At 60.9% G+C, this 64,787-nt stretch overlaps 6 protein-coding genes across 17 annotated transcripts in view; 2 read left to right on the top strand and 4 right to left on the bottom strand.

The window, feature by feature from the left end:
- Window positions 1-5,969, bottom strand: part of SLC4A2 (solute carrier family 4 member 2) — a 16,931-nt gene extending 10,962 nt beyond the window's left edge. Inside the window, exons 1-5 of one of the 5 annotated variants that reach the window (XM_029233365.1) lie at window positions 5,824-5,969; window positions 2,770-2,883; window positions 961-1,126; window positions 562-800; window positions 363-481 (exon numbers count right to left, since the gene is read on the bottom strand). In XM_029233365.1, coding sequence (XP_029089198.1) covers window positions 363-481; window positions 562-800; window positions 961-1,126; window positions 2,770-2,820 — 575 coding nt within the window. In that variant the 5' untranslated portion in view covers window positions 2,821-2,883; window positions 5,824-5,969. Of the gene's footprint in view, window positions 1-362; window positions 482-561; window positions 801-960; window positions 1,127-1,281; window positions 1,301-1,664; window positions 1,710-2,769; window positions 2,884-5,137; window positions 5,307-5,823 lie in introns of those variants that run through there. The other 4 variants (XM_029233367.1, XM_029233364.1, XM_029233366.1 and 1 more) reach the window with 4 other exon arrangements.
- A 1,115-nt stretch (window positions 5,970-7,084) lies between these two features.
- Window positions 7,085-10,982, top strand: CDK5 (cyclin dependent kinase 5). The gene is made up of 12 exons (XM_029233373.1): window positions 7,085-7,187; window positions 7,785-7,873; window positions 7,965-8,032; window positions 8,165-8,225; window positions 8,324-8,380; window positions 9,037-9,132; window positions 9,274-9,348; window positions 9,485-9,581; window positions 9,754-9,823; window positions 10,347-10,407; window positions 10,519-10,599; window positions 10,709-10,982. Exons 1-12 carry the CDS (start codon window positions 7,151-7,153, stop codon window positions 10,793-10,795), a joined length of 879 nt encoding a protein of 292 aa, XP_029089206.1. The 5' UTR covers window positions 7,085-7,150; the 3' UTR covers window positions 10,796-10,982.
- A 1,090-nt stretch (window positions 10,983-12,072) lies between these two features.
- Window positions 12,073-15,915, bottom strand: ASIC3 (acid sensing ion channel subunit 3). Of its 3 annotated transcripts, none has more exons than XM_029233835.1 (11): window positions 15,361-15,915; window positions 14,459-14,609; window positions 14,132-14,259; window positions 13,773-13,974; window positions 13,623-13,679; window positions 13,373-13,520; window positions 12,978-13,069; window positions 12,791-12,870; window positions 12,618-12,689; window positions 12,371-12,429; window positions 12,073-12,252 (listed from the first exon to the last, which is right to left on the bottom strand). In XM_029233835.1, exons 1-11 carry the CDS (start codon window positions 15,892-15,894, stop codon window positions 12,174-12,176), a joined length of 1,602 nt encoding a protein of 533 aa, XP_029089668.1. In that variant the 5' UTR covers window positions 15,895-15,915; the 3' UTR covers window positions 12,073-12,173. The 3 variants fall into 3 exon arrangements, with proteins under 3 accessions (XP_029089668.1, XP_029089666.1, XP_029089667.1); XM_029233833.1 differs by having other exon boundaries at window positions 12,079-12,275; window positions 15,361-15,894; XM_029233834.1 differs by lacking the exon at window positions 12,371-12,429 and having other exon boundaries at window positions 12,079-12,252; window positions 15,361-15,894.
- A 1,950-nt stretch (window positions 15,916-17,865) lies between these two features.
- ABCB8 (ATP binding cassette subfamily B member 8) lies at window positions 17,866-34,225 on the bottom strand. 5 transcript variants are annotated; one of them, XM_029233734.1, is made up of 17 exons: window positions 34,038-34,195; window positions 30,793-30,917; window positions 30,102-30,414; window positions 29,610-29,765; window positions 29,439-29,533; window positions 29,175-29,280; window positions 28,149-28,310; window positions 27,966-28,051; window positions 27,743-27,840; window positions 27,204-27,309; window positions 24,077-24,110; window positions 23,723-23,859; window positions 23,434-23,528; window positions 23,157-23,290; window positions 22,325-22,472; window positions 20,702-20,952; window positions 17,866-20,012 (listed from the first exon to the last, which is right to left on the bottom strand). In XM_029233734.1, the coding sequence occupies exons 2-17, from the start codon at window positions 30,798-30,800 to the stop codon at window positions 19,887-19,889; spliced, it is 2,055 nt and encodes a 684-aa protein (XP_029089567.1). In that variant the 5' UTR covers window positions 30,801-30,917; window positions 34,038-34,195; the 3' UTR covers window positions 17,866-19,886. The 5 variants fall into 5 exon arrangements, with proteins under 5 accessions (XP_029089567.1, XP_029089565.1, XP_029089566.1 ...); XM_029233732.1 differs by lacking the exon at window positions 30,793-30,917 and having other exon boundaries at window positions 29,238-29,280; window positions 34,038-34,225; XM_029233733.1 differs by lacking the exon at window positions 30,793-30,917 and having other exon boundaries at window positions 34,038-34,218.
- An 890-nt stretch (window positions 34,226-35,115) lies between these two features.
- On the top strand, window positions 35,116-45,472 carry ATG9B (autophagy related 9B). Its single transcript, XM_029233084.1, is given in 15 exon segments — window positions 35,116-35,131; window positions 36,474-37,007; window positions 37,122-37,168; window positions 37,314-37,375; window positions 37,573-37,744; window positions 38,267-38,402; window positions 40,115-40,867; window positions 41,029-41,189; window positions 41,371-41,550; window positions 42,231-42,467; window positions 42,634-42,767; window positions 42,948-43,013; window positions 43,015-43,039; window positions 43,836-43,959; window positions 44,046-45,472. Coding segments are annotated over 15 exon segments (2,775 nt in total). The 3' UTR covers window positions 44,174-45,472.
- On the bottom strand, window positions 44,856-63,501 carry NOS3 (nitric oxide synthase 3). Of its 2 annotated transcripts, XR_003795226.1 has the most exons (27): window positions 63,289-63,501; window positions 61,894-62,011; window positions 61,432-61,580; window positions 61,060-61,222; window positions 59,416-59,507; window positions 59,182-59,323; window positions 58,842-58,981; window positions 58,564-58,738; window positions 57,971-58,072; window positions 57,266-57,460; window positions 57,066-57,139; window positions 56,745-56,889; window positions 56,400-56,504; window positions 53,502-53,569; window positions 52,795-52,911; window positions 52,517-52,691; window positions 50,625-50,757; window positions 50,419-50,497; window positions 50,116-50,303; window positions 49,398-49,570; window positions 48,760-48,970; window positions 48,583-48,670; window positions 47,461-47,582; window positions 46,494-46,642; window positions 45,948-46,142; window positions 45,549-45,859; window positions 44,856-45,464 (listed from the first exon to the last, which is right to left on the bottom strand). XR_003795226.1 is itself a non-coding variant. In XM_029233495.1 (26 exons), exons 1-26 carry the CDS (start codon window positions 63,444-63,446, stop codon window positions 45,698-45,700), a joined length of 3,618 nt encoding a protein of 1,205 aa, XP_029089328.1. In that variant the 5' UTR covers window positions 63,447-63,501; the 3' UTR covers window positions 44,856-45,697. The 2 variants fall into 2 exon arrangements, 1 of the variants encoding a protein (XP_029089328.1); XM_029233495.1 differs by having other exon boundaries at window positions 44,856-45,859.
- Window positions 63,502-64,787: the final 1,286 nt, after the last annotated feature.

The raw sequence follows: 64,787 nt of genomic DNA, 5'->3' as shown, positions 1-64,787 counted from the left end.
CCCGTCCAGTCCCTGATCCGGGGTTTGACGCTGCTCCACCTGAAGCCACGGGCAGGGGGGGATGGCAGGGGGTGGGAGGAGACGGCTTAGACCACACATCTCTTCCGTGCCAGGCCGACCCATACTTAAACTTCCGTTCACACCACCCTTTAACCCCTACTACCACCTTGCAAGAAAAGTTCTATTATTCTTGGTTTATAGATGGGAAAACAGGCTCACAGACACTGTGACTAGTCCAAAGTCAAATCCCAGCAGCAGGATTGGGATTTCTGAACCTGTCTGAGAACCTCAAGGCTCCTGCTTTGTTCCCCACCTCAACTCGCTGGTGCCGGCCCGGGAGGTCCCTGTCTGGGGACACTTACCCAGTCTGGGCCCCTTTGGTGGCCTGGGGAGCTGCCTCGTGGTGGGGCAGCACTGGAGGGGGAGACGGACTGGTTGTTTCCGCCTTCCGGTCCGCACCTTCATCCTCCTGGAGAAAGAACTAGAACAGGGACCCGTGTGAGCAGGTGAGGCCAGGCCAGGGGTACCGCAGACATCCCCAGGAGCCCTGCCCCCGCTCACCTGCACGGAAGAGGGTGTGGACGCAGGGGGCTGGCTGAGTGCCCGGGCCCCCTCGGCCTCACTGGCCTCATCCTCCTCTTCCTCGCCCTCCTCGATGGTGGGGGTCTCCCCGGTCGGGGAGGCTGCAGGGCGCCTGCGCGGCTTCCGTCCTGAGCCCTGGGGTACCTTTCGGCGCCTGGCGTCGGGAGGCAGGTGGGTGGACAGCGGGTGGTGGATGTGGTGGGAGGACTGCCGGTGGTCTGCAGGGAGGAGGGCGCTTAGCTGCCGGCGGGCACGGCTCCCCGCTCAGCTGGCCGGCCTCCAGCGCCCCCCCCCAGGCCCCCGGCTCCATCCTGGCTCCATCCTGGCAGCCAGAGCACCCCTGCCCCCCGCTCACTCCGCCTCCCCGAGCCCCCTCACATTCAAAGTCTGCCTCCCCGTAGCTTCGGCCCGGCTCCTCCCCTCCTCGGGACCTGGCCTCCTGCAGGATCTCCTCAAACCGCTCCACGCCCAGGGTGCGGTGAAGTTCATCCTCGTCCTGCTCAGGGAAGCCTGGCGTCACAGGGCCCAGGCTCTCTGGCTCCGGCTGTGGAGAAGAAGGGGCGGTGAGAACGCACGCACGCACGCACGCACGGGAGACGCTCCTCGAAACCCCACCCCGCCTAGCGGCTGAGTCCAGTACCACCCCCCGCCCCGGCTGCCCTCCCCTCGAGTGCCAGGGCCTCGGGACTCAGCACCCACCGCCCAGCGGCCCGTCCCCCGGGTTCCGGGCTCTCAGGACCCTGGCTGGGCGCATTCCAGTCAGTTCTAGAGCCTGTGGAAAGCGTCTGCCCTGGAAGCCTGAGCAGAAATCCTGTGTGTCCAGCCCGCAGGTCGAGGTCGGGTGTGTGATCTGGGCCGTTCACCCGGCTGATAGTAGTGAACGCAGCCCCTGTGCTCGGGGATGGCGACTGAGCCTGAAAAGTAACTTCTGCAGGCGCCTGCGCTACCTGACCCGGGCTTGGTCTGAATCGAACTAGAGCCCAGCTCCTGGACAGGGATGCAGCGCTTCCCCTTGGGAGTCCGGAGCCCGGGGCCTCAGCCGCTGCGGTGCCCCGCCCTGCCCCCCCCCCCACTCCCCCCACCTGAGTCATACTGCAGGAGCGGCGGGACTGCGGTGGCCTGGCGCTTTGGAGAGCTCAGCCTAGCTAAGCAGCCGGCCGCCCAGCCCACGGCCTTGGTCCAACCCCCCCCCACCCCTCCCCCTCCCCCCGCCGGGCGTCTCAGCTCCAGGCACCGCTAAATATTTGCTCGAGAGCTTCTGGACTTGAAGGGCATCGAGATCTTCAAGGGCAGGGGTACCAGAGCAAGGAAGAGCAAGGGGGAGGTAGGCTGGGAAGAAGGGCGGGCCTTGGAGAGTCTCGGAGGTGGGGTCACGAGCAGCTGGGGGTGGCAGGGATACTGGGCAGGAGAAGATGCAGGGGTGAGGAGTCTGCTTCTCCCCAGCCCACCTCCGCAGCTCTAGCCCGGCTCCCCCCGCACTGGGCCTCACTCTCACCAGAATTAGCACGCGGGCTAGCCCGGGGTGGGGGGAGGAGGGTCAAGAACCCCTTGCACCTGAGGCTGAAGGAGGAAGTCCATGGCCGGCAGGGGTGAACCCGGGAGGGAGGGGGAGGGGACCAGCCGGCGCCTCTTCCTGGTCACGTGCCCCGCTGGGCCAAGGTGACCAATAACGGGCTGATTATGGCACTGGGGTTAATCATTAGCCTTCCCAGGAAGATGGGAGGGGGACACGTGGGGCGGTGGCCACGTGGGGGCCAGGAGGGGCGGGGCTGAGTGGCACGTGGGGCCGGGGGTGCAGCGGTCTGCCCAGAGCTACCTTGCAGCAGACCGGCGCCGCCTCTGAGACCCAGTCAGAGGGGGGTCGCTGGCTTAGAGACCCAGGCTTCCCAAAGTTCCTCTCTTGCTGAGGCTAAACAACAACCCGGGTCTTCAGGACACAGAGCCTCAACTCCCTCCCTGGGACCAGAAGCTGTCTGACACCCACCCCCGCAACCGATACCTGTCCCAGACCCAGTGCCCCACGCAAGGCCCGGAGCGGGGATGGCGGTGCCCCTCCCAAGTCCCTCCCAGGCTCCCCTCCCAGGCCTCTTCGGACACACACGCCCCTGCTTGACACAGACCCGCACCCTGGCCAGAGCCCCGGGGGTGATGGTGGAGAGGGACAGAGGGGCAGTGGGCAATACTCACAGTGCGGAAGGAATCTGCGCCCGAGGCGGGGCGCCGGGGGGCGCTGCTCATGGCCAAATCCTAGCCCTTCTCGCTGTAGCTGCGGCTTTCAGGGCAACAAGGCGGCGGCATAACCTGGGGGTGGGGGGTGGGGGAGGAGCAATCACTGCATGAGAGAGGTGCCAGGCCTGCAGGGGCACCCCAACATTGCACAGCCAGGGGAGGGCAGGGCACGGGGCTTCACGGAAGCCCGCCGGCCACGAGGGGTCTCCTGGTTGCACAGGAGACTATGAAAGGCCTTAGAGTGGCCCTTGGAGGGTGGGGGGAGAAAAGAGAGTTATTTATGGGAAGAAAAGAGAGGAACAAAGAGAGACAGAGGCAAGGACTGAGGCACAGGAGGCCACAGAGGGCCAAGGGACTAAGCGGAGTGAGGGGGAGAGAGCCGGGGGTGGGAGATGCTGGCGGGAAAAAAAGGCAGACAGGAGTCAAGGCCCAGACCCGGAGAGAAAGCAGCGGAGATCAGGGAGGGGAGACAGAGGAAGCAGGGAGGAGAGGCCGAGCCAGAAACGGGAGCGGTGGGAGCGGTGACCCAGAGGTGGCACGGCACACTGAGGCGGGCTGAGACCAGAGAGGGCTGTGCTGGGGGGAGTGAGACACCCCTTGAGGCAGAGACGACGGGTGGATGAAGGAAGGGAGAAAGAGAGCTCTGGAGAGAGCCCAAAACAGCAAGCAACGGGGCTGTTCATGGGCCCCCTCCTCTGAAAAAAGCCCAGCCCCGAAGTGGGGGGGGGGAGGCTCCCTGGGGGAGGGGCAGGAGCCCAACTCCACTCACTCAGTGGGAGGGAGGAAGGGAGGCTGGCAGGCACAGGCCGGGCACGACTTTATAATGGGGGAGGGGCACGTGACGACCAGAAGGAGGGTGGGCACAGAAACTCCGAGGTTCTGCCCTCAGGAACGGTCCAATCCCTCCCCTCCCCAAGCCTGGGGCCAGGAAAATCTGAGTGGCAGGGCTGACGCCCTCCTGACCGTGACTGTAGGGGTGTCTGGGGAGGACACCGTGCGGGGGGAGGGCAGAGAAAGAGCTGCGGTTAGGGAACCCGACCAGTGCCAACTGGGGTACCTATTCCTAGTGGGGGCAGTGCTGGGGACACCCAAGGCTCTGCGACGGCAAAAGTACCGAAGCTCCCCAGTGTGTCACTGGGGGGTCAGGGTTACCGGATTTAGGGCCAACTCGGGGGTAAGACAGGTCAGTGCAGGGTCAAACAATGTAGGTCTGGGGGTCAGTCCGGGGTGGGGAGCCGGGAGCGACACATTCCTGGCCGGCCTTCCAACTCAGCTGACTGCCCTCTTCACCTCCCCCTAGCAGGCCCTCCGCCAGGGCAAGTCTGGTGCGGGGGAGAGGGGTGCTGGGGGAGGAAACCCGGTCTGGGAAGGAGTGCCGGCACCTGCCGGCGCCACACGCCCCGCTCCAGGCTGTGCCCTCAGTGCGCTCCTCCATCCTCCCCTCCTCCCTTTACCCCCGCCCCCCCCTTCGCCCCCGCCCCCACCATCCCAGAACACAAAGCAGCCTCTGTCCAGAGCATCGATGCCGATAATCCGGGCTGGGGGCACATTCCGGGGACCAGCCCCGACCAGCCCGGAGGATTAGCAACTCTCCCCTGCCCAAGGGATTAGCACTCCGGACCCCCTTGGGGGGCATTAACCACCCCCCAGGTGAATTCGCACATTCCACAGCTCTTCGATGTGGGCCTGGCGGGAGTGGGGAGCGAAGGGAGGAGGGAAAAGTGGACCCTGGATTTCAGGCGGCGCCGCCCCCCACACCCAGCACAGAGCTCCCCACCCAGACAAGCCAGCCCCCCAGGAGCTAGGTCGAACTCTCCGCGCTCGCCTTTCCCATCCCCACCCAGCTGCTCCCTCTTCTGCCTGACCCCTTGTCCTGACCTGACCCGCCAACCCCTTCCCGGCTCCGCCTCCCAACCCCGAGATCGGGGGCAGAGGCTTGGGGCAACCCCTAGGCAGGGCACCCTGGACGGGCATGAAGGATAGAGTAGGGGACCAAAGGGGAGGGGTGTCGTCTTGGAGTCCATCCAGGAGTTGGGAGGGCCGGCGGCGCCTCCCAGAGAGTACCCCCTCCTGGTGGCAGGGGGCGCGGCACCCTCGCTTTAGGGAACTCTAAGAAGCGGACCCTGGATCCCGCTTCCTACCAGCAATCACTCCTCTCGCCTCCCCATCCTTCTCCCCAAGACCTCGCTTCCCCGCGCCCCAGTCTCCGCCCTTTCCTGCACTTCCACTCCCTCCCAGCTCCGAGTGCCGAGTTCCCCCCTTTCCTTTCCCCTCCCTTCCTCCCTCCGCGGCCCTGGCCCTCCCCCTCCGCCACCTCTCCGCTTACCCGCTTCCTCTGAACTTCGTGCTGCAGGGGTCTCGGGGTCTCTCCCCCTTCTCTGGAGCCCTCGCGCGCTCCCGACGACTCCCCCGTGCCCACCTTGGGGCGCGCCCCCGTCGCTCCCAACTTCTCCCAACTCAACTTTCCCCCGCGCCACAGGCAGGCCAGCCCCCTGCGTGCGCGCCCCCTGGCGCACCGTGCGCGGCCCCGCCGCAGCGGGCTGGGAGGCGCGGAGTGGGGGCCGAGACCTGGGGGCGGAGGCGCGCTCCCAGGCACGGCCCGGCACTGGGAGCCCAGCGCCGAGGAGGCAGCCCCGGCTGTCCCTCGGCGCGGCCCAGCGAGGTTGCCGCCCCGGGCTTCCCCGCACGGACGCCCCGGGGACGTCGTTTCTTGGCCCCATTAGGCACCTCTGGGCGGAAAGGGGCCTGCCTCATGCTGGGGATCCCAGGCAGGAAAAAGGAGGCACAAAGATGATCAGGAAATTCGAGGCGGAGGAAGTTGAAATATAAATGCATCGGGGTCAAGCTTCTCTCGCGGCCGCGGGCGTCCCCCGCCTCCCACCCGCAGTTTCCCCAGTGCCTCCAAGAAAGCCCCTGTCTTTGTCTGGAGGACAGGGACGGGGGGTGGGGGGAGGGCGAGAGGGGTGATGGCGGGGATGGATGCCCATTACCCTGAACTTAGACTTTACGAACCGGGGAAATTCTGCCTCGGAGAGATTCCCTGCGGTGACCTTCCTTCTCAAACCCTATTCATAGTCATCACCTGTCATTTAAAGATCTCTGTGTGTACTTCTGGTTTTCTAATAAATTATAACTTGTTCCAGATAAGGAATATACGTTTCGCTTCTTTAGTCTGCCACCGGCTGAAGCACTGCAATGTGCATGCAGAAAACGTTCAGATATAAACGAGTTAATTAACCAATGTTTAGCACCAACTTTGGTTCCGGCGCTGAGGAGTGCTGTTTGGGGCAGTTATCATCCAGGTCACATCCCTCAAGAATGCAGTCATGAGACAGAGAGAAGCCGCAAGAAAAATCTACAATCAACTCCTTAAGGGATGAGGTCAAGGCTGCTTCAAGTGTAGCTTCTGTCTGTCCTTCTGTCTGTCCTTCTGTCTGTGGAGGGCAGTAACCAACCTGCCAGCCCTCGGCCACACCCTGGCCGACTCCAGTGGGCCCGGGCTCTGCAGGGGGTGGGGACACCCTCCCAGTGTCCAGCCAGCTTGCCTCGGGATATCAGAGTGCAGCGAAAGGCTGGAGTTGGGTGGGCTCCGAGACGACAAACGGGGCTCACAGGAGAGAGGAGTCTCTGGCGTTTGGTGAATCCAGTCTCCACTGGGGCACACCTGCCTCTCTTTCCAGCCCTGCGGTCAGCTGGTTCCTGTGAAGTCATCGTCAGCAAGATATGGCTCAGAGCCATTCCCCAATCAATCCTGAGGTCACCAGATGGCCTAGGGAGAGGTGGAAACCCGTGCTGGGATTGTCAGGGAGTCGATGGAACCTCAGTATCATCAACCGGGGCAGAGCAGGGCCACCTGGGCTCAGGATGCAGGCCGCCAAAACCCAAACCTTAGAAATTGCCCTATCCCCACCCCTGCTGCCTTCTGGAATGTGTAGTCCCGGAGAGGTCCTTCTCAGAAGAAGGTTGTAAGCGCTGAAAAGGAGTAACACTAGCAGGGAACACTGGGAGCCGCGCGCGACGGCGGGGAGCCGGGAAAACGGACACGCGATGCTTTCTGGGACTTGAAGTCCAAGGGTTGACTCCGCGGTCGAACGGGAGTCCCGGGAGGCAAGCGCTGCAGAGAGCCTGAGAGCGGCCTGCTGGGGGTTGTAGTCTTCTTGTTGTCTAAGGCCCCGGACATTACTGGGAAACCTGGCACCCTAGGACTACAAGCCCGAGAAGCCCATGCGCAGGCAGTGGGGCGGGGCAGGACCGGAGGCTGGGGTGCCGCCTCCTCTGCAACGCCGGGCCCGGAGTCTTAGAACCCAGGGCCCGCAAGGGTCCTCGCGCGGCTGCCGCGATGCAGAAATACGAGAAGCTGGAGAAGATTGGGGAAGGTAATGGGACCACGAGATGTTCCTGCAAGATCTCTTTCTGCAGACCCTTTAGCATTCCTTGCATCCCGGGCTGCTGTACCGTCAGCAATACCCACAGACTCCAACCTCAGCACTGGCTGCAGCCCTGGCCCTGAGCTCAACACTCCTTGCAGACACCAATCCTCCCCCGTTAGCATTTCCCATAGACGCCCCCCTCCCAACCTTAGCACCCCTGTAGACCCACCTGCGACCTCTGCACGTGCTGCATTTCCTACCCCTGTCCTCAGCGCCACTTGCAGAACCTCACCCACAGTTCTCGCAGCAGACCTCCAACCTCAGCGTTCCTGCCGGCCCTCATTCCTCTCCCAGACCCCTGCTCCCTATTCTCAGACCCTCCAGAAGCTCGGCCTTTATTGTAGACCTCCTCACCCAGCAGCTGCAGCCTCTCCCTGTTGCAGACGCCCTTGAGCCATCTGCAGGCTCCTCCCTGCCACATCCCCCACTCCTCCAGGCGTCAGAAGTAACACACCCCCACGCTGCTTGCTCTCCCGGCAGGGACCGCCTGGGTTGGGGAAGGGTGCCCCATCCTTTCCCTCAGCCCTGACCTCCTTCCTCTAGGCACCTACGGAACAGTGTTCAAGGCCAAAAACCGGGAGACTCATGAGATCGTGGCTCTGAAACGGGTGAGGCTGGATGACGATGATGAGGTAGGACGGGGGCACTGGGGCCACGGAGGGGTTGAGGGCCTAGGCTGGGCGGGACGTGACTGTGGCCCACCGGGCCCCCTCCAATGTGTAGGGAGTGCCGAGTTCTGCCCTTCGGGAAATCTGCCTACTCAAGGAGCTGAAGCACAAAAACATCGTCAGGTGTGTAGATGGGTGGGGTCCTCCTTGCCTGTGTGGTCTGGTGGTGGGGGCTTCAGAGATGGGCTGGGCTGACACTGGGATAGTAGGTGCAGACTTGCGGCGCTGCCCGGCTGAGCACTCGCTTCTCCCTAGGCTCCACGACGTCCTGCACAGCGACAAGAAGCTGACTTTGGTTTTTGAGTTCTGTGACCAGGTGAAAGGGGGACTTGAGGGACAGTAGCCTTGGGAGGATATAGGGACCCAGACTGAGGTTAAACTCTATCCCATCCCCCACCCCCATCCCTTTTTTAGGACCTTAAGAAGTATTTCGACAGCTGCAATGGTGACCTAGATCCTGAAATTGTGAAGGTGAGGATACTGGTCTCCTGGGAGCTCACTGGGGCTGGGGTTGGCGTCCGGATTCAGTGGACATGCTCTCAGGCCCTGCACGGGGACACTCGGGGCACGAGGGGAGGAGAAAACCCTGGTTCTGTCTCCGAGAGCTTCCATCTTAGCAAAAGCACTTTCACGTGATCGCTTTGACCTGAAGGGAACACTCTGATGTCAGTGATAGGATTTACATTTGAGAGGCAGGAAAATGAGGTTCAGAGAGATTCATTCATTCAACAAATACGTACTGAATGCTTTGCAGTGTGCCAAGCACTGTTCTAGGCCCAGGTTCCAGGGCAAAGAAGTGCTGAATGATAATACAGCACAGCATATACGTTGTTGGTTATGATGTTCGTGTTCAAACGAGGCCAGGTAGGGGGGAGATCAGTGTGGGCTGGAAAGGTAGGAAGGCCCACCAAGTTGTCAGTTCTGGAAAGGTGGGGACCGGGGCCCCCGTTCACCTTTCGAGTACCCAGCAAAGAACGAAGTAGATCCTCGATAATGAAGGGGTGATGCTGGGCCGAGCTTGGTGCTGAAAGACTGCTGGGGTTTCAAGGCAAAGCAGAGGGGAGCGTGACCCATCGTTGGGCCTGCTTCCAGACGGTTCGATGAACTCCTCCCTGCCCCTCCCCCAGTCGTTCCTCTTCCAGCTGCTAAAAGGCCTGGGATTCTGTCACAGCCGAAACGTGCTACACAGGGACCTGAAGCCTCAGAACCTGCTCATAAACAGGGTACCTCTGGGCGAGAGGACGGGACCTCAGGGAGGCTGGCGTGGGATGAGGGGAGCTGGACGGGAAGGCGGGAGCGGGGGGGGGGGGCTGCCCTCAGACTGTGGAAGAGCCCCTCTCCGTGCCCCTCCCCCTCCCCCTCAGAATGGGGAGCTGAAATTGGCTGATTTCGGCTTGGCTCGCGCCTTTGGGATCCCTGTTCGCTGTTACTCAGCTGAGGTGAGCTGCGGGGCGGGAAGTGGGGGTGAGGGAGGAAGTCCCCAGCCAGCATCCCTCAGCTCCTCCGGGACTCCTCTCTGAGCGCTCTCCTCCCCAGCCCTCAAACTGGGGGTCCCTGTGGTGGGGTCCTTTCCAGGTGGTCACGCTGTGGTACCGCCCACCGGATGTCCTCTTTGGGGCCAAGCTGTACTCCACGTCCATTGACATGTGGTCGGCGGGCTGCATCTTCGCAGGTGACACGCCGGGATCTGCGGGGGCAACTCCGTCTCCCGTTTGAGTGAACAAAGAGGGTCTGGAGGGTCCCCTCTGGGGAAGGGAGTGGGGCCCCTGGGTGGGGAGGAGGCAGGGCAGGGCTGTGGGGGGGGCTTCTTCGCCTGTCACCCCCGCCCCCCGCCTCTCTCCCAGAGCTGGCCAACGCGGGGCGGCCCCTGTTTCCTGGCAACGACGTAGATGACCAGCTGAAGAGGATCTTCCGATATTCTTCCATCTCCCTTCACCTCAGGCCCCCTGGGAGGGGATCTGGAAGGCCCTGGAGCTCAGAGTGAAGGCAGGGAGGGCGGCGGTGGGCTGGGCTAGGCCTGGGGGTGCCTCAGGGCTTCTCCTGAGGGCAGAGGGTGCCCGCCGCCAGCTGGAGAGCGCGCAGCCTGTAGGCAAGGAGGGCTCACTCCTCCAACCGAGAGCCGAATCCTTAGGCTGAAGGAGCCGAAGGGAGCAGGGGGACGATTAGTGAGAGTGGGGGACTGCTGACCGCTTCATCAGGACCACGGACCTCAGGGTTTAGGTCAAAGTCGTTAACGGCTATACAGAACCTGGCCTGCAGAAAACGGCACGCAGCTGGGACTGCGTATGAGGGTCGCGTGGGCCGGGGGCCGCCTTCTGTCGTGAGCTGGGGGATAAAGTGAGGGGGGCAGGGGTGGGTATGAGGAATCCCCCTTCCCCAGGGGAAGAGCCCCTCACCTGCCCCTTTCCACCTGAGTGATCCTTGACCCCGTGGACACGCTGCTGGGGACACCGACCGAGGAGCAGTGGCCCGCCATGACCAAGCTGCCGGACTATAAGGTGTGACGGGTAATGGGCTCATGCGTGGTTCGTCAGTGGCGCCCCTTAGGTCCTGGCCCTAGCAGCCTCCAGGCCCCCGCACCCCTGGCTGACTCACCCTGCCCCCCACAGCCCTACCCGATGTACCCAGCCACAACGTCCCTGGTGAACGTCGTGCCCAAGCTCAGTGCCACAGGGAGGGACCTGCTGCAGGTGACCAAGGGCAGGGTACGGGGGCTGGGGCCGGGGCACTTGTTGGGAGGGACCCGGGGAGCGCGGGGCTCTGGGCGTGAACCTGCCTCGCCTTCTTCTGTGCGTCCAGAACCTCCTGAAGTGTAACCCGGTCCAGCGCATCTCAGCAGAAGAGGCCCTGCAGCACCCCTACTTCTCCGACTTCTGCCCCCCCTAGGCTCCAGGCCCCCGGCAGCCAGGCTGGGGCCTGGCCTATTTAAGCCCCCTCTGGGGAGGGGAGGAAAGGCAGGGATGCACGGTGTGCCAAGCTCCAGCTGTGCTGGGCCCAACCAGGGTGGAGGCGCCCTAACCCGTGTTCTTCACTCCCTCCGTGGACTTTATTTAATTTCATAAATTGGCTCGTTTCCCACAGTCTGGCTGATGTGCTGGAAAAGTGGCTCTGGGCGGGGGGGGCGTGGTGCTGGGGGCGCCTGAGGCTCTGTTTCCTTCCCCACCCTCTGCAACCCTGCTTCCAGCTCCAACACAACCCAGCTGTCCAGCCCTGGCTCTGCTACTCTGAGTGGCTGGAGGCTGGGGGTTGGAGGCTATGACCCTTACCCTTAGGTCTGCACCAGACCCTTACCCTTAGGCGCTGCCACCACACGTGTGCGTATGTGCTCGTGCCCTTCCCTTTCTCTGCCCAGGAGGCGTTAGGCTCCCAGTGTCTGAGAGCAAGGATGGGCTTCCACCAGAATGGGGAGAAAAGAGCCGGGCCTTTCTTTATGGTTCTTGTCCCACGTGTACCCGCCCTGCCACTTCTCTCTTCATGCCCCCCACACCCAGGCCCTCAGGCTGGGACAGGAGGCACCCAAAGCAGTGGTTGGGAGCGCCCCCTCCCCGGTTCCCTTATTTGTCATTTTCCAGTATTTAGGGTGCCGAGAAGGAGCTGAGAAAGCGGGCCTGGGCGTGTGCTTACTGGCAGGGGTGGGAAGGGAGGGCCTGGGCTCCCCGCCCCCCAAGCTGGGGCCTGCAATTCTTGTGCAAAGGTTGCGGAAGCAGGAGCGGTTCCTGTGCGGGGCGGGCAGGCTGACACTCGGTCCCAAGTGTGAGAAAGTCACAAATGCCTAAGACAGGACAGCAGCTTGTGTTCTTGGAAGCGGGCTAGCCACGCCAGCTTCTCCCCACCTGCTCCGCCGCTTCTTGCCGGGCTCTGGATCAGAGCCTTCTGCCAGCCCTTCCCTGATCGGACCCCAAGTGCGGCTGTCCTAGCATCGCCGCCTCTGCCTTCACACCCGGCTTTGGGCTGCGTTCACTCTGAGATGTCGGTTTGACAAACTCATTCACACTGAGGTTCAAGTGACCCATGCCCGCTTACTATTCTTCTCTCGTCGAGAGATTTCTGGAGGTTAACGTTTCAGACATCACGTCTGCTGGGTGATGGCTGGCAGAGGTCTTGTGCCCGAGTAGGGCTGACTGTGGCCTGGCTGGTCTGCCTGTAAGTGGAACAGCTGAGGCTGAGGCACTAGAACTTTATTTGGGGTGAAGGTGGAAAGACACGTGCGGGCTGGCCACGTCCAGGATGTCAGGGTGCGGCCGTGAAGACGCAGACGCCCCATCTAGAGCTGGGTGACGAGGTAGCAGGTGCGTTGAGAGGAAGAGAGCGTCTTGGTGACGGCACAGGGAGGGGTGGGAGGCCTGGGGAGACACGGACCATGGCCCTGGGATGGGAGGACTCTCACCCACTGCCCTGCCCCTGCCCTCCAGACTGGAACTGCCCCATCTCCCTTGACCTTAGGGGGCCATTTCTTGTTACCTGGAGCCCAGGCTGAGGTGGGGAACTGGGGTTCGTTGGCTGCCCAGCCCTTCCTGAAGCTGTGGGAGGAGAGTCAGAGATTGGGGGTGGTGGCGGCGGGGATCCTCCCTCCCAGAGAGCAGCCAAGGTCACTGCACACCCCTCCCCCATCACTTTTTCTCAGCTGGGTGGGGGTGTGTTCTACACTTAGGAGGAGGGGCTCAGCACCCACAGTGGAGACGGCAGGGGAGGAGGAGGGGGCTATTACCAGGTTGGCGCTGGAGTGCCTTTGGGAGCGCTTTTGGTTCCAGAAGTATCCCAGGACTCTGTCCCGGAACACCTGGGGGAAGCAGTGCTGGAGGTGGCCAGCGCATACCTGACCCCTGGATCCTGCGGCTTGACTCTGCCCGCCTCCCACAGCTGGAGCCCAGGCCCACCCACCTCACAGAGGTAGTCCAGGATCTCAAGGACAGTGAGCAGGCTGGCACCGATGAACAGCCCCATCTGGCCCCCAATGTCACCTGTGGAGACCGGGTCACCTGTCAGCTCACCGCTACCTGCTCTGCCCACACCTCCCCAGGCCGCAGGTTGCCTGCACGCGCACGCACACACGCACGCACACACGCACCGAGCAGCTCCGACATTTCGTAGGCCTTCTTCTGCTCCACCGTCTCGTAGTTGAGGGCCTCAAAGAAGATGTCCAGCATCAGCACATTCTCCCTGGAGGAAGAGAGGCCAAGAGTGTTCGCTGGACGCCCCCAGTGCCAGCTGCTGGCAGGAACAGGTGCCCCATTCTCTGGTCTCTGAGTCCTTTCATGAGCCTTGGGGAGGGGTGTCACCGTCCCCATTTTCAGAAGAGCTGGCATCAGAAAGGTTAAGCAGCTTGTCCAGAGTCCCCGAGCCCGGTAATGATGTGTAGCTTGGTGTCCCATCCCTGGGCCCTGCACACGGAGGCTCGGCCCGGAGGCTCGGTGCTCGCCTTAACCCCGGGCCCCCGGGCCCCCGGCCCCCTGCGGGGCTCACGCGATGTAGGCCTCGCTGCGGTTGTGTTTCCGGGCCAGGTAGCGGGCGGCGGCGCGGCTCGGCATCCGCACCATGGAGAGCTCCTTGGCGTAGCGCGTGCTGGCGCACGGGTTGGGACAGGTGCACGCGTCCTTCTGCAGCATGGCGTCTGCGGGCCACAGGCGCCTGGGTCAGGGCCGCCCGCCCCACGGGGTCGGGGTCGCGGGTAGAGCGGGGTGGGGACGGGATGCGGGAGAGGCTTGCCCCTTACCCAGCGCCGGGTGGGCACAGTCCTTGTACTGCGGGGGGCTGCACACTGGCGCGCCGCCTGCACGGGGCGGAGGAGACAGCTTCAGGAGCGGCACCCCCCAGGCCTCCCCGCCTCCCCGGACCCCCTCCTCCGCTGCCCCCAGCCCCTTACCTGGCATATGCATCATTCGGCAGCCGCACTTCCGAGCCACATAGCGGCTCTCGCAGGCCAGGCGACACCCTATTAGACTATAGGGAGGGCTGGGGCCTAGGCTGGGCCTGGGGGGATCCAGAGGACCAGAGGGTTCCGGCTCAAAGTCAGGGTCCAGAGAGACAGAGCTGCAGTCACCCCAGGGTGGCGGCAGGAAGCTCAGCTGTAGGCAGAAAAGTTAAGGAGGCTCTGGGAGAAGTGGAGGCCTGCGTAGAACGCGAGATCACTGGGACAGTTCTGAGGAGCTGGGGCTGGGGTCTGAGGTGGCGTGGGCTCAGGAGGGAGTCGGAGCCCGGTTTCGGAGGCACCAGAGAGGATGCTTGCTGCTTCTGGCAGGACACAAAAGTCTGGTAGCCAGGGGCTGCCCCGAAGCCCAGCTGGTCAATGAGCGGCGGCTCCTCCTGGCTGTGGACCTGCACTCGGATCCCCACCTCAAACGGCGTCTCCTCTGTAGGGAAGGGGGGACCCTGAGTCCCAAGAGGCCCCCTCCTGCAGCCCCCTCTCCCCAGGGCTGTGACCAACTAAACCCACCCACTTCCCACGGGAAAGGACAGGCCTGGGCCCCCACACACACACACCTCCACTTCTTCCCAGGGCCTTCTGCACCCCACCTGCCACTCCCCGGCCTCGCCCGTGCGCCCCCGCACCCGTGTCCCTCCACACGGGCAGGTACTCATCCTGCTGCACGTCCAGCAGCACCTCCAGCCCGTTGCCCATGCCGCCCTTGGGAGTGGTGAGCAGCTCTGCCCCTTCGGCGCCAGAGTTAAAGGTGTAGCACTGCCCCATGCGGGTGAAGACCTGGGGCAGGGCAGACAGATGGCAGACTTCACCAGGGAACCAGGAGCTCAGGCGGCCCTTTCCCCTGGGCCAGTGCGAGGACCGTGGGACCCCTCCCTCCCCATCCTCTATCTGGGTCTCTTCTTTGAACACTGAAGCCCACATCTTAATGCCCCGAGACCCTCCCTCAACCGGCACATGTAGCTGGACCCTCGCTGCACTGTGACCAGCTAACCCTGCCCCTCTCTCGCAGGAAAGGACAGGCTTGGACCCTCCAGTTCCTCGCTCCCACCTCCGCCCCCAGCCCAGGGCACAGCCTGCAGGGCAAGTGTTTCTTTGGAGACTGGCATGAGGAAGAGGGGCCCAGCTGCCCCCCTTCAGGTCTGGCAGCATGTGGAAGAGGCAGCGGGGAAACCAGCACCCTCCCCCTGGCAGAGAGGAGGGTCTCCTGCCCTAGAACACCAGATCCCTCCACCCCCCAGGAGCAGGCTCTCCACAGACCAGACCTTGGGCCCAGAGCCAGCCTGGGTGAGTGCCCCTGGCTGGGAGGCGTGACCTTGCATGCTGCAGTCCAGCTGAGCAGCAGGGAGGGGCCCAAGGAGGACAGCTTCCTGGCTGAACAGAAAGGCACTGGTGGGGTGGGGAAGGAAAGGATCCCCCAGCATGGCTGTTAAGGTTCCCTGGCTCTGGGGGAGTGTGGGTCGGCAAGGCCCGGCAGGGACCGCCTGGCGCTCCCGGGCCCCTGGCTGGACGGATCGGGCGGCCGGCTCACCGTGGTGAAGTTCTCGGGCCCGCACAGCCAGCCTCGGTAGCGGCAGGCCAGCAGCATGTCCTCGAGGGCGTGCCCGGCCCGGGCGTAGAGCCTGGCCACGTCGAAGGTGGGGCTGGGCATGAAGCCGGGTGGCGCAGGGGGCTGGCCCAGGGCACGCAGGTAGGCAGCGTGCTCCGTGGGCTCCAGGCCCAGCAGTGCGGGCCCAGCCCAGTGCAGGTCATTGGGCGTGAGGCGTGAGCGGCGCAGCGGGTTGATGTTGCACAGGGTGACGGCCGGGAAGGTGAGCCGGCGGCTCTCACGCTCCTCCAGGGCCGTCTCGTGGTGGAACTCCCCGTAGTAGCGCACCCTCCCAGCCACCTGGTAGAGGAGGGTGGCCAGTGCCAGGAGCACGGCTGTGGTCCACAGCCCCCGGCGCGCCATCGGGCCCCCCGGGCCGAAGACGTGGACCAGGCCGTGCATCGAGCAGCTGCTGGCAAACACGCGGATGTCTGAGGCTGGCGACTGGGCCTCCTCCAGCCCTGAGGGGCGCTTCATGGCCGGAGCCCAGGGCGTGGGGGAGAACCAAGCTACAGAGGCTTAGGAGGAGAGAGGGTTGGTCCGAGGACTGGAGGGGCTGAGAAGGGGGTTCAGAGGGTCAGGCAGGGGTCACGCGGGTGTTGGGCCAGGAGAGGAGAGGGTGGGGAGGTACTGGCCTGGCCGGTCCAGCTCGGCCTCCTCCAGGACCTGGCTGTGGCTCTGCTGGGCGCGGTGCTGGGCTGGGGGCTCCGAGGCAGAGACCAGGTAGGGTGCAGCCGACGAGGCCAGCAGGGCGGCTCTGCTGGAGGCGGTTCTGCTGAGCCGGAGCTGCAGAGGATCGGCTTTCAGCGGCCTGGGGGGCGGGGAGGTCCCTGGGGCCCCAGGCGGAGCCATTAGTGCAGCGTGGGGGGGAGGCCTGGCTGTGGAGACCAGAGGCGCCAGCAGGAAACCACAGCAATCCCGGGTAGGCTTGAGGGGAGCCGAGAGAGAACTTGGGGCCGGGGGTGCCCTCGGGGCCCTCTAGGTCCCCAGCTGCAGCCCCCGTATGTCGGGCCTGAGGGTCAGCCGCTGACCCTTGGCCCCGTCCCCATCCTCTGCCCTCTCCTCCCTTCCCCTAACCTCACGCGAGACCATCTGCCCTTTCGCAGAGCGGAGCTGGCTCCTGACCAGGCTGGAAGGTGGTGGGGAGTTGGTATCAGCAGACTTTTCTGAGCCCCCAGCGGCCCGGCCTGCTCTGGGTGCCAGGTCTCCTCCGGCCCCACGTGCAGAGGTGGTCTGTCCCCAGCGACCCTGTCTCCCAGCTCCCCATGCTCAGGCCCTCGTGTCTGGGCGGCTGGCCTGTGCCACAATGACTGTGGGCTCACCTGTCGTCCTTCAAGTATAACACGGGTGCCCGTGTGATGCCCTCCCAGGTAACGTGGATGCCCTATGATTTCACATCTTTTTTCACTTGACAACATATTCTGGAGACCATGTGGTATCCAGTACCTGGAAAACGTCCTCATTTTTTAAATGGCTGCGTAGCATTTCATTTATGGGGATGTACCATCATTTATATAACCACACCCCTGTTGATGGACACTGGGGGTTTCCAGTCTTCCATTGCAAACAGTGGAGCTCTCAGTAGCATCGTACAGACATAAACTCCTAGAAATAGAACTGCTGGGTCAAGAAGAGGCAACTGCACGGGTAATTCGATAGCAGAAAATTCCCCACCATAGGCGTTATTACACCAATGTGCGCTCCCGTCAGTAACATGGAGTGTGCCTGTTTTGCATGGGGGCTTTTCTAAAGGAGGAGAGACGCTGCGCCCAAACCGGCTGGAGTGCCCTGGGCCACAGTGCCTAGCACAGCATGGCGACGCTGGCCTTGAGGGGGCGGAGCCGGGGCATTTGACTGAGATGCCGAGGAGACGCTGGGCCGGGCTGGGGCAGACTCCCAGGGGCTAGAGAGGACATCTCCGAAAGGCAGAGCTGCAGTGTGCAAGGCCTCAAGCGGGACTCGGGGGTCTTGCTAATCCAAGGCACAAGGGACGGGAGGTAGCTGCTGATCGCTGCCGCCGTCGCGGAGGACTGTCAGGGCTGCTCCCCGCTGGCGTCAAGCCCTGCCGCTGTCGTGGAGGACTGTCAGGGCTGCTCCCCGCTGGCGTCAAGCCCTGCGTTTGGTTAAACGCTCACCTGCCCCCGTGGAGCTGGGAGTTGCACTGCAGGCCTGAGAGAAAGCAAATTTATCTCCACTAATTTATTTACTGCAATTTATCTCTACTCCGTGCCCCTCCACAAAGCATTAGAGGCGAGGGTCCACGGGCTCTCGGCAGTGAGTGGAACGTAGTTCGCCAACTGAACGTGATCACGTCGCGCTGTGATCGCCTGGCCTCCTGTCCGTCCTCCTGATGAGACCGCCGCAGGTCTCACGGGGGCAGGGATGTCCTCACCGCCCCCACCCCGGCAGACAGGGCGGCACATAGCAGGTGCTTAATGAACACACACCTTGAAGGAGTGAATAACATGGTTTATTGCACAGATGTAACCAGCTTCTGAGGCTAAGTACTTTACCACAGATTATTCTAATTAAACTCTTAAAAGAAGCTCGCGAAATTAAGTGCAGCTAGGTTTACGGTCTGCGTGGAATAGCTGCAGGAGCCAAGGCTGAGGTTAAGGCTACACAGCGAGTGTGCAGTTGACTGCAGGGCCTTCCAGCTCAGGGCTCGCCATGGATCTCACCACTTCCCTAAAGAGGGGATGCGGGGGCGGGGGCAGGATTTGGAGAGGCCACCCTGCAGAGGTAAGGAGAGACCTAGAATCTGGTGTTAGAAGACGTCTGGGTGGCTGGAGGCCGCGGCTGGTGCTGGTAGAGCACAAGCTGGCCTCGGCCGGGAGGGGCCAGGCAGGCCAGTGTGGACTCGGCCGGGGAGTTGAGGCCTGCCCTTGGCTGCCCTCACTAGGGAGGTGTTTAGTGGCAAAGCGACCTGGAGCTAGCCCGTGCTCTGCTTCCCGGGCCAGGCCTGCCCTGGGGTGCGACCTCTCAACATTAAGAAAGCAGCGCATGAAACCTGGGTGGCTTTGGCCCTGGGATATTTCCCTAAAGTAGCACCTGGTCCTAAACCACACCCAGAAGAGGCTGTGGGCACTTTCACCCTGGCTCCTGCACTCACACCTGAGCCGCTGCAGCCTCCTCCAGGCTGGCCTCCAGCCACAGCTGCCCCTGCTGGTCCTGCCCCTGCTGCCAAGCCCTGAAACATGGCATCGTCCTTCTACGCCACGGGATAAATCCAAAAGGTCTGGCTGGCCTTGAAGGTCCAGCATGGGCGGCCCCTCTTCCTCAAGCCAGGGCGCAGGACTCATGATGGAATCCTCAGCCCAGACGTGGCTGTGAAGGGGGAAGGTTTCCTGGTGGGATGTGACACGAGCAGAACCAAGGCAGGAGGGGTGCCCAGTTCTAGGAGCTGACCAGGGCTGGGGGCAAACCCTGGCTGCTCTTAGGTCCCCAGAAGCGGACAAGAGTCCAGCCCCACCCCATTCACAGCTTTGGGGGTCACAGGGCTTGTGCCACCTGGGCAGCTGGCCTATCCTCTTTCAAAGTGAGGCTCTGGTCCCACCTGCTCCAGAGACCCTGTCTGACCATGCCAGGGAGGCCGGTCGGGCAGTGACCGCTCCTTGTCGGACGGATTTTGTATTCTGTCAGCCCATCAACCGCTCCTCAGTGCTGTGGTGACTGTTAGCACCGGACGTCCCCCGTGGCTGGAGTCTGGGGTGCATGTCCTCTTCTGTCCCTTTCAGAGGTAAGTGTCCTCACATAGAGGGTGGCGGTCCACAATCTCACCGGGTGACGGGCTCAAGGCGCACGGGGCTGGGGCAGAGCCTCTTGTGGATCAGACCACAGCTGCCCGCCCCTCCTCGCCCTCCCCAAGAGCCAGGGGGCCTGTTAGGCCCCCGTCCTGTTTAGATGGGGGGAGGGCAAAATCTAGAGAAAGGACTGTGTAAAGGCACAAGGAGAAGGAAGGGAAGTTGTTCCCAAGATGTGGGCTGAGGGTTTGAAGGGCTGGCTCAGTGGGTGGGCGCCTTCTCGCAGGGCCCTGAGAGGCCTGTCGGGATTCCGCAGAGGAGGCCGAGGTCCTGGTACGGGTGTGGGACGAATCCTGGGGCAAGTCCCTACTCCCACCCCCGGTGCTGACCTGTGAAAATTCCCTGCAGCTGCGGCCTGCACACCTTTAGCCTGTCGGGTACAGGGGGAGGCTCGGCAGGGCTGGGAGAGGGGTCGGGGAGGCCTTGGCAAAGGGAGGGGACCGAGCAGGGGCCCGCCGTGCAGCCAAGGGCTCTCAGCTCTGGCAGGAGGAGTGCGCCCAACCTCCCCCAGCCCGGCGCCTGGCCCAGGTTTCGCTGCGAGCAGGGGAGCGATGGCAGTAGCCCCCACCCCAGCATGCTGGCCCTCCTGGGGGCTCGGTGCCCGGGATCCCCCCCCCGAGCTGAGCCCTGGCCCTGGGCACGGATGCACGGCGGTGACCAGACCTCTCAGGACTTGGAGTGCTGCTTCCCATGGCCCCTGGGCGTCTCAGGAGGCGGGGCATCTAGGGCCTGTCTCCGGATGAGCTCCGAATAGAGCCTGCCCTTCTTTAGGAGCTCCTCATGGGTCCCCACCTGGAGAGAGGAAGAGGGGCAGACGGTCACCCCAACCCAGCTCAGAGTTCAGAGCCCTTGGAGGGCCAGCTTCTTATGAGCCATTGGGCACGGCTTCACCTAAGCCAGCGTCAATCCTGAGGCGGGTATGAAACCAAAGCACAGCTGATTACGGATTGCCGCTGGCGCAGCTGTATTTGTCAACTGAGCTAGATCGTGGAAGAGCATCTGGGTCCCTCTGTCTTTCTTACAGGGCCCAGTGCCCCTCGCCCAGCGCGAGTGGCCAGGGGGCTGTGAGCTGGGCCCCATACAGCCCCCAAGCCCTGCTGCAGACACAGCCTCTGGGCTGCTCCTGCCTGGGCCCTGATCAGGGTCCCTGGTGCGGCCTCTTCTGTGCCTCAGCCCCTGGGCCCCTCCCCCAGCAGCGAACGCTTCTCTGAGAACTTTCCCCTTTGATCCTGGGAGCCACGCTGCAGCTCTACTCACTGCCCCACCCCAGGGGACAGAGGAAGAAGCTGGGGCCCCGAGAGGCCAGGGCTTATCAAAGGGCAGGAACTCCTGAATCCACACGGGTGCTGCTTTCAGACTATGAGCCCAAGGCCCCAGGGCCAGGCCAGACCCTCACACAGCTCAGCTGAGCCGCCCGTTCCACTGTGTCCGTGGCTGAAGCCGTGCCAGCCCCCTGACCTGCTCCCCAGGCCCCAGCTGACCTCGCAGACCCGGCCGTGGGCCATGACGACGATCTGGTGGGCCCCACGCACGGTGCTGAGCCGGTGGGCGATGACCAGTACGGTGCGGCCAGCGCTGGCGCGGTCCAGGGCCTCCTGCACCAGCCTCTCAGACTCCGAGTCCAGTGCGCTGGTCGCCTCATCCAAGATCAGCACTAAGGGCTGCTTGATGAGGGCTCGGGCGATGGCCAGGCGCTGCTTCTGGCCACCAGACAGGGTTGCGCCCCGCTCGCCTGGGAAGGGAGGGGATAGGGCGGGGGCCTGAAGTGGCGCTCAGCTCTGCACTCGAGGGCGGCCCTGCAGATGGTCACCGGGGCTGTCTGGCACTTCCCACCTGGCCCCTCAGGGCCCTGCCCTGGCCCTGTGCGCATTCGTCCTGCCTCTCTGAGGGCAGGGGTGATGCCTGGCGGCAACACGATCCCACATCCCCATGCAAACGTGCACAGGCACTCACACAATGACGGGTCGTGAACGCAGCGGGGCTCAGTGATGCCCAGAGGTGTCGCTGAGCTCCACCCACACACCAGGGCAGGGGCTCAGAGCCATAACGGGCCTGGGTCCCACCCCCTGCCCTGGCCCTGCAGCGCTAGCTGCCTTCTCCTGGCCTCCTGGCTCTCTGCTGCTGTGGGGACATCCAGGATCCAGATGTGACTCCTGCGGTGGGGTAGGGGGTGGCAGAACAGTGGGATTCAAAACCCACCTGGGCATTCTGGGAAGACCATATTGGGGTCCAAAATGCCCACAGAGAACAGCAGAGGTGGCAGCCTGGTTGCCAAAGAGAGCCTCAGGTGACTCTGCAGTCACAGAGCGGGGGGCAGGCTGCAGCCCCGGGCAGCCCGCGAGTGCACGGGGTCAGGGGTACAAGGCGCGTGCGCGAGAGAGGAGTGGGCCCGGCTCCTCCCGTCAGGGCGGGGTCCGCAGGAATCTGAGCAGTGAGTAACACGGAGCACAAAGGACGGCTACCCACAGAGGGGGCGCCACTCGGAAGGCTAAGCTCAGCCAGGCTCAGGACTAGGTTTCGAGAGGAGTTGGGAACCTTGGATATGCCTGTGCTGTGAGATACGCTGGAACATTCTGCAACAGAGCCAAGAGACCCTGGACGATAAACATGAGCCCAAAGGCTGAAAAAAAGGCCTCTGAGAGGAGCACACGAAGCGCAGGCCGCACTGCGAAGACTCCAGTGCGGTGCTGCAACACTGCAACGGTCCAGAACCACCAGAGCCCTCTTCTGGGTAAGTCAGCAGACAGACTGGCTCAACCAAACCCACCCCTACGGAGAGCCAGGGGGAGCACCTTTCGTTGAAGGATAAACAATTACAAGGAGGTAACACCCCCTTGCTTCTGGTCAGGTCTTGGGAGCTGACGTGGCGAGCTCTGAAGAGTCCCCACGTCACGGATCACTTGTGCCCCTGCCCTCCGTCACGCTCCTGTCCCCGCAGCCTGCCTGTGCCTCGTCTCCCCTGTCCCCACAGAGTCGCCTCTGTCCCACTCGGCCATGGTTGTTGTCTGGTCTTCCCCGATGCTGTGACTATGTTCCTGCCCCCCGGATCCCAGCCTCGCATGTGGGCCCCGCGGACCCCAGCAGGATGCTGTCTCTGAACTCACCCACGACGGTGTTGTATCCCTCGGGGAAGCTGGTGATGAACTCATGTGCGTTGGCTTCCCGGGCAGCTGCATAAACCTCTTCGTCGGAGGCGTCCAGCTTCCCGAAACGGATGTTCTCCATGATTGTTGTTCCGAACAGGACTGGCTCCTGGGGGTGGGAGGTGGAGGGTCCACCGGAAACATTCTGATTTTGCCCTGAACCTCTGAGGGGCGCATCAGGAGAAGCTGTTTCGGCCAGAACAGGACCACTTGGAGGGCAGGTAGGGGCAGTTCAAAGTTACAGGTCAAACACAGAGAGGTCCATCAAAGGGGGGAGAAGCCGAGCTCCTGCGTGGCACGGAGCCCCTCGGGAAAGGGAGCGGGAACGCGGCTGGGAGAGCAAGGCCAGCTGGCCCGGCAGGGTCCCCCCTCTCTGGGGAGATGGGTAGGGAAGGGTTTTACAATTTGGCTTTCTCCTGCCAAAAGGGCGCCCTCTATCCACACGTGGGGGGTGGGGGGAGGTGGACCCTCGCTGGGAAAGCAGTGGGGCTGAGAGCTTCAGAGCGGGGCTGTGGGGCCTCGCTTGGTGGGTTAGCCACCAGCAGTGCCCGGCAACACCGTGTGGGTGTCCAGCACAGAACCCAGGGATCCTAAAACGGCCACCCCATTTCCACCTGCTTGGGCCTTTTACATCGAGGAACAGAGTTCCAAGGGCAAAGCTGCAGTCGCTGGGACTCCAGTGAATGCTGGGGACTGGTGAAGAGAGCCAGCTCGCCCCCAGTGCCCCCAGGAGGGCAGCAGGTGACGGGGCTGGGAAGGGGGAGGGGCCCAGGCCCCTGAGAGAAGCAGGCACCTGGCTGATGAAGCCGATGACCTGACCCCGGAGCCAGGAGGGGTCGAGGGTACGCAGGTCCTGCCCATCCAGCGTCACCATGCCCGCCGTGGGGTCGTAGAAGCGCTCAAGCAGGGAAGCCACAGTGGTCTTTCCTGGGGGTTCGGGAGGGGGGCATCGGTTTCTGGAGCATGTCCGGGACAGGGACGCCCCCGGTGGCAGTGGGGGCCCCTCCTTCCACACTGAGTGGCTCCCACAGGGAGAAGTCACAGGTGGGAGGGTGGCAGGCTCCTCTTACCTCCCCCAGACTGGCCCACCAGGGCCACAATCTTGCCCGGGGGCAGCGTGAGGGTGAAGTCTCTGAGCACCTGGAAGCCGGGACGGCAGGGGTAACTGGGAGGAACCAAGAGACCCTCAGTCAGACCGGGCTCCTGGCCCCTTGTTGCCCGGGTCCCTCCCAAAGTCTCCCTGTACCCGCAAGGGGGGCTTACTTAGAGGGAGACATTGACCCACAGGTCCCCAGACAGGCTCCCTCTCCTGCCCTCAACCCGCAGAGAAATACCCCTGCGCCCACCACTGATGCTGACCTGAAGCAGACGTTGTGAAAGGTGATGGAGCCGCGCAGGTGCTCCCTGGGGATGCAGTGGCCCCCGGACAGTGGGATGCACGGGCTCAGGGTCATGTACTCGAAGACCCGGGTGCCTGCACTGAGCCCCCGCACCACCTGGGGAGGGGGGTTAAAGTCTGTGTGAGGGAGGCATGGGGTCCCAGGGAATGGGCAGCACCTCCTGGACTCCCACTTGGCGGCGGGGTAGGGGCTCGTCGTATCCCCTCCGCCGGACACCCAATTCCCACGGCACACAAGTGACATCAGTGGCTGACAGGACTCCAGCCCAGGTACCGCGTCCACATCCTTGGACCCACCCACCTCTGCCACTCACCTGACCAAACAGGACAGAGAGGTTGGCCATGGACCTGCGAGTAAAAGAGGAGGGTTGAAAGAGGGGGACGAGGAGGGCCTGAGAGAAGGCGGGCCGGCGCCAGAGGGGCAGGTCTGGGTCTCAGCCGCGTGGGGGACGTGTTGGGTGAGGCGAGGAAATAGGCGGCCGGAAGCCAAACGCAGAGGTAGTTCCCAAAACCTGGGGCCCTAGGTGCCCTGGAATCCGGCACCACCGGGGAGGTCTCCTGGCAAATAACTTCTCCTTTCAGGGCCACGCTCCCTCCTGGCCCGGATGGGCTGACAGTCATCAGTACCTGAGGGCCGGGCTCCAGGGAGGAAACAGGGAAGGCAGGCGCAGAGCGCAGTGGGGTTGGACTCCACGCTGCCCGCAGCCTGCAGGGAGGGGCTGTGAGGCCCACCAAGGGGGTCAGACCTAGCGCTGTCCACTCCCGGGGGAAGCAAGGGCTAAGGAAGGTGGAAAAAACCATGTTACTCCTTCTAGAGAAAGAAGGAAACAGAAGACATTAGACCACAGGGGGAACTCAAAATTCCCTGAAGACATGTCATCACGGGCTCCGCCCTGTGTGAGCAGAGGGGTAAGTGTCCATCTGTCCAGACGGTGGGTCACCTCCTCATCGTCGTGCGGGGCTGCCGGCTGCTAGGAGGACGGTGAGCCACTACTCCTGAGTCACCGGCCCCCGGCTTAGTCACGGGCCAGGCCAGCCCGTGACTGTGCGTCTCCGATTGTGCATGCGGGTTCTTCTCGAAGAGAAGAGGAGGCAAGACTGACTCCCCAGGATCTCACTTCTCCCAGCACCGGGGGTGGGGGAGGGGGGGAGCCCGCAAGGAAACGCCCGGAGAACTTCCCGAGAAGAGCCAGGACAGCAAGTTAGTCCGCGCCTGAGGCCTGTGGCTGGGGAAGCCGCCCCACCTAGCACCTAGCAGCCTGCGAGAGAGGCTTTCTGAAGTCTGTGACACAGCTCTGCCAACTGGCTAGGCAGTGCAGCGGGGAGGAAAGGAAAGGGTCTGGACGCAGGCCATAAAGGGGAGGGGGCCCAGGGCAAGGCGAGTCTGAGGGAGCGGGGCCAGGCCTGGGACAGGTGGCTGCCATCGGCCGGGGGAGACTTTCTGCCCCTGCCCCGTGGAGCACGGTGGGGTGACCGTGAAGGGAGCCAGTGGTGCTCGTCCGGGTCAGCACCGGGGGAGGGGCAGCAGGGGGCGGCCCAAGTTCCACCTCAGAACAGCCAGACCTTCTTAGTCCCAAGGCCACCAGGGATTAGTTCCTGGGCCTGCGGGAAGGAGGGGTGAGGCTGCCCAGGACAAGAGAGGGTCTGAATGGGCCCAGATTAGGAAGCACTGAGCAGAAATGGGTGGTATCTGGTCTTTGTGGAATGCTGGGTCTGGGGCTGAGAAAGAGAGTCTTTTCTACCTGCCTGCCTCCAGCTTAGCTCCATTCTGCCCAGGACAATATTAATAAGGCCGATGGTGAGGGATTCTGGAAGAAACGGCTGACACTCGCACAGGTGGTAAGACACGGGGCAGAGCCATGACACAAGGACCGTCGGCATCGGGAATAACGAGGAAGGGACCCAGAGGGGCGTCTGAGCTGATGTTCTATTTTCTGGACGTGGCTGGTTGGTAACATAGGTCTTCACTCTTCAATTATTTATTCCACCATATTTACTGTAATTGTTTATCTAACGTGTCTTTTTTTTTTTTTTTTTTTTTGCGGTACGCGGGCCTCTCACTGTCGTGGCCTCTCCCGTTGCAGAGCACAGGCTCCGGACATGCAGGCCCAGTGGCCATGGCTCACGGGCCCAGCTGCTCCACGGCATGTGGGATCTTCCCGGACCGGGGCACGAACCCATGTCCCCTGCATCGGTAGGCGGACTCTCAACCACTGCGCCACCAGGGAAGCCCCCCACTTTTCAATTATTTATTTTATCATATTTACTGTAATTGTTTATCTAACGTGTATTTATGTTTTATGTGTTTTGGTATACGTGATATATGGCGGGGAAACAGTGAGGAGAAACAGCAGAAGGAGCTGCTAGGAACTTAGCTTGGAAGGGACAGGAGAGGGGAGGAGGCCCACCCTGGGCACTCTTGTGGCAGAGCCAGCGGGGAGCTCTGGTGCCTGCAGGCATATGGGATCTGCGGAGCCGCGGACACAGTGAGCCAGCAGGGTGGGACCTGCAGGGGAAGGTCAGGCAGAGGGTGGGAGGCCAGCTCTTAAAAAGCGTGTCGGGCTTCCCTGGTGGCACAGTGGTTGAGAGTCTGCCTGCCGATGCAGGGAGCACGGGTTCGTGCCCCGGTCTGGGAGGATCCCACATGCCGCGGAGCAGCTGGGCCCGTGAGCCATGGCTGCTGAGCCTGTGCGTCTGGAGCCTGCGCGTCCAGAGCCTGTGCTCCGCAACGAGAGAGGCCACAACAGTGAGAGGCCTGCATACAGCAAAAAAAAAAAAAAAAAGAATCCTCCTGCCAATGCAGGGGACATGGGTTCGAGCCCTGGTCCGGAAAGATCCCACATGCCGCAGAGCAACTAAGCCCGTGCGCCACAACTACTGAGTCTGCGCTCTAGAGCTCGCGAGCCACAACTACTGGAGCCTGTGTGCCTAGAGCCCGTGCTCCGCAACGAGAAGCCACCACAATGAGAAGCCTGTGCACTGCAACTAAGAGTAGCTCCCACTCAGCAACGAAAACCCAACGCAGCCACAAAAAAGAAAAGAAAGAAAGAAAAAGGCTTGGGACTTCCCGGTGGTCCAGTGGTTAAGACTCCGTGCTTCCACCGCAGGGAGCACGGGTTCGATCCCTGGTCGGGGGACTAGGATCTCACATGTCACGCGGTGTGGCCAAAGAAAAAGAAAAGAAAAAAGGACAAAAAAAAAGACTCATTGAAGAATTGTCTGGAAGGTGAAGATGGCAACTGCGTTTCTGAGTGTACGGTCAGCGAGTTAGGCTGCAGGGGCTGCTGGGAGCCCCGAGCGGGCTCTGGACGAAGGCAGGGGCTCCCCATCCCCAGCCCTGAGCTTCTCCAGGGGACCTGGTAGCTGTCCCCGCAGCAGACTGGCACCCCCGGCCCCTGGCCCAGCTGGGCCCCTTAGGAAAGGGAACGGCCCCACACTCACCTCTGCACTGTCTGGGAGGCCACCAGGAAGGACATGAGGTCTCCCCCCGTCAGCTGCTGTCCGGCCACGAGGGAGCCCCCAATAAACAGGGTGCCCAAGACCATGCCTGAGTGGGGCAAGGACAGGGTTCAAGGAGGAAGCAGAGGAGGGCAGAGGACAGAGCCTGGCCCATGTGCTGGTCCCCAGTGCCAGTCCCTGCTGAGCCCCCAGCTGACTGGCATTTGGGTAAGTCACTTGAGTGGTCTCCACCTCTGTCTCGTCATCTGGCAATGAGTGGGTTGGAGGCACCTCCACGGCTCCCTTGGGGGCGGCCCAGCAGCGCGCTGTACACGGCTCGGCTGTGACACTGGGCCTCCCTGCCCACTGCCTGCCGGAGGAGCAGCCTCCAGAGGCCGGCTGACTGGCCCTCGAGAGACATGCGAAGGACCTCGAGCAGGTGGAGAGCCGCCCGTCGCCCGCCCTGCTGGGACCCGTCCTTCGCTCCTCCGAGCTCAGCCCAAGCCACAGCCCAGGTCCCCCGCGGGGCCTCGCTCACTCACAGTTGAAGGCGATACTGGAGAGCCCCTGGAACAAGGCGATGCCTCTGCCCAGCTCCTCTGCCTTAGAGCGGGACCCCCCCAGCTCCGCTCCATAGCGTCTGTGACAGAAGCCGAGCCCGGCCCTCAGGAAGCAGGCAGGCTGGGACGCGGGGTGGGGGGAGGTGCATCTGGGGAGGCCGCCCCCCTGCCACCGCTTTGGGCTCCACCCCCGCCCGGCACTCACTCCTCTTCCCGCTGCTCCATGGCGAAGGCTCGCACAGTCCGGACGTTGCCCAGGGCCTCATCTGCCACACCCGTTGCCCTGGCGACCTGCGGGGAGTCCAGGAGTCAGGGAGCCGGGATGGAGACACGGAGGGGTGACAGAGGAGTACAGGGCACAGAGGAGGACGGGCGGGAATGCTGGTACCTGCTCCTGACACTGGCGAGACAATTTTCTGAGAGCTGAGCCCATCAGGGTGCCAGCACCCATCAGGGCAGGCGTGGCCACCATCAGCAGCAGGGTGAGGCGCGTGGAGAGCATGGACAGGGACACCAGGCAGCCAGCCACCTGCGTGAAGCTTCGCAGCCCCTGGGGAGCGGACGGGAGGGCTGTCTGGCATCAGCAACATGATGTGGGGAACTCAGCAAGAGTCAGCTGGCTACAGCTAGCTCTCTACTCACAAGGCCAAGGCCATAGGTCTGACCCCGGGGAGGCCAACCGACAGTCCACTGGTCACAGAGCATAACCCCTTCCTGATGAGCAGGCGTGAAGAGAATGCCTGCGGACCGAGGCATCCTCCCCCGGGACAAATCCCACTTTCATTCTCTTCTGCTCTAGAAACTGAACAGAAGGAGAATCGCCTGGGGAATTCCCTGGCCGTCCAGTGGTCAGGACTTGGTGCTTTCACTGCGGGGCCCGGGTTCAATCCCTGGTCCGGGAACTAAGATCCCACGAGCTACGAGGTGCGGCCAAAAAATAAAAAAAGAGAGAATTGCCTGGTGATGCCGCCCAGGGACGGCTAGGGGTCAGTGACAACGTGGGGGGAAGAGAAGAGGACATCAGGCACAGAGCAGAAAGCCATCACTCCCCCTCCTGTCAGCGTGCCCGGCATTCTGGGGGCAAGGTGGTGATTCTGCTCTGGGCAAGCTGGGCCAGGAAAGGCTCTTGTCTGAGCCTTCCTTCTTGGGACGGTTTTCCGGGGAGGTAGGATTTCAGAACAGGAGAGAAACAGCCTGTCCCGACCCCGGACGCTGCCGTGGCACCTCCTGCTGTGAACGTCCCTCTTCCCTCACCCGCACCCTCACCACACAGCAGGCTTCTCGCTTCGGCATGAGCCTGGGCGCAGGGCCCAAGGGTGGCGGGGGGTGGGGTGGGGTGGGCAGGACTGGCCTGCTGCATCCGCACTAGGGAGCGTGCACGTGTGAGTGAGCGTGGGGGGACCTGGGCGCTGACCTGGGAGATGACGAGTTTGAAGGATGATTTAAACTCCTGCACGTCAGTCGTCAATCGGCTTACCAGCTGCCCTGTCTTTTTAGCATCGAAGAAAGCAATGTCTTGTCTGGCGGTGGGACACGGGGGCAGCGGGTGGGGGAGAAGAGGGAGACACGACCTCAGGATGAGGCCCCGCCCCTAGACATTCACCAGCCCCCACCCCCCGCCCCGTGGGCCGCTTGGTCCCCGCCACCACTGCACCCCACAGCCCGAGGCTGGCAGTACCGGAGCAGGTTGCTGAAGAGGGCCCTCCGCATGTCCGCAGCCATGCGCTCGCCGATGCGGGACAGAAGCACCAGGTACCCGAAGGTCAGCAGGCCCTGGGAGAGAGGCCAGGACCTCAGGGGCGCCCGCGCGGTTCCGCTGGCGGCCCCCGGGCCCTCCCTTCTGCTGTACCTGGAGGCCGTAAAGGATGAGCAGGTGGGTGCTGAGGTTCCGGGACTCAGTCAGGAAGCTGCCCACGTGGTCCCTCGTGTACTTGGCCACGATCTCCACCAGCTGACCCAGAAGCAGGGGGATCTGCACATTCACCAGTGCTGTGCCCAGTGCCAGCTTGGGGGGTGGGAGACAGACGTTTACAGGGGGACCACGCTCTTCCCTAACCCCTGGCCCTTCGTCTCCCAGTACTGCCCACGCTTTGGGGGCTCCTGTGTCTCTCGGAGAGTTAAAGCCCAGCTGCCAGCCCCAGGGGACCCCTGGACCCTGTTCACCCAGCTGCCCTGTGCAGGTTCTCCTGGTGACCCCCAGCCCCGCTGCTTCCCGAGGTCTCCTCTGAGATTTGGCCAGGCAGGAAAGCTGTCCCTAGGCGGCTCTGGCGGGGGCTTCCGCGAACCCCTGGCTGGGCTCTTCCCTGTCCCTGGCGTGGGGTGGGGCGGGAGAAGACCTCACCACGACGGCTGCCCCCAGGACCAGCAGATGGGGGCGTAGAAACTGACAGAAGAGCTTCCAGTTGAAGCGGGGCTCCATGGCACCGGGTCCAGAGCGGGCCGGAGGGGCCGCCTCTGCCTCACAGAGGGCCACAAGGCCGCGGCGGGGGCACTTACTCAGGATCACGGGGCCCAGGAGGACTCCCCCAACCCAGAGCCAGGCAGAGGGGCTGCGGCCGGGAGCTGCGGGGGCTCGAGGGAGGCCGGCCCGGAGCTGGGGCTGCAGCCGGGCCACGGCCCCAAGGAGGCAGGAGCTGGGGCGGCCATCGCGGGACCTGCAGGGAGAGAACGGCACTGAGGGCTCGAGGGCCCAGCTGACCCCCAGCTGAACAACAAAGCGGCCGAGCTCTCGGCTCAGCCCTCTGGAGAGCAGCAGCTCCTCTCCCAACGGCCCACCCTGCCCTTCTCAGGGCGGCTCTTAAGCAACCTTGGTTTCTGAGATGAACACGCCCAGTGGAAAGCAATCGAGTGGTAAAGGTGTTCTCCCTGGCTCGTCTCTCAGACGGCGGGCCCCAGCCAGTAACCATCTCCAACCCCTGCTCTCTCAGAATCACAGGACATCAGAGCTGGACGGCGCTCCTCTTACAGTGGAGAACACAGAAGTTCCCAGTGAATGCAGCTCAGAGAGGGACAGTGCCCCCCCCCCACCTCACCAAGTCATCAGTCCGCTCTGTTTGATCCTCACATCCCTGGGAGGCAGAGGCCAGTATTCTCACTTGATAGATGACAAAATCCTGCAGGGCTGAGAGCTGAAATCATTTGTCCCCAGGCAGCAGAACTAGGACAAGAGAGGAGCCCTGCTGTCTGACTCCAGAATCCAGGCTCATCCTGTACTGCCATGTGTGATGAGCCCAAGGATATGTGTGGCAGGGCCAGGCCTGCACCCGAGTCTCTGACCACTGGTCGGAAGCTTATTATATACCCCATCGCCCTGTCTCCTTCCTGGCCTTGAGTGCTTACGTGACAAGGCAAGGAAGGAAAGGGTGACAGACTCCCTCTCTGTCAGCTGAAGGAAGAAAAAGAAATAAAATCCAAATGACGTATCTTGTCATCTTGGGATAGGCCAAGATCACCCCTTCCTGCAGTTTCGGTACCTGCAGATGGCAACGTAGGGCCGCAGCCTACTGTGCATCGAGTGCTCTGCTCTGAGGAACAGGAAGAGGGTGAACGGTACAGGCCGAGTAACTACGCTGCGGTAGTTAAGCTTTAGTGTGAGTGTGGATACAAACGACTAACGACAAAGCTTGCCGAGGCTGGAGGCTGGGGGTGGGGGTGGGGTGGGGGGAGCCATTACTGTCCTTTTAAAACACCTGGACTTGAGAGGGCAACGAGGACCATAATCATAATTGCATTTTTTTAATAAAAAAATTTTTTTTTAATTTATTTATTTTTGGCTGTGTTGGGTCTTCACTGCTGCGAGCGGGGGCTACTCTTCCTTGCAGTGCACGGGCTTCTCATTGCAGTGGCTTCTCTTGTTGCAGAACACGGGCTCTAGGTGCGCGGGCTTCAGTAGTTGTGGCTCGCGGGCTTAGCTGCTCCGCAGCATGTGGGATCTTCCCGGACCAGGGATTGAACCCGTGTCCCCTGCATTGGCAGGCGGATTCTTAACCATTGCGCCACTAGGGAAGTCCCCATAATTGCATTTTAAAGATCACTGCAGAGGGGAGTGAGCTGGAGAATGACAGGAGTGGCTATAGGGAGGCCTGTTAGAAGCATAAGTTATCTGGCCAAGAGTATATGGTAGGACGATCAAAGATCCAAATGAGATTATTGATGAGGAGAGGCTTTTAAAAAACAAATAGATGAAAGGTTTCTTCTTTACTATGATGGCCTTTCATATTTCCAGACCCTCCTAACTACACACTCCATCTCATCCTTCCCTTGTTTCAGGGAGGCCTGGGCTTCTTGCCAACTCTATATTACACCTCCCCCGACCCCATCCACCTGCCTGTCTTCCACTGTGTACTTTACATCTATCCAAAATATAAACGGAGAAGCTCAATGTCCTTCTGCCCTGTGTAAATGCCCCTCTTCCTCATTAGACCATATATTCCTTGATGGCGGGAAGCCCTATCTTATTCACCACTGTATCCCCAGCACTTGGCAGAGCTCTGGTACATAACAGTGTTCAGCAAATGGTTATGTTTCTTGAGCACATGCTCTCATTAGAAATGCAGAACGAGCTGCCCTGACTCGCTGCTGCAGTGTTTGCAAAGCTTTAGACTTACTGTGGATAACAGTAACAAATATGTTTTACTTTGCGATCCGGCACAATGTCACAGAAAACTGAAATGCTTCACAAACCAGTACTTCCCCTCATTTTTTTTTGGCTGTCCTGTGCGGCTCGCAGGTTCTTAGTTTCCCCACCAAGGATTAAACCCGGACCCCAGCAGTGAAAGCACCAAGTCCTAACCACTGGACCACCAGGGAATTCCCTCCCTAATTTTTAAAATTAATATATTTATTTTTGGCTGCATTGGGTCTTTGTTGCTGTGCGTGGGCTTTCTCTAGTTGCGGCGAGCGGGGGCTACTCTTGGTTGCGGCGCGCAGGCTTCTTATTGCGGTGGCTTCTCTTGTTGGGGAGCATGGGCTCTAGGCATGTGGGCTTTAGGGCTCTAGGCATGTGGGCTTTCTCTTGTTGTAGAGCATGGGCTCTAGGCATGTGGGCTCAGTAGTTGTGGCTCACGGGTTCTAGAGCGCAGGCTCAGTAGTTGTGGTGCAGGGGCTTAGTTGCTCCGCGGCATGTAGGATCATTCCGGACCAGGGATCGAACCCATATCCCCTGCATTGGCAGACGGATTCTTAACCACTGCGCCACCAGAGAAGTCCCCCTACTTTGTTTTTAACACGTATTCCATTATATTCACTTTTAAATGATTCAGACTCACTAAATTCACTTTATGAACTATTGTGTTGTGACCTGACGTTTTAAAAACACTACACTATGAACACACAAATAGTAAAACGTTGTTTGATGTCTTTTCTGGAGTTTCGCTCTGGTTAAAAAACATCGACACCCTTACTCTTTTCCTAAGGACTGTTTTCAAGCCTTTTAATAATTTACCATGGCCACTTTCCAGCTTTTCTCATCTTCTCCAAACTAAGGTCTAAGCAGTGCTTGGTCACTGCCAAGAACTGGCAGATTACTTCCCAGCACCGGTACTTCTAGCTGCAGCTCCGCCCATCTCGCCCTCCATCAGTCAGACGGGCTTTCCAAAGGACACAAGTCCACATCCACCCGCCCCTACGAATCTGCTGCCTGCCTGGCTCTCGGGTTCTTCACTCCAGGATTAGAAAGGCATCAGTCTCTTCTCATAAAGCATTTACAGAGGAGTGGCAGTTTCAGGGTACATGTTCGTTTCCCACCTGTGTCTTTCTCTCTTGAGACGAACGTGTATAGAGCATACAAGAACACATACATACGCGTTACCAAATTGACTATCTCTGCTGAAACTATCCCGATTTAGTAACCATTTTTGTTCAGTTCACACTGAATTTTTGGAACAACAGCAATACTAAATGTCTCCGGACACTAATAATTTTTGTCCACATCGCCAGACCAATTCCAAGAACGAGGACTGGGGCCGGAAACGGGGGTCCGACACCTGTGCAGCACGGCGCCCGCTGGTGGGAAGAGACCTAGCGTGGTCACCGGCCAGAGCGCCCCCTCCGTCCAGCACACATGCAGATACAGACGCGCCGAGCCTCCTGCTGGCACCTAGGTCTCGCTGTAAATAATTGAGGCCAATCCCCGGGGGAGTGACATTCAACCCCGGGCCGGGCCGGCCTACAACTCCCAGCAGGCGTTGCGCGAGCCCGGGACTCCATCTCCCGGCGGTCCCCACGCCCTGCCGGCAGGTCAATGGCCCGCGCTCCCAGTAGGTTTGTCCCTTTTTACCTGACGGCCGAGAATGTCTGGAAGCGGAGGGATAGTAGTGGCTTGCCTGCGACGGGGCTACCCCGAATCCCGACCCGAAATAAGTGCACCAACATGGTGGGTGTAGAAAAGGAGCAGCCGGCAACAGCACCTTCACCTTTACTCCACTGAGGGCTCCATGTTGGCTCCGGCCCCCATCCCGACAACCCCCTCGCGACTCGGCGATGATTGGTGGAAAGAAGCATCAATTTCATTGCAAGCTGTGATTGGAGAAAACCTTGTTAGCCCCCCTTCTGGGACTGTGATTGCAGAGAGTCGCCTGTCTCCCGCCCCCAGTTCCGGGCGGGCCCTGCCCTGTGCACGCCGTCCGAGTCGGCTCTGGGGTGACGTTTTGAGGGTGTGCAGAGTGCGTCCCCCCGCCCTGGGGTATCCATAGTAACGCGTCAGCTGCTGACCTCCGGGTCATTCTCTTATGGGCGCTCCTGGCGGACTCTAGATGTTCCGGAGTCTCCAGGGAGTGTAGACCGCTGGTTCTGGGAGACTAAGGGACAAAAACCGTTTGGAGTTTTTTCAAAACATGTGCACGTGCTTTGCCACCCACCCCGCTCTCCTAGGCGAGTCAGAGCTCCGGGGACGGCAGCCACATATATTTTGGGGAAAAAAAACCCTGGTGATTCTGATAAGCTGCCCCTACTCAATGGTTTAGAACCGCTGGCGCGACCCTAAATCCATCTCTCCCACAGATGCCTTCCTACCGCAGTTAGGCTGACTGCCTGAAGCTGCCACCGCACAGCTCTTACACCTCTGTTTCACTCTTAGTTATTTCTTCTGTGTAATTACTTGTTTGCATAGCTGCCTCCCCACTGGGCTGTGACTTCCTTTTGGGTAGTGGCTCTGTCTCATTCATCCGTCCCCTCCTTCCCCTCCAAATGCCTGGCAGGGAAAAGTGTCCTTAATAATAAATTGATGTGAATTGGGGCCGGTGGTAGGGAGGCTGTTCATCGATGAATCTGGAGTGAAACTGGGTAGGAAAACGTGTCAGGATTAGTCTGATGTTGGGCTGGGTGAGGAGGCTGTATGGGAGGGTCCTAAAGTGAGTATGGTGGAATATCAGGGTGAGTGAGGCTGGGGAGAGACCAGAGGAAACCCCACATATCTGATTTTGACAGGTGTCTCAGAGAGATCATGGGAATTTCCTAGCCCCTCTGCAGTGTGGGATTCCATTTTGGGCACCAGGAGTCTTGTTTTCATAGCTCTGCCTCCTGCTCGGGGATAAAACTATGCAAGTCCTGAGCTACCATGACAATTCCCCTCCCAGGAAGGAAGCACAGGTTCCTGCTCTAAGTTCCTCCAGTGGGCAATCTGGGATGTACTCTGTTCCTCTGTTTCCATGTCTTGGACACTGGTCCCTACATCAGCGCTTGGGCTTAAGCCCTGGAGGAGGCCCTGACACATGGGTGGCTGAGTCAGCACCTCAGGAATGGACTTCAGTAGGAAACCTGATGATTCAGGGCCTCAAGAATGGCATTGGACAAGCTACCATACCAGCTGCCTGGGCCTCCGCCTCCTCCTTGAGGTGGCAACAAGGAACTCAACTCAGTCAGCTCATCCCTGGGGCACCCAAATTACCTGCCCTTCCAAATTGCTGACCTTCAGCTGCCCTCTGCTGGGTCAGCCCTGATGCATCTCAGGGGGCTCCCAAAACTGGATCAGAACTTGGTAGAGAGGGTTTCAAGAGGATAAATAAACAAACATACTGGAGCTTCCAAGGAACCCCACTTTCCTACTGTAAAAGCTCCGAGAACCACCTCTCATCCAAAATAATTGCCTCTCCTCTCTTCACTTGCTCCCTCTCAGTTTCCCCCACCCTGGCTGCAAAGTCAGACGGTCTCCCCTTTTCCATTCCTTAGCACTGTCATACAAGCAAAACATGCAGCCGTTTTCTTTTTCTTTTTTTCTTTTTGTGTTTGGTCTTAAAGTGTTTCTCTGTGGATCACTCTGTGTGTGTGTATATATAGGGAGGGGAGATAAGTTGTTTTGTTTTATTCTGAGATAAGGTTTTAAGAAACTAAAGATGTATATCTTGGCCCCATAGCCCTATAATCCTAACTAGGATTCTTTCTGTCTTTGTTCTTGGCTTCTGCTCTCTGGCCTCCCGCTTTAAGTCCGCTGGGGGTCTGGAGGTGGGACCGTGGGGATCTCCTTCCATCTGCTGCTAGTCTGCTCCTGCCTCTCCAGGTATTGCCCTGCCAGGCATGGAGGCGGGGCCCTAAGAGGTCTGGCCGTGGGCTGTCCTGGAAGGGGTGTGGGTGGTCGGGCTGGTGACTGCGAGCTGGGACGCCTGAGGCCTGCCCCAACTGAGTCACCGGGCTGTTGTTGTCACCGTCCTGGCTGCTGAAGTCCCTGCTCAGCAACGCAGACCTCTTCGGAAACAGCAGCAGCTCCCATCTTTCCAAGCTTTCAGGAGATGCCGCTGGCCTGATGGTGAGGCAGATGGGCGGGGGGTGGGGACCAGGGGACAGCTGGGGCGTGGATCCGTGCCCCTCCTCCCCGTGCCACTGCCTCCTCTTTCTCCTCCTCTGGGTCGGGGACCTGGGGGAGGGAGGGTCTCCAACTTCTCTCTGGCCCCTGCACCTCACACAAAAAGCACCCCTTCCTCAGCTCCTCCTTCAGCCCCGGGGCCCCCCTACCCAGCGGTGCAGGCCCCAGCGGCTTCTCAGCCTCGCTATAGTACCCTCCCCACTCCCGCTACCCCCACCACGCAGCCCTGGTCCCCGATGATGCCCATCTCTGCTCCCCATTCCTGGGGTTCCCACTCTGCCCCTGCCCCACGCCGATGCCCCCAGGACCCTCCTGGGCTGCGGATAGGCCCTCTGATCCCTGAGCAGGATTATGAGAGGCTGGAGGACTGTGACCCTGAGGGGTCCCAAGATTCAGCCCTCCATGGGGAGGGGCAGCAGCCCCTGCTTCGTGTGCCTGAAGGGCTCCGAGGTGAGGGGCTGGGGAGGGCCTCAGGGCTCCAGAGTGTCCCCCGGGCTGGGCCTCTGGCAGAGGCTTGAGGGCACGGAGGCAGGTGAGTCCCAACGCTCTCCCCTCTGTGCCCAGGCTCCTGGCACCACGTCCAGAACCCGGACAGCTTCTTCACCAAGATATCCTTTTGTGCTCTGCCTGGCAGAAGGGGCACGGGAGGCAGGGAGACAGGGATGCAGTGGGCTGGGGACTTGGGGGCTGAGGAGTCGGCGTCCTCAGGAAAGGCCCATCATGCGTCAGGCTTAATTCTTGACGCCCTGCCGCATGTACAGCTACCACCAGAGGAGTGGCTTTGCCTGTATCCTGCTGGAGGATGGCTTCCAGCTGGGGTGAGATGCTTGTCCCAGACCCCAAGCTCTTCCCCTTGCTTGCTCAGTAGTGCCTGCTGCTTCTGGGCCTCCAGCGCCTTCCCAGGCAACCCAGGGGCTCAGCAGGATGGGTTAATCCGGGGCGGGGGGTGCCCGGAGGCTGGGGCAGGAGCCCTCCCAGCCCGCAGGCCTCATCACTGCACTCCCTCCTGTCCCAGACGATTCATTTTCATTGTCACCTTCACAACCTTCCTTCTTCGCTGTGTGGATTACAGCGTTCTCTTTGCCAACCAACCAAAAAACCGAACAAGACCTGGGTCGCTCCACAGCAAAGTGACCTTGTCAGATGCTATCCTACCCTCATCCCAGTGTGCCCAGCGGTGAGTGACAGCTGGTGGGGGAGGTGATGGGGGAGAGCAACCGACAAAGACAAAAGCCTCCCCTCCTTTTGTTCCTTGGTTTAGATCAGCCATTCTCCAAGTTTTTAGTCTCAGGCCACCTTTGATACACTTAAAATTGATTGAGAACCCAACTCCCAAGACCTTTTGTTGATGAGAATCCTATCTAGATTCACCTTGTTAGAGATTAAAGCTGAGGACAGCTTAAAGCTGTTCCTAAGAACGTACAAACATACATTCCATCGACTGTGACCGTGAGGTCACGTAGCCTCTGGAAAAGGCCACTGCATACTCTTGGGAGAAGGAGAATGAAAATGGCAGAAAACCTTAACTTTATATGAAAACTTTTGACTTTGCAGACACTCACAAGGGTCTGGGGACCCCTAGGGCCCACACTTTGAGAATCACCGGTCTGGCTGGGTCCCCTCTCCAGGACCCCCATCGCTCCCCAAGCCTGGTCTCCCTTGCTATGGGGCCGCTACTTTCTCTCTTCCGTCTGTCCCACCCGGCACAGGATCCGCTCCAGCTGGTCTTCCTGCTGATCCTGGCGGCTGCCTTTTGGCTCTTCCAGCTGCTTCGCTCGGTCTGCAAACTCTTCAGCTACTGGGACATCCAGGTGTTTTCCAGGGAGGCCCTGCACATCCTCCCCAGTGAGTTGGGTGAGCGTGTCTGTGGAGGCATGCCATGTCAACGGGTGGAGGGTGGGAAGGAGTAGGGAGCTGTACAGACAGAAGGATCCACTGGGAAGAGGGGAGAAGCCCTTAGAGACACCTACCCTTGGCCCCGAATAATGTTAGGAGGTGAGGTACCGCCCCTTAGAACACAAGGTCCTTCCTGTTGTGGAGCTTAGCTGATGTGGATGGTTATGGAAGATGACGCACACTCACGTGCTTGTGGTCCAAACAATGGGTCTTTAGAGGAAGGGCAGTCACCTGACTTTCCAGAGCAGGAGGAACTGGGCTTGGGCTGGGGAGGCATTCCAAACCCCAGGCAGGAAGGGGGCAGGGGAAGCGATGCGCATCTTTGGGCAGCAGTAAGGAGACTGGCCCACCAGCCTGCAACTGAGTGTCCAGGCCCCTGTCAGTGAGCCCACCCCCCTTTCTGGCCCCTGTTTGCAGGAAGCTACTTCGTCGGCCCCTTCACTGTCCCTGGTCACGCTTTGTTCTTTCCTCCCCATCTCGCTCATGCTCCTTCTGGCTCTGTACCCACGATCCTTCTTTTTTTTTTTTTCGCGGGCCTCTCACTGTTGTGGCCTCTCCCGTTGCGGAGCACAGGCTCCAGACGCGCAGGCTCAGCGGCCATGGCTCACGGGCCCAGCCGCTCCGCAGCATGTGGGATCTTCCCGGACCGGGGCACGAACCCGCGTCCCCTGCATCGGCAGGCGGACTCCCAACGACTGCGCTACCAGGGAAGCCCCCCAAGTTCTTTCTTTAAGGCACAGCGCAAAGGCTACCTTCAGCAGCCAGCATTCCCTGCTCCTCTCAGAAGTGCAGAGCCTTTTACACAGCCCTCCTGTGCAGCAAAGGGGAGAGGTTCTCGAAAGCCCACCTGAGTACAGAAGCACAAGCCATAGCACAGGAAAGAGTCACGAGGGCTGGGGATGGAGGCAGGGAAGCTGAGGAGCTGGACCATTGCTCCTCCAGGAGGTGCCTGACCCCTCTTTCTCCTTCCTTCTTTCCCCTCTTCCTTCCAGGGGAAAGGGAGACCCTGGGATAGACTGGAGAGGCTGGCCTGGAGGGACTTGACTAAGCTGGACTGGGGAGGCTGGGTGAAACTGGGCTAAAATGAGGTTTGCAGATGAGCTCCAAGTGAGATCTGACAGCCTCCACCCCGATGGGGACAAGGCCACTGTCTTAGGAAGGTTAATCTGTTGGAGTGGGATGGGGCGGGGTGTGTGTGTGTGTCTCAGAGCATGCTGAGGTAAAAGTTTGGGGGCTTCCGGGCCCAGCGGGCTGGTACCCCAGGAACGGGAAAGAGACTGCCTTGTTACCTGCAGCTCTGATGTACCTTGTATGTGTAGGGCTGCGGGCATGGGAGGGGCGAGCGGTGGCCAGGAAAACCTGCTCTTACGGAGCTGAGCTCAGATACATGTAGAGTTTGGTTTATGAGCTCTTCCTGGGAAGCACATGACTCACGGCCTCAGGAGGGGCAGGGGCCCGAGGAACACAGTTCAGAAGAGGGTGAGGGGAACTAAGAGGTGCCCCTTGTTGGTGGCAAGGCGAAGGGAGGGCGAGGGGGCAGAAAGCGAAAGGTGGCAGCTTTCGTGCCCGAGAGACACTGGGTGAGGACGACGGGGATGCATCTCTGGTCACGAGGAGTTTGGGCATCGCCGTGGAGAGGAATCCAGGTGGCTGGCGCTCAGGCGTCCCCTCTCCGCAGGAGGAGCTCAGCTCGGTGCCCTGGGCCGAGGTGCAGTCCCGCCTCCTGGCGCTGCAGAGGAGCGGGGGGCTGTGCGTGCAGCCGAGGCCGCTGACGGAGCTGGACGCCCACCACCGCATCCTGCGCTACACCAACTACCAGGTGGCGCTGGCCAACAAGGGCCTGCTGCCGGCCCGCCGCGCCGTGCCCTGGGGAGGCAGGGCGGCCTTCCTCAGCTGCGGCCTGGCGCCCAACGTCGATCTGCTCCTCTCCCGCGGGCCCTTCTCGTTCTTCCGCGGCGGCTAGGAGCTGCCCGACGCCTACAAGCGCAGCGACCGGCGGGCCGCCCTGGCCGCGCGCTGGCGGCGCACGGTGCTGCTGCTGGCGGCCGTGAACCTGGCGCTGAGCCCGCTGGTGCTGGCCTGGCAGGTGCTGCACGCCCTCTACAGCCGCGCGGAGCTGCTGCGGCGCGAGCCCGGCGCGCTGGCGACGCGCCGCTGGTCCCTCCTGGCCCGCCTGCAGCTGCGCCACTTCAACGAGCTGCCGCACGAGCTGCGCGCGCGCCTGGCCCGCGCCTCCCGCCCCGCCGCCGCCTTCCTGCGCGCCCCCGCGCCCGTGCTCGCGCTGCTGGCCCGCCAGCTCGTCTTCTTCGCCGGCGCGCTCTTCGCCGCGCTGCTCGTGCTCACCGTCTACGACAAGGATGTGCTCTACGTGGAGCACGTGCTCACCGCCATGACCGCGCTCGGGATCGTGGCCAGTGGCCAGGTGCGATGGGGGAGATATCCGGGGAGGGGGCATTCCTCTGTCCTGGGGCTGAGCCTCCCGCCCATCCCTACCCCTCCCACCGCTAGTGGCCCCCCAGCCCTGCATCCCAGCCGCACATCCTCTGAACGGCAGGCCCCTTCTGCATCCCCATCCCGCCCTCTAGGTCTTTCATTCCGGGTGGGCAGGGCCAAGGTCGTCCGCCGCAAATCCTGCTGCCGGCGGCCTTGGCGCACATGCACTACCTCCCGGAGACCGGCCCTGCCGGCAGGACCAGCTCTTACCGGCAGATGGCGCGGCTGCTGCAATACCGAGCGGTGAGGGTCACGCTCGTAGCGGGGCTGCGGAGGAGGCTTGGCTGCCCGCGGTGTCTGGGGACAGGGGGGGCTCAGGGCTGGCCCTCCCGGGCGTCGGGGAATGACTGCGTTGGAGGTTTCCTGCTTGGCGAGTTTGGTTGCCCTCAGCAACCCCTTCTTAGCCTCAGCCCTGCTTCCCCAGGTCTCCCTCACGAAGGAGCTCCTGTCCCCTGTCCTCGCCCCACTGTTTCTGCTCTTCTGGTTTCGCCCTGGCGCCTTGGAGATCATTGACTTTTTTCGTCACTTCGCTGTAGATGTGGCCGCGGTTGGGGACATCTGTTCCTTTGCCCTTATGGATGTGAAGCGCCATGGCCACCCTCAGGTAAGAGCCTGTCCCTGGCTGTGCGGGCCTGTGGTTTGGTAGGAGTTTGCTTGCCTCACTCAAAGGAGAGCTGGGTTCCACTCCCAGCTCCACTGCTTGCCATCTGCGACCTCGAGCTAGTCACTTCACTTCCCCTTAGGGCCCTCATTTGTCAGATGAGGACAGTGCGTGGGACTCTTATGAGGATTACGTGAGATGACATGTGTAGAGCCCTACCAGAGTTCCCGGCAAGTCGTAACACCTGTAAATGGGAACGTCTCGGTCAGTGGACGGGGCTGCAGTCAGGCCAGCCCTGGTATCCAGTGTGAACAGGTTTGGCAAAACACTGAGGTCACGCCGTATCCTAGTGCTGAGTCTGGACCCAGGTCCAGTTCTGCGGCTGTGTTTCTGGGTGTTCTTGAGCTAGTCCCCATTCTTTCCAGTTCACCTGGAAAGAAAGAATGGGGGGCTAGTGTTTCCTGTCCTGCCTACCCCAGGTGGCACCCACTACAGCTATAAAAGTGGTGTTCACGGGAGTTCCCCAGTGGCCTAGTGGTTAGGATTTGATGCTTTCACTGCCAGGGCCCGGGTTCCATTCCTGGTAGGAGAACTGAGATCCCGCAAGCCACATGGCACGGCCAAAAAAAAAAAAAAAAAAGTGCTGTTGGCGGCACCTGAAGGACCGTCGTTGTTGCTTTCAGTGGCTCTCAGAGGGACAGACAGAGGCCTCACTGTCTGAGCGGGCTGAGGACGGGAAGGCTGAGCTCTCATTGATGAGGTTCTCCCTGGTTCATCCACAAGGGTGCCCCCCAAGCCACAGCTCCAAGTTCCTGGGGCACCTTCGAGGCCGGGTGCAACAACATGCAGCCGCCTGGGGCGCCAGCTCGGTTCGCAGCCCCCTCAGCCCTGGGATCCTCAGCATCTCTTCCTCCCCTCTGGTGAGTCAAGCCTGCCTGCCCTGCTGCCCTCCCCCCCCGGCCCCTCCCCCCTCTGCCTCACCTCTTGTATTAACCCACTCACTAGCTCAGCCTGCTCTCCTGCCTTCCTTAGACCTCCGCCTCCCCTCCTGTCCTCTCTTCTGACCCTCTCTTATCTTGAGCCCAGCTGGAGGCCTTCCCGGCCAACCTCTCGATGCAGCCCCTCGTGCCCCCTCAGGACCTGAGCCCCGTAGCCCCCTGCCCAGCTGCAGCCACGGCCAGCCTCCTGGCCTCCATTTCCCGAATGACCCAGGACTCAAGGTGAGGGGTAGGGGCCTGAGACGCAGGGAGCAGGGCTGGTGGGGCTGATCCTCCAGGAGAAGGGTGCAGGGGCATGGGGGCAGGGGTGATCAGAAAGGGGAGGTGAAGCCTGGCCCTCCCTGGGGCATGTGGGGACGGGGGGACCTGTCAATTTTTCATCCACTGTGCCCTCTGTTCTAGCTGTGTGTCCCCAGGAGGCAGTGGGGGCCAGAAGCTGGCCCAGCTCCTAGAGCTTGCGTCTGCTGAGTCTCCGCCCCATTTACCTGCACCAGGTGAGTAGAGGGGTGCCAGAAAGAGAAATGCGGGGAGAAAGCAGCTGAACAAAAGGGAGAGTGTGGAGGGGCTGGAGTGTAAGGAATTACCCAACAGGAAAGAACACAGTTCAGAAGAGGGTGAGGGGAACTAAGAGGTGGCCCTTGTTGGTGACAAGGCGAAGGGAGGGTGAGGGGGCAGAAAGGGAAGGAAAGGTGCAGGTTTCGTGCCGAGGGACACTGGGCGAGGATGCGAGGACACGTGGGTGTTCGCACTCCCCTCCTGGGATCCTCTTAACAGCCCCGCCCACTGGCTAGTCACTGCTCATTTTTTTTTTTTTTTTTTTGCGGTACGCGGGCCTCCCACTGTTGTGGCCTCTCCCGTTGCGGAGCACAGGCTCCGGACGCGCAGGCTCAGCGGCCATGGCTCACGGGCCCAGCTGCTCCGCGGCATGTGGGATCTTCCCGGACCCGGGCACGAACCCGTGTCCCCTGCGTCGGCAGGCGGACTCTCGACCACTGCAACACCAGGGAAGCCCCATTGTCCTCATCTGACAAATGAGGGTCCTAAGGCTAGGGGAAGTGAAGTGACTAGCTCGAGGTCGCAGATGGCAAGCAGTGGAGCTGGGAGTGGAACGCAGCTCTGCTTTGAGTGAGGCAGGCAAACTCCTACCAAACCACAGCCCCGCACAGCCAGGGACAGGCTCCAAGCTGAGGGTGGGGGAGGAGATTTCAGCACCCTCTGCACCGAGCCCGGGGGCTGGGCCTCAGGCTGCAGGGCCGGAGGGAGCCCTTCATTCTTCTCCTCTCCATTTAGCTCCATCGGCAGCAGCAGCAGGAACTGTGGGGCGAGGCTTCAGCTTTCTCCCTGTCCAGGCCCTGGGCCAGCCCGCCGCAGACACTCTCGCCGGATGAGGAGAAGCCATCCTGGTCTAGTGATGGTGAGGCGGTCAGGGTGTGTGGGGGACAGACCCCGGGTGAACCGCAGGTATCATGGCACTGCCCAGCTGATGGCTTTTCTCACCAGGCTCCAGTCCTGCTTCCAGCCCCAGACAGCAGTGGAGAACCCAGAGGACCCAGAATCTGTTCCCTGGAGGGTTTCAGGAGCCCACAGACACCCAGAAGGAGCCTGGCCAGGCCACTAGCACTGACTGAGAGGGCTGCTCATGGCCAGTATTGTCTAACTGGGGTGGAGGCAGGGCAACGAGTAGGACACTGGGTGGACTCAGACTCGGAGGTATGGGAACAGTGGTGGGAATTTGGGGTGATGGGGATGGTCATCTCTGGAACCTAAACCACTGGACTGCTTGTCAAGAGTTTTTCCTCCCCCAGGTTCCCTGGCTTCTTCTCCAGCCACAGGAGATCGGACGAGGTAGAGTGGAAGGGCACGCCGAGCCCTCTTTAAAGACCCCCATGGATGCTTTAGCTGGGCGGAACTTGGGAGTCAATGACGAACTCGCCCCGGAGAAGAGAGAAAGGGTAGGAGAGGAGATGCCCAAGGCATCGGGAAACATGTCTTAGAGACAGTCCTCACATGGAGGGGCTAAGAGACAACTCTCTGTCCTGGAGTGGTCGCCTGGGAAGAAGTGCCCAAGTGACCTCAAGTTGGAGGGCAGAGCCAAGATGGAGGCCAAGCTACACATAAGGGAGCCATGAGGGGCTGGACCTGAAAGGCAGTAGGTTCTTTTTTTTTTTTTTTTTGCGGTACGTGGGCCTCTCACTGTCGTGACCTCTCCCGTTGCGGAGCACAGGCTCCGGACGTGCAGGCTCAGTGGCCATGGCTCACAGGCCCAGCCGCTCCGCAGCACGTGGGATCCTCCCAGACCGGGGCACGAACCCGCGTCCCTTGCATCGGCAGGCGGACTCTCAACCACTGCGCCACCAGGGAAGCCCCAGTAGGTTCTTTAGACACATCTGGACTTTAGGTTCCCATGGGACTTGTGGAAGGGCATGGGGACTGGGGGTGGGAAGACTAGAGAGGCCTGACGTTTTCGGAGTTCACGTGGGTGTGACATCTGAGGAAGCGGGTCTGGCCCCTCGTCCTGTCTGAAACAAGCAGTAAAGTTTGCTCATGGCTGTGCCGCACAGCTTTGTGACCTTAGTCCTGGAATCCCCACTCCTGTCAGCTGACGACTGCACCTGCTTCTCAGTCCAGATCAGGGAGCAACACAGAACTGCCCGTGATTGGCTGGAAACCACCACTGTTCTCCAGGACTCCCTGTCAAAGAATTACCACCTCCACACTGTCTGCAAGAGTTCAAAGCCAAAGCTTGCCATTCATTCTGTAACTGTGATTGACAGCGCTGGGTTAGGCCTCTCAGGAGCTCTCATCGCTTCTGATCTGGTCTCTTACGGTGAATCTTCAGTAATAAATATGTCAACGATTTAGAGATCAGGCTTCAAGATAAGATACTTCCGAGAGAGGTGAGGGGAATGTAAAATTCACCTAAATAACACAAAAGGGCTCTGGAATACCACTGCTGGGAGACGGCCTTCCAGATTTACTCAGACCTAGGGTAGGGAAACAGACCTAGACAAAGAGATATTCCCGGGGAATCAGGCCAGTCTCTGCAGACTCTGAACAGAGGTGGGGCGGCACCTCGGAGGGGAGGGAGAGGTGGCTGGTTCCGGTCTGACGGCCCCTCTCTCCGCGAACTGAAGCGGAAAGCAAGAGGGCTCTCAGGGACCAGGGGCGTCTGGGCCGGGCGGGTCGAACGCCCAGGGCACTGCGCCCCGCATATGCCGCTCCTGCAAGGAAAAGCTCTGGGTGCGTATGCGGCTTGTCACTTCCTGGGTGCGCAGCGTGAGCCCGAAAATGTCCTCGTGATAGCGTTGCTGATCCTGGCGGGGGAAAGAGGGCGGGAGATCAAAACCCAAGTCGGAGTTGCCATCGGGAGTGGGGGCGGCCCCCGGCCCCGCCCCTCCGCACCCGCAGCACGCCGATGACGTCGCCGGCCTCATCCAGCTCCATGTCGCCCTCTGTCGCCAAGATGCGCTGCACCGTCTGCAGGACGCTGGTTGCCATGGTGACATCGCCGCAGACAAACATGTGGCCCCGCTCGAGGCACAGCACGCGGTGCACCTCAGCAGCCAGCTCCGTCCGCAGGATGTCCTGCACGTAGGTCTGAGGGGAGGCGGGGTCAGGGGCAGACCCCGGCGGGGCACCTGGCAGGGAAGGGCAGGCCCCGGGGGGAGCGGGCAGGGCGGGTCCTGGGTGCGGGAAAGATACCCAGAGCACCTGGTGGGGCCTTGGTGCGCTGGGGTGGGGTCTCAAGGGACGGAGACAAGTAAGGGGCGGGGCATGGGTGAGGGTGGGTGAGACCCAAAGGGGCCTTGGTACGAGGGTGGAGCCGGGTGGGGGCGGGCGTCTGAGCGCCACTGGGTCGAGCGGAGGGTGCGCACTGCAGGGGGCGGGGCTGGTCTAGGCCTGGGCCTAGGCGCGCCGGGTTACCCCTGCCCCCTCAGGGTCCCGCACCTTAGGGCTGTTGGGTTCCCGGGAGAAGGCGGTGAGGACGCGGCCAAACACCCCGCGCTGCTGGGCATCCTGCACCTCCTCGCGGTAGAGATGGTCGAGCTGGGAGCACCGGCAGCCGAACACCAAGGTCATGGGGGCAGGCTGCAGCCCTGCAAGCATCACTGCGGCTTGGGAGAGCCCCCCAACTCCCTCCTGGGGACACAGCCCTAGTGACACCTCCCACTGGCTACCCTCACCCAGGCTGAGGGGCCCACCCTTTCCGGCAGAAACAACCACTCAGCTGTTTGGCCTCTAGGAGACTTGGGATGCTTTCACAGAGATCCTGCCTGACACTGATTTACAGAGAAGCCGAAGGTCACAGGAGATGGTGACTTCCCTCTGGTGGCATGGCCAGTAGTGACGCTGTGCTACGCCTGGGGCTTCTGACCCCATGCCCTTTGTACCATCCAACACTGCAGTCTGAGACTGTCTGGCCCCTTCCCTGCTCTAAGCCCATATTCTCCCACACCTTCAGTTCCTGCACTCTACACTTTCCTCTTAGTCACAAGCTCCCTTCTTTTGATTTACCAGCTCCCCCGGGCACCCCACGCCCAACCTAAACACCCTGTAGCTTCCTTGGGTCTCAGACACACCTAGGTGACCTCTGACACCTAGTCCAGAGTCCACCTGGGGCATATCTGTCTTCTGAGTCCCAGCCCCATCTTCTCCAGACATCCGGGTTCCCTTTGTTGCTAATCCAATCCAACACTACTTTGTGCGGGGCACCAGGAAGCCAGACCAACAGGGCACTGCCCTTGGCTCTAGGCCCCCGACCCCCTGGTCTAATAAACTTCTTTTCACCTTTGTGGCCCTGTTCCTTGCCCTCTTTCCTACCTGGTTCCTGCCTCCTAGCCCCCTGCTCTTTTGTGCCCCTAAGTTGTGTGACTCCCTCCTGCCTTCCAGTCCGTCCCTTGGGCCCCAGCCTCACCTTTGCTCTCGATGTCGTGTAGCCGCTCCTGCCAAAATCCCCGGAAGGGGGCGATGCCAGTGCCCGGGCCCACGAGGATGCAGGGCAAGCTGGGATCAGGCGGCAGCCGGAAGGAGGGAGCCCTAGCCAAGAGACCCTCCATCAGGCCCACTTTGTTTCCCCACATCCCCCATTCTTATCAACCTCAGCAGGGTTGAGAGAGGAGAACTCAACTTCCACTGAAAATGAGTTAATGCTTGTGTCTAGCTCATAGTAAACGCAAAGTGTTTAATAAAAGAACTCTGCTGATTGGCAGAAACTTCCTGGACCTGTGGTTTCTGGAGGTTGGGTCAAAGGAAATAAAGCTTAAATTTGAATTGAAGAATGCTTTGATGTCTCAGTTCAGGAGATATAGAAAGTATGGGGGAGGGAAGGACAGACAGCCTTTTAGTTCATAATGGGTTCGCTGAGTGTCTTTGTTTTAAACCATAGCCTCAACATTGGCATTTGGTTTGCACTCACTAGATTGGCAGTTTATCTGTAATTTAGCCTGCTGGATGGGTTTGGGTCACTAGGCCTAGCTGGTGCCATCCTGGGAGCACTTCTTTGTCCCACCTGAGACTTCCAGCTCCTGGGTGCTGGATGGGGCAAGACTTCTGAACACAGCAGGAGGGAGGGGTACCCTGAGATCCTTCACTTTCCTCCAGTGCTCAGTGTTACTGTGGTAACCTAACCAGTTCTCCCCGGACTAAATGCGGATGGGGCACAGTTCCCAAGCACCCTGCCTGCCAACATCAGACTGACCCCAGAGAGGTAGGGAGGGACACCGTACACCGTCTAAAAGCAACAGGGCCTGCTGGATCGAATCCCAGCCCCGTCTCTGGGAACTGCAGTTTCAAGATAGGACCCTAAGTCCAAATTAGTGAAAGGCCCCAAACTTAGCCAGAGTTGTGAAGTGGGTGCCCCGTCCTGGATATGTTAAGTGGGGCGTCCCTGCTCCCAATCACACCTTCACCAAAGCTTCTACCCTCACCCTGTGCAGCTGCCTGCCGATCCCTGCACCTGTCCTCGGCCATCCGTGACGCACTCTGCCACCCCTGCTTGGTGCCCCGCCTGCCCCCCTCCCCCGCAGTGCTCACTTACCCCCTGATGAAGCAGGGTACGGGGTCTCCAGTCTTGAGTTGGCTCAGCCACGTGGAGCAGACTCCATAGTGCAGGGGACCCAGCCCATCTAGGGGGTTGGGGAGGGAGGGGGCCAGTGAGGGGTCCATCCCGGGGTCACGGTGTGGTCCTGGCCCTGCCCCTGCTTCCCAGCCTCACCTTGGGTCCTGTATGCCAGCACAGCTACTGTGAGGTGGATCTCTCCTGGATGGGTGCTGGGTGCTGAGCTGACCGAGTAGTACCGGGGCTGGAGCAGGGGCAGCTGGGTGAGAAGCAGCGGGGCAGGCAGTGCCACGGATGGAAACTGCTCGAGCACCTCCAGCAGGGTGGGGCAGCGGAACCACTTCCACTCCTCGTAGCGCCGGGGGTCCTGGTGGGGGCAGGGGGCAGTGAGCTTGGAACCTGCTAGCCCTGCCTGATGACCTCCCTTCTTGACCCCTCCGGAGCTGAGCCTCCTGGGGTTTCTCCCCGCTCAGTAGTTCAGGCCAACAAACATTTCTTGAGCACCTTCTCCGTGCTTTTTTTTTTTTTTCATCCTTTTGGCTGTGCTGTGTGGCATGTGGGACCTTAGTTCCCCAACCAGGGATTGAACCCGCGCCCCCTGCTGTGGAAGCGCAGAGTCTTAACCACTGGGCCGCCAGGGAAGTCCCCTCCGTGCTTCTTTAAGGCGAGAGAATTCAGAGATGAGTAGGAACTCCAGAGCTGGGTCTTAGAGCCCCAGCACGATAGCCGGGTGGGCTCCCCTCCTGGCTCGTCCTGCCTCACCGGCCCCTGCTCCCCACTGGGGTGGCCCCCACCTGGCTGAGGGTCTCGAGCTCTTGCTGTTCACTAGGCTCTTCAGCCAGGGTGCTGAGCAGTCGAAGAAGTTGAGGGCTGGGCGGGGAGGTGATGTCCAGGAAAAAGGTGAGAGCCTGGCGCAGCGTACACGGGGGCAGCCGGGGGTCCCGCACCCAGCCGGGAGGAGGGCCACCTGCGGGGGGGGCACGGGGAGCTCTGAGGAAGGGGCCAAGCCGGAATTGCATTGTCTGGGGAGTACAGGGGGACTAACCACCTCACGGTGTCTTATCGGAGGCCTGGCCCTCGAACAGTGGTGGTGGGCCTGTACGGGCAGCCCCTGTGAGTGTGAGTGTGTGAGTGTGTGTGTGTGTGTGTGTTTGAGGGCCCCTGCTGGACTGGGGTGGTCTGGGCTTCTGCCTTTCCCCACCCAGCTTGTTTGAACTCCAGGAACTGGTGCAGCATAAGGTAGACCTGATGCCAGCTACAGAGCGGGCTAGGCTGTCGGGGGTGGGTGGAGTGGGGAAGCCTTTGAAAGGAGCCCAGAGGGAGGCGTGGCCTTCTGCGGGGGGGGGGGGGTTGTCAGGGAGTTCTGAGAAGGGAGCCGCCCTCAGTGGACCTTCCAGCAACAAGGCCAGCCCGTCAGGAGGTGGCACAGCGCCTGTGAGTGGAGGTGGCCACCTTCCACCAGATCCTGAACCTGAGGGGACCCTGGGGACCAGAGGGATGGAGCCCCCTCACCTGGGCTGCCCTTCTCCAGCTGCTCCACTGCCACAGGCTCGGTGGGTGGCGGCGGGTCCTCCACGCGGCTCATCAGTGCCTCCACGAGCCCCGGCCGGTTGGGCGGGCAGATGCCTATGTGGTCCCCCGGCTGGTACTGGAGCCCCTCCTGGCTTCCCGTGTCCAGGCGCACCAGGATCGTGGCCCGGCTGGGGGTGGGGAGAGGGGGCAGTTACAGGAGGGCTGGGCAGGAGGGGGGCGGAGCCAGGGTCTGGGGCACGAGGGGCGGGGCCCGGCGTGGTGGGGCCGATTGGTCCTCCTCACGTGGACTTGCTGCTTTGCAGGTTTTCCACCAAGAGGACTGTGGCCTGGAACATCTTCCGCCTGTGCACGTGGATCAGGCCTGAGGGGCGGGGGACAGATGAGACAGAGCTGGAGCCGGGGACCCTGGCCTGGCCCCTGAGTGAGTCGGTCCCGGGCCCAGGGGGAGCTGGGGGTCCAGCAGAGTCAGGGTGAAATCAGGGCCGCACCTGGCAGCAGCTGGAGGCCCTCGGCCTGGGCGCTCAGCCGGTACCTCTGGCGTTTCCAGCTCCGTTTGGGGCTGAAGATGTCCTGGGCCGCGGCCTGGGCATCCTCCCCCACGCAGAACGTCTCACAGGAGGCCTGGGGGGGTGAGGAGGTGAGGGCGGAGGCCCTCCGGCCACCAGGGAGGGCCTGGCGGCGGGCAGCTCAGCGGTGCTGATGTGGGAGATGGAGCTGGGCCTGCTGGGGCCCGAGGCGCCACCTCCCATTGCTGGGGCTGCCGGAGCAGAGGCGCCCGTCTCAGGCTCGCACCTGTGGGACAGGCAGCCCCGGGGGCAGGAGGGAGAGTGGAACCGAGACGGAGGTTGAGACTGATGGCATCACGCCCTTCAGCCCATTTAGTGTCTTGGCCGCTGTGTTAGCTATTCCTTTGCATGTATTTTTGTCACGTCCACTCGTTAGTTAACCTGGTGAATGTTAATCTTGTGTCCCAAGGAGCACAGAGCTTGGCACACGGAAGCTTCAGCGAACGCATCTACGCGTTCAGACCTGTGTTCACATTCTCACTCCTAGACTTAACAGCTTGCAGGCCTCCGTTTCCCCGTCTTCACACCTCCTTAGGGTCTGCTGAAGATTAAATGACATGCTTATATAAAGCCCTTAAGTGCTCCTGGAGTGGGCACAGAATTCCGGCGGCCTTGGGAGGGGTCTCCGGCTGGTCTGTCTTCCCCTGCACTGCACACCAGGGGCTAGAGGGGGCCCCTGGGGCAGGACCCCTGGGAGGGTGTGTATCCTATTTGTTTCTGCTCAGGTGCAAGCCTGGCAAACCGCTTGGCCGGCCATCAGCTTGAAATCTAGGGCTCACCCATGACGGGTTGCTCCCATCCGTATCACCAGTGCTGTTAATCTTTCTTTTGTGTGTGTAAAGTCTTATATCTCTTCCTTCCTTCCCTGGCCCCCTCCCTTCCTTCCTACCCCCACTGCTCCCACCCTGCTTAGCTCAGAGCCTTCCTGCTCTGGCTGGATGCTCCTCCCGTTGGCCCTGTGTCTCTAAAGTGGTGTCCCCAGGCCTCATGCCCTCTCCTCCCTTCTCCTGTCCCACTCGCAGCTTCCTGCCGATTCCCTTGTCTGGATTCTTTAGTCTTGTTTCCCATTCCCTCTTCTTCTCCCCAGCAAACACTTCACCTGTGCTGGCCGGCCCTCCTGCTGGGATGCCCGCCTCCTTGCCATCAGTCCAGACCTGCTGAGCTCAAGCCTGGGGACCTTGGCGGGGCCAGCGCTGCCCTGGAGCAGTGTTAGGACTGCGAGAAGGAGGCCCGTTCAGCTCCAGGCGTGATCCCCAGACCAGGCAGAGCTGCTCTGGAGGAAGCCCAGGCTTAGGAAGTCGTGGCCCTGGGCTGGCCCCTCCTGTACTCCCCTAGCCTAGGACCCCCTCCGGTCCAGGCGCGGCCCCAAACCTGCCTAGCCTCTGACTTCCTGTAGTTCCTCAGCTTCAGCCCTCGCCTCTGACTAACCCTCTCTTGATCCTTCCCTTCTCCCTCCATCCTGCCCTGCACCCCTCCCTCTGTGCCCATGGGGGAGGGGGCGGGCAGCCCGTGCCTGCCTGAGGCTCCCACCTGCGCCTGCAGGGGCCCCTAGCTGTTCCACCCGTGCTGTCAGGGCCATGTCGTCCCTCACCACTCAGGACTCAGCCAAAAGGGCTGGCTGTGCAGTGGCAAAACGAGGGTGGATTTTGGAGGAACAGGAAGGGGCGAGAGAACCCAAAGAGTCCGGGCATCGGTGAGGGCCCCGCCTCCGTAGGTATGGCAGGTCTCGGGAGCAGATGTCCAGGCTGGAGTGACTCAGAATTGCGGGGGCAGGGTGGCAGGAGCGAGACGTCGGGACGGGCCCGGGGGCTCACCTGGAAGGCAGCCTGGGCCCAGCCGCGGAAGGCCTCCTCCTGGCCACACAGCTCATCGCCCTGGCCCAGCTGAAGCAGCCGCTCCCCTCCCAGCTCTTCCAGCCGCGTGTCCACCGCACGAGCAAAGGCGCAGAAATGGGGGTACGCCCGGGAGCCCAGCCCAAACACACAGAACCTGAGGTGCAGGGAGCCGTCAGCGGAGGCCACCTCGTCCCCCGCTCCCTGGGGCCCAGGCAGCTTCCCTCCCCCGTGGCTCCCCTCGCCGAGCCTCTCCGGACCTGAGGGTCCCCAGCGCCCCCGCGCTGTCGGTATTACTGGACTCCTTTCTCTTCCGCCGCCAGGAGGACACCAGCGGGTCTGAGCAGGAGACGCTGTTGAAGCGGATTTTGTAACTCCTGCAAGAGAGGAGGGAGATGGGGTGTCACAGGGGACTGGAGACCAGGCGGGGCCCAGACGCGGCCAGGGGACAGCCTCAGGGTCTCCGGAACAGGCTTGGGATCGGGGCTGCGGCCCCAGGGGGTCTCTGAGCCTCCAGGCCCTGCCTCTCCTCCTGTCTCTGAAGGAAACCTCAGGACTGGCGGCCCCTTAAAGCCCCGGGGCCTGGAGTTGGGGGGTCACAAGGAAGAGGGTGTCCTGAGGCTGCGTGAGGGCTGAGGCCTCCGCTAAGCTGTCCTCCAGCTTGTTGGGAAAATGAGTGCGGAGCTGTGGGTTTTTCTTTTTTTTTGCGGTACGCGGGCCTCTCACTGTTGCGGCCTCTCCCGTTGCGGAGCACAGGCTCTGGATGCGCAGGCTCAGCGGCCATGGCTCACGGGCCCAGCCGCTCCGCGGCATGTGGGATCTTCCCGGACCGGGGCACGAACCCGTGTCCCCTGCATCGGCAGGCGGACTCTCAACCACTGCGCTACCGGGGAAGCCCCCTCCTTTCCTTTTGTGTCTCCAGATGCCTCCCTGTCCCCCCGCCCCCAAAACTCCCATCCCTACTCACTTGTGTTGCTCTGGCCGAGGGGAGCTGTTGTAGGGGCCCGACATCTCCATCAGGGCTGCTGCAAAACTCTGGTGAGGGCAAACATTGGCATCACGATTAGTTTTGTTTTATTTCAAACTATACAAAATTTCATACTACACTGGGCTGGCCCTTGTTATTATTATTATTTATGACCTTAAATTTTAATTTGTTTTGAACATTTCAAAAGAGAGGTATTGGCTTTTTGAAAACATTACAGAAGCGTGTAAAGTAATAAAAGAGAAACTCTACCCTTCCCTTCCCTCCAGTCTCATCCCCCAAGGCATGTGTACCACGGACAGATGTTAAACTTCCTAAGTTTATTTTTTAAAGTAAAAATGGGATCATATTATGTTTACCTGCTTTTTGTCAATAACCTATCATGGATATCCTTCCAGGTCAACACACCAAGATTGACCTCATTCTTTTTTTTTTTTTTTGGCCGCACTATGTGGCTTGTGGGATCTTAGTTTCCTGGCCAGGGATCAAACCCGGGCCCCCTGCAGTGGAAGCACAGAGTCCTAACCACTGGGCTGCCAGGGAAGTCCCAGACCTCATTCTTTTGAATGATTACATAGCATCCCATCATTTGTAGGTACCATGGAGACTTCCCCCTGCCTGGGGATATCTGGATGGTCTAGGCATAATGCTCGAACACTCATATACGCCTGTTTCCTCCTTTGCATATTTCAGTAGGGTAGTCCTTAGAAGTGGAACCGCTGAGTCAGAGGGTTTAAAAGCTTGGTGCCGTGGTCAGACGGTCCTGTAGCATCAGGATAGAGGAATGCTCTTTCCTCAGTCCTGTCCACACTGGATGTGACCAGTCCAATCTGATAGGTGGGAAATGGCTCTCAGTCTCCCTGCATTGCCTCGATCCCTAGTGGCACTGATGCCTTCTAGAAAGCTGAGTCTTATTATATGCTACCACGGAAATAGCTTAGAACCACACACGACAATCTTTACACAGGAAAAACCAAAACGCGGCAAGTTATCCTAGGGTTAACTGCAGATGCATTTAGACGGTGAGTCTACAGGTTCACTGTAATTAGCACGTGCTACCTTAATCTTATTTCTTTAACATTTTCTTGAAGTGTAATGTACATACAGAAAAGCACCCACGTTGTAAATGCACAGCTTTACAGATTAGCGTAAACTGAACCTACCCGTGCAATCAGCATCCCAGCAAGAAACGTCACCAGCGTCCTAGAAGTCACCTTGGTGTCGCCCCCCCCCCCGTTACTCCCCACCCCCTCTCTGGGGTAACCACCCGCTCTCCTGATTAAAAGCCCACGGAATTGTTCTGCCTCTTCCTGAAGCTGATACAAAGTGAGCCCCATGGTCTGATTCTTTCGTGTCTGGCTCCTTTCCCTCTGCGTGATGTTTGAGATTCATCTGTTTTGTTGGGTGTGGTTGTATTTTGTTGTGTGTGGTTGTATGTTGTTCACCCTCATGGCCGCACTGCATTTGAATAGACCATGATGTATTTATCCATTCTACAGCTGAGAGTCATTTGAACTGTTTCCAGCGCGGGGATATCATGAACAGCGCTGCTATAAATATTCTTGTTTGTGTTGTTAGTAAATATATACCATTCTCTGTAGGGCAAATTCCTAGGTTTGCTCCATTTAGAAACATGTGAGGTAGAATGTACACACATCGAAATGCACGGAACTTAAGGGTGCAGTTCAATCGGTTTGGCTGTACGCAGTTTCATTTAAAAAAAAAAAAAAGTTAAACATAACATCTACCCACTGACCTAGCAGTCCCACTCCTAGGTATTTATCCAAGAGAAATGAAAACATAAGGCCACAAAAGCCTTGTACAGAAATGTTCATAACAGCTTTATTCACAATAGCCAAGCGCTGGAAACGGCCCAGGTGTCCGTCAGCAGAGAAGGAGAGAAATAAACTGTTCATGCCATGGGCGTGGCTCAGTCATGGAGAGGAATGAGCCACTGAGTCACTCAGCAGCGAGATGAACCTCCAAAGCGGGGAGAGTGAAAGAAGCCAGAATACCGTGCTCCCCTCTCTATGATGTTCTAGACCAGGCGACAGGAATCAGGATGGTGGTCGCCTTTGGTGGGGAGATTGAGAGGTGGATTGACTTGGGGAGTTGACAAGGGGGACTTTCTAAGTGATGGAAGTGTTCTCTGTCTTGATGGGGTTGTGGGTCACATGGATGTAACTATTACTTTTATACTAAAAAAACTTAGTGACTCTAGTTTCTTTAAAAGGCAGATCAGAATCAGGGCTGAATGGGCAGCGAGGCAGGGGAGAAGGCTTCCATGAGCATTCTGCTCTAGGGGACTTGAGGAGGTACTTAGCGCTAAGAAGGCATTTAGAAACAGAAGCAGATAGGGGCTCCAGAAATGAATGTTCCTGGGGGCGGCCAGAGACAGAGAAGCAGGAAGGACAGTGATTAACAGTAAAGGATTCAGTGGTGGGACTCCAGTTTGTTCCTTTCAAGATTTGTTCAGAAAGTGAAGTTGCCTAATCTCTGTTGGCATCTGAGCAGTGCTCTTTTCTTTTGTGAAGAGAAGAAGAAATGACAAAGTGAGATCTCGCTTTAAGTGCCGTCTTTCCCATTTGTCAGTGCCTGGCCAGCCAGGAAGTGCCTTCCGTGTATTAAACACTTGCTCTGATAATGGAAATGACTTGGGGACCCAGCTAAGCAGATGTGTCTGTGTGTGTGGGGGGGGGGGGCAGCCGCAAGGGTGGGCCTGGAGTGTGGCGTGTGTAGGCCCTTGGGTCCCAGTGGACTGTCCATGCTCCTACTCTCACGGCATCTCCGCTTTCCATCATGGGGTTGGGGGTCCTGCCCAGCCATTCCAATTCTGAGTCTCCCTTCGTTCCCAGCGGCCCCTTTCCTGGCAGTCCTCACCTCTCCATTCTCTGGGGGATCGCCGTTCCCAAAGGTGCTGGTCACCACCAACACCAGCGTCTCGTGCTCCAGGGACACCACGTCATACTCATCCATGCACAGGACCTGTGGGCAAGGAGAAGACCATGTCCTGGGGACCTGTGCTGCGCTGCTCTGGTTCTTTTTATTCTAGTCCTCCCGGCAGGGCAAGATTCAGGCCCCGACTCGATCCCTGAATCCCTGAGGATCCCGGGGTTCCTCGTGGGCCCTGCCTTGTGACCCTCTCCTGTTCTCCAGGCTGTGTCTGAAGGTGGGGGCAGAACCCCCCCTTCTTTTCAGATCCCTGCCCTCTGGGCTCAGTCCTACCCGAGGGTCGAAGGCCTTCCGGAAGAGCCTCCCCAGCTGCTGTGCGTAGCTCTGGGCCCGGCCGGTCTCGGAGGCGTACAGAATCGTCGCCTTCACTCGCTTCGCCATCACGGTGCCCATGAGTGAGGCAGAGATCTTCACCGCACTGTGGGCAAGGGTGGGGTGAAGGGGTCCCAGGCGCACAGAGACGGGGCCTCCCCAGGCGCGTGACCCAAGCAAGGTCTTGGTGGGTGTGGAGGGGTGGAGTGCCCAGACCACTGCTGGTGATGGGGGGAGGGTCTGGGTATGTGGGAGGGAGGGCAGCACTCCCAGGGAACCTACTTGGCCACTTCCTTAAAGGTCTTCTTCCTGGTGATGCCGGTGCCCTTGGCTGTGCTCCCCTTCCAGGGGTCTGGCTACAGGGAAGCGATGGGGGGGGTGGGAGTGGAGGGAGAGGTAAGGAGAGAGAACAGAAGGTTGGAGGCCCCTGGGGCTGCTCAGTCAGAGCTGGCATGGTGGGCAAGAGCCAGTGGGGTGGGCACCTGGTAGCGGAAAGCAGGGGACAGGACATAGTTGACCATCTCCTGATGGAAGACTGGGGTGAGGCTGCCCGAGATCGGGGGCACGATCCAGGCCCAGTCAGCAGGGCAGCCCCCCCTGGCCTTCTGCTCGTTCTCCAGGTGCTTCATGAAGGAGGCCGTGGCAGCGTGGTGGTCCACAATGGTCACTTTGGCGAGCTGGGGTGAGGGACGGGCTTAGACTCAGCCCACAGACCCTGCGCTTCCGTCACCCCAAACCTAACATCTACCGTCTTCCCTGAACCAGTGTCGCCCCTAACTGCGGCACGCGTGGTCAGCAGGCAAGAGGAGCTCCAATCTGTGTTCTCGGTATGCCTCCCACACCCAAATAGCCGAAACTCTCGGACCACACAGAAGTACTCAGCAGGCACTAGCTTCCTCCAATGACAGTGCTCAGCATGCCCTCGTCCTGGAATTAGAGTTTCCAGGATCCAGTGGGTCCCACAAACTGCAATACCCAGTATGCCCTGGGGACCAGAGTTACCGAGCATGCGCTCATCAGTTAGGTTCCCATAGTTACAGCGCCTGGGACAGCAGGTCCGGCGCCCCCGTGGCGCTCAGACTTGGGAACTCCTTCCAGCTTTCTCCGACCCCCGGCCCAGTCTCTAAGTGCCTCCCTCTCTTCCAGCCCCGATCCCTTGTGCTCCTGGCCAGTCGGGGCCTGTGTACCTGGTAACTGTGCAGCACAGCCAAGTTGATTTCCACGGCTGCCTTGTCTTTCCACAGGGATGAGGTGGTCCGGGTATCCAGGTCCATGCAGACGGCCACGTCCTGAGAGCAGGGGTGCGCGGCAGTGGTTGGCAGGGGGCGGGGGAGGGTGGGTGAAGAACATCTTTGTCTCCGGCTCGTGAGTGGAAGGGGTGAGGGCGGGTGGGTAGCCAGCAGGAGGCCTGAGTGCTTCACTTGGGGCTGATTCAGGTTCCTGCCTGCAAAGGCACCACAGGGCAGAGAGGGACCCTGGGGCCGGCCACATCTCAGCCCCGGGACTTAATTTCTCATCTCTAAAATGGGTTTTACCATGTTTTGAGTCAAAATATGCTTTGAGAAACTGACAAAAGCTACAGTTACAGCTCCTATCCCCAGAAAAATAACTACATCTTTGCACGCAGGCACATAGCCCCCTTTGCCCTGACCTTGGTGGTTCCAGAGCCCTCCTCTGCAGTTCTAGATCAGGAGGCCGACCGGACCTGACCTTGTTCAGATTCTCCATGTTGCCGACATCCTATACGTGCCCCCAAGACCCCCGCCCCAGAGGTCCTCACCTCCAGGATGTTGTAGCGGTGGGGATCACACAGGTTCCGCATGCCAATCTCCGTGCTCATGTACCAGCCGCTGAAGGGGGCTGCAGGGAACTCCAGGCCCCCAATTTCCAGCAGCATGTTGGACACTGCTGGGAGGGCGTACCAGCGCAGGCCCAGGGCCGAGAACCACTCCAGCCTGGGGGCGTGAGGGCGTGGGATCAGCCCTGTGGAGCCTTGCCTACCTGGCCACCCCCTGGGCAGCCCTCTCCTCGACCCGTTCCGGCCCCTCTCGTGCTCACGTGGGGTGCTCCAGGGGGACCTCGAGGACCAGTTCGGAGGGCAGAACAAAGAGTTCTGGAGCCTCATCTGGGGTCTGGAGCAGCAGGGGTAGCACATCAAAGCGGCCGTTTCCTGGGGTCCAGCCATGCTGGATGCAGAGCTGCGGGCAGAGGGGCCGGAGATGGGAATGAGGGGCCCAGCCTTGTGCCCTCCTCAGGGACCTCCTTCTTTGGCATCTCCCATCCTTCGTCTCAGTGAGGTCTCCTCTCCCTGCTGCGCTGACCGCTCTTTGGCTGGACCCTTTGTCCTCCTCCCAGAGCCCTCGGGCTGGCCTCCCCGTTCCCACCTGCCCACGCCCACCTCGGTGACCTCCACGTTGGCCGGGTCCCCCCTCACGGAGCCGTCCTGCTGCCTGTAGCCCGCGTAGCGTACCAGCTGGCTGTTCCAGATGCGGAAGTCTCCGCGGCCTGGAGCGCGCTGGGGGAACACCGTGACGGCCGAACTGACGTGGGGACGAGAGCTGGTCAGAGCCGAGGTTCACTGCCTGTGCCTGGGGGAGGGGGTGGGGTCTCGGGCAGGGCGGGGGGCACTCACCGGAGGTTGCCCCGGTTGGTGGCGTACTTGATGTGGTTGCAGATGTAGGTGAACATCTCCTGTGCAGAGCTGCAATCCCGCGCATCAAACACCTGAGCCATCCGAGGCAGGGAGACAGGAGGGAGATGGGGGTCTTGAGTGTCAGCCCCAGGAGAAGGCAAGGACGCAGGGCAGGGACTAGTGACCTTGTCTGCAGCCTTTGAAGGCTGCGGGGGGTGGGTCACAAGCTGTGAACCATGGTTCTTTCTCCTCTCGGGAGCCTCTCTGACCATTTGCACCCACACTGACCCTTCCTGCTCTGCACCCCACACACCCGGTGTAGTCTGGCCTGTTCCTTATCTGCTTGCCGGGGTAAGGGTCTCCCCATCCCTACGGAAGCTGACTCGGCACCTGGTACAGAGGAGGGACCCAGTCACTGCCAAGCTGATGATCGGGGTAGGGCACCAAATGACGGGGATGCTGCCTGGGGGTGTGGGTGGCGAGTTCCCCATTTCTCATGGTGCTCAAGCAAAAGCAGGTGACCCCAGCCAGTCTTCTGACTCTCCCTGAGCACACTGGTGATGGGAAGGGGGGTGGCTGCAGTAGGTGGCCTCTGGGGACTCTGCCCATCCTGACATTCCGAAGCAAGGAGGAGCCATCCTGACTGGTGGGGTGGAGGCCCCAGCAAGGGGCTGGGAGGTCCCTTTCCTGCTTCAGGGAGGAGGGGACTCGTGTTGGTGATAGGGGCAGCGGTGACAGTGGCTGGCCTGGGGCCAAGAGCGGGGTCAAATACGGAATCTCTGATGGGTTCAGAGTTGAGCTGGAGCTTTGAACAACTTAAAGCGTTTTGTTAAGTGCCAGACAGGATTGTTCTGATTTTATTTGAGCCTCCTTTGGGATTTACCCCGCACATGGCTCTCTTCCAAATTCTCTGGTGTCCGGTTACAACTAAGGAGGCCAAGGTCATGGGTCCATTTCCCCTGTGGGTCAGCTCGCTTCTGGTAGAGCCGGGCCACAGGCTGTTCCAGTAGCCCACGGGAGCTTGAGTCACATGGCGGGGTGTGTGAGGCCCAGGCTCTGGGGGACTGGGAGGGAGCAGTGTGTTTGGGGTGAGGACGCTGGGCTGGGCAAGCAGGGGTGTTTTTTTTTTTTTTTGCGGTACGCAGGCCTCTCACTGTTGTGGCCTCTCCCGCTGCGGAGCACAGGCTCCGGACGCGCAGGCTCAGCGGCCATGGCTCACGGGCCCAGCCGCTCCGCGGCATGTGGGATCTTCCCGGACCAGGGCACGAACCCGTGTCCCCTGCATCGGCAGGCGGACTCCCAGCCACTGCGCCACTAGGGAAGCCCGGGGGCCTTTTTTGGAAGACTGCTCTTGTTGCTCTGACCATACCCCCCCGGGATCACCGCTCAGCTGTCCTCGCCTACTCAGTGCGTCCCTCTGTCCGTCTGGGTGATCCTCCCCCCCCAGACAGCCAAGGCGCTGCTATGGGGCTTAACGACCAGGTGGTAGCTGCTGGGCTGTGGGCTCCCCTGGGGTAGAGGGAATGGGCGGGGTCTCCCCACTGCTCGGGAACCCCCCGGGAAGCCTCAGGAGCCGTCGCACCCCATGTTTTCCTCTCCTGTGTCCCCCTGTCCCCACACTGGGTGCTGGGTAGCCAGCCACACCTGCAGCTTCCCCCACTGGATCCGGCCCACGCAGCGGGGGGCGTTGCGCCAGGCCTGCTTGGCCCCGAACACCAGCTCGCTCTCACGAAGCTGGTAGGTGCCCGTGGCCGCCACCTCGGCTTCCACTTCCTGAAGCCGCTCCTTGTGAGCCTGGGAGCCGCTCCTGGGGAGGAGAGGGGAGCAAGAGGAAGCCGTGGGCGGGGGAGGGCCCCCAGGCTTGGTGAGGGTTTGGCGAGGGTGGCGGTGTTGAGCTCCGGCCCCACGTGGTACCGGGATGGGGGGAATGCGAGGGGCCCCGGGGGAAGGGTCACCTGCCTCTAGGTCTTAGCAGGAGTGGGCTGAGGGTGGGCTGCGGGTCTGGGGGAGGCTTGCCTCTTGATGGAGCTGTAGTACTGGTTGATGAAGCCCCTGGCCTGGCTCAGCAGCTGCTCCGGGGGCGGAGGGCCCTGGGAGGGTCGGCTCTGCAGTTTCCGTGGAAACACCAGGGAGCCCAGGCAGCGTCTGGGGGTGCAGGGCCCGTCCTGGGTCGGGGTGGGAGGTGGTGGCCGAGAGAGCAGGGAGCATCAGATCAGGACCAGATCGGGGCTGGGGGGCAGGGCCTGGAGGCAGAGTCTGGGGCAGAGGGAGGGAGGGTCCCGGGAGGTGTGCGTTGGGCCCCCCCACCCCCCAAGACTGGACATAGCCAGGAGGTTGGGCTGGGTTAGGGAGGCTGAGAGCGCACGTTCCTTAGCTCGTCAGGTTCTTCCCGGTCTCCTCTCCCTTTGAGGGGACGGGCCTCAGCCATGTTGACCTTGACTTGGGAGACGGGGGTGGGGGGGGTGCTCCAGGCCTTACCTGCTGTGACTGCGCACACAGAGTGTCGTAGGTGATGCTCCCCGCCTCCCAGTTCTTCACGCGAGGGAACTTGGGCCCCTCTGGAGGCCGGGTTAGCTGGGGGCTGTTGGGAGCCGGGCTGGGGTCATGGGAGAGAAGTGTGTGACCCTTTGGACGTGCCCCAGAGACCTCTCCGACAGCATTGAGCATCCAGTGATTGCTTGCTTGCTTGCCACGTGCTATCTCACCCTTCCTCCCAGCCCTCGCAACAGCCTTGGAAGGTGAGCAATATTGCACCCCGTTTACAGATGAGAGATCTGAGGCTCAGCGAAGTTAAGGATCTCGCCAAGGGCGGCACGGGCAGAGCTGCCGCTTCTCCACCCAGGCCCGCCGCACTCCTCTGGATGCTCAGCGAGACCCTGGGCTCCCGGGGCTGCGGCGCTGGGATCCTGAGGCCCTGGCCCAAGGCCGGGTCCTCATCCCCACTGCCTCCTCTGGACACTGGGTGTCCAGCCCCCTGAGGTTGAGATGAGCCCGGCCTGGAGGGGATGGAGCCCCAGGAAGCCCCGGCAGGGATTCCTCAGCCCAGATTTCCCTCCGGCCTCAGAGGCCTTATCACTTCCTCCCAGGGCTGCCAGCCCAGCCTCAGGGAGGAAGGGAGGGACGCAGGCCTCCGTGCGCGCGCGCGCGCCTGTGCGGCCAGGCCCCTGGCCCCTTCGCCCTTCTGTGCAGAGCTGCCTGCAGCCCGGCCACCCCGGCTGGCCTGTCACCCCACCTGGCCTCGGGCTGCGTCCTTACTCTCTCCAGGGACCTCTGTCCCGGGGGCGCCCCTGCTGGGGTCTGGGGCTGCAGGGTCAGTTTGGGGGTTGATGGCCAGTGGGAGGAGGGGTCTGGAGCAGGGGAAAAGGGCCTAGCTGTTCTCTCTTCTCAGTTCCTCCCGAGGGCCTCAGTCTCTCCCCCGTCCTCTCATTCCCTTGTACCTACCTCTCCCCAGCTCCTTTCCACTCCTGTTAAATAATGGCTGTTTGTCGGTCTTGCCGTGAACTAGAAACTTAACAACAACTCCATGGGGTCAAGTACTGCTATATCCATATTTTGTATAAACGGAGGTTCAGAGAAGTTAAGTAACTTGCTCAAAGTCAAACAGCTCTTGGCAGCAGAGCAACATTCAGACCCTGGCCATTCACACCTGGGAAGCTGGCACCCTTACCCTCGACCTTCACCTGTTGCCTGCCGGCCCGGATCCCGGTCTCTTGTCTGAGCCTCCCTGACCATCTTGTTCTGTCCACGCTGACAGCCGTTTGGGTTGGCGACCTGGCCCTCCTGACTGGGCTGCAGGCTCCAGCCCTTCCAAGCTGGGCCTTTAGGCCTTGACCTGCCCCCCTGCCACCTGTTCCTAGCCTCCGCAGCGCTCACCTGTGGTCTGGCGCGGGCGGGGGTGCGGGTGCCGGTGCCCGGCTGGGCTCGGGTGCTGGGGAGGCCGGGCCCTGTTTGCTGCACAGCCCGAGGCCCAGCCCTAGCCCCAGGCCGCAGGGTGGCCCGGGCTCCTGGCCCACGCTCTTCAAGTTGCCCATGTCGGCTTCGGCCGCGTCTGCTCTGTGGCTCCCGGCAGAGCCTCAGCCTTTTCCTTAGGAAGGGGAGGGGGCAGTGGGAGGGGGCTCTCCACTGCTGGCCCTCGCCCCGCCCCTGTCCCACACACAATGGGACAGGAACAAGCCCGGCTGGGAGGCTCGAAAGCCTCGGCTCCGTGCCCGCAGGCCCGGAGGGTGGAGGGCCGGACGCCTGGGTTCCGCTCTGAGGACGAGGGAAGATAAGTGGGAACCCAGGTGCTGGCAGACCCCTGGGGCCGGAGTGCAGGAGCTGGGGTGCAGGGGAACGGTGGGCTGGGCTAGCCAGAGCGCCAGCAAGACCCTTCTGTGGTATCTGACCAGAGGGCAGGTCTTCCACCTCACCCTTGCTGGCCTTGCCCTGAGGGGTCAGACAGAAGGGGGGCACTGGGGCAGTGGCCGGCGACGAGTCCCTGCTCTTAGTGACCACAGGGACCTCTAGGGTCACCCCGGTGCCCTCCCTCACCACCTTCCCTACATCTAAGGGCTCCCGGACCCCTACCTTTGAGTCTTTGGGGGTTCTTGGGGGTACAGGCCCAGCAAGGATACCGTGACCCTTTGTCCTTGGGTCTTGCATTAGGGTATCCCTTTCCATCCCAGCCCCAATTTCCTGGAACCCCCGCCCCCTGTGACTCAAGTGGGGGACACAAAAGGGCAGGAAGCTGCCATCCAGGGCCTCCACGCCCACCCTGTCATACAGTGACGCATGCTTCCCTGGGGGAGGTAGGTCAGCAGACAGACCCAGCCGTCAGGGCTGGGGCAGAGACTGACCACTGGGGAAATCTTGGGGCCCTAGCAAGAGCCGGGTGTGTGGGGGGGTGGGGGTGAACGGAAACTAAATTCCCAGAATGCAAGTGGTACACATGGGCACTCTTCAGGCACCTCAAGGAGTAGTGCATGCTGGGGTTTGTAGTTTTTAGCCATCTAGGGGCTGGAGAAAGGCCATGAGCTGGGGCTTCTGGGTCTACAGGGATCCAAGTCTGGCGGATTTGAGACCACAGAGACTAAGAGAAACTGTGAGAAAGAAACGGAAGTTGAGAGACTGGGATAGGCAGAGACAGGGAGAGGCAGACCGGCAGACAAACAAACATGTAGATTTGTGTTGGCTGGACTACTTTGAAAAGCAGTGGAGGATATGATTGGTGTGGGCCTGGGTGGGGGGCGGGCAGGCGGACCAGCCGGAAGGAACGGGCCGTGCTGGGAGCTCTGGGATCACACCAAGAAGGTGGGGTCTGCCAGTTTGGAGGCAGGAGGGTGAGGGGGCTTTGTAGACACGGACAAGCCTGAGCTCCTGGGCTTCCAGAAAAC

This window comes from Monodon monoceros, unplaced genomic scaffold (genome assembly GCF_005190385.1).
Source record: "Monodon monoceros isolate NGI ecotype Baffin Bay Population unplaced genomic scaffold, NGI_Narwhal_1 Super_Scaffold_2, whole genome shotgun sequence".
In the NCBI taxonomy this organism is placed as follows: domain Eukaryota; kingdom Metazoa; phylum Chordata; class Mammalia; order Artiodactyla; family Monodontidae; genus Monodon; species Monodon monoceros.
This window is presented reverse-complemented; position numbering and strand designations above follow the sequence as displayed.

Coding starts and splice junctions, on each gene's coding strand:
- CDK5 (XM_029233373.1), top strand. CDS start 7,151: ATGCAGAAATACGAGAAGCTGGAGAAGATTGGGGAAG. Junction 9,349..9,484: donor TTCGCTGTTACTCAGCTGAG/GTGAGCTGCGGG, acceptor GGTCCTTTCCAG/GTGGTCACGCTGTGGTACCG. Junction 10,408..10,518: donor CCAAGCTGCCGGACTATAAG/GTGTGACGGGTA, acceptor TGCCCCCCACAG/CCCTACCCGATGTACCCAGC.
- ASIC3 (XM_029233833.1), bottom strand. CDS start 15,894: ATGAAGCGCCCCTCAGGGCTGGAGGAGGCCCAGTCGCCAGCCTCAGAC. Junction 13,070..13,372: donor CGCAGCGAGGCCTACATCGC/GTGAGCCCCGCA, acceptor CTCTTCCTCCAG/GGAGAATGTGCTGATGCTGG. Junction 12,276..12,370: donor CACCTCAGCCTGGGCTCCAG/GTAACAAGAAAT, acceptor CTCCCATCCCAG/GGCCATGGTCCGTGTCTCCC.
- ABCB8 (XM_029233733.1), bottom strand. CDS start 34,132: ATGTTGGTGCACTTATTTCGGGTCGGGATTCGGGGTAGCCCCGTCGCA. Junction 27,310..27,742: donor CTCCAGTATCGCCTTCAACT/GTGAGTGAGCGA, acceptor TGCCCCACTCAG/GCATGGTCTTGGGCACCCTG. Junction 20,013..20,701: donor CCCACGGCCGGGTCTGCGAG/GTCAGCTGGGGC, acceptor TCCTCTCTCCAG/GTGGGGACCCATGAGGAGCT.
- NOS3 (XM_029233495.1), bottom strand. CDS start 63,446: ATGGGCAACTTGAAGAGCGTGGGCCAGGAGCCCGGGCCACCCTGCGGC. Junction 59,508..61,059: donor TCCAGTGGGGGAAGCTGCAG/GTGTGGCTGGCT, acceptor CGGATGGCTCAG/GTGTTTGATGCGCGGGATTG. Junction 48,671..48,759: donor GCTGGCATACAGGACCCAAG/GTGAGGCTGGGA, acceptor CCAACCCCCTAG/ATGGGCTGGGTCCCCTGCAC.